The 72089-nt window shown below is 37.4% G+C and overlaps 2 protein-coding genes and 4 pseudogenes across 2 annotated transcripts; 2 read left to right on the top strand and 4 right to left on the bottom strand.

Annotated features, from left to right (window-relative positions):
• Positions 1-6758: 6758 nt before the first annotated feature.
• LOC118969115 (olfactory receptor 2T29-like) lies at positions 6759-7708 on the bottom strand (annotated as a pseudogene).
• Positions 7709-28890: 21182 nt separating this feature from the next.
• LOC108406687 (olfactory receptor 2T29-like) lies at positions 28891-29853 on the bottom strand. The gene has a single exon (XM_037002394.2). The coding sequence runs from the start codon at positions 29851-29853 to the stop codon at positions 28891-28893; it is 963 nt and encodes a 320-aa protein (XP_036858289.2).
• A 14656-nt stretch (positions 29854-44509) lies between these two features.
• On the top strand, positions 44510-45352 carry LOC108406685 (olfactory receptor 2T5-like). Its single transcript, XM_037002384.2, has one exon. The coding sequence runs from the start codon at positions 44510-44512 to the stop codon at positions 45350-45352; it is 843 nt and encodes a 280-aa protein (XP_036858279.2).
• Positions 45353-49766: 4414 nt separating this feature from the next.
• LOC108385970 (26S proteasome non-ATPase regulatory subunit 12 pseudogene) lies at positions 49767-50965 on the top strand (annotated as a pseudogene).
• A 4448-nt stretch (positions 50966-55413) lies between these two features.
• Positions 55414-56378, bottom strand: LOC118969113 (olfactory receptor 2T29-like; annotated as a pseudogene).
• A 10017-nt stretch (positions 56379-66395) lies between these two features.
• On the bottom strand, positions 66396-67323 carry LOC108397595 (26S proteasome non-ATPase regulatory subunit 12 pseudogene; annotated as a pseudogene).
• Positions 67324-72089: the final 4766 nt, after the last annotated feature.

Here is a 72089-nt window from a genome sequence, read left to right as displayed (position 1 = left end):
ACATAGTAAGAACCAGAATCAAGCAAAATAATGAGACAGGAGGATGTGTTCCAAGTAAAGAAAAAGATAGAACCTCTGAAGAAGATTTAATGAAGTGTAGTATGTAATATACATAAAAAGGAGTTCAGAGTAATGATCATAAATATGACCACTGAACCCAGGAAAATAATGGATGATCATATTGAGAACTTAAGAAAGATAGAAAATACCTGTAAGTACCAAACAAGTCATGGAGCTGAAGAATATTATACTTGAACTAAATAATAAATGAGGGTTTCAGTGGGAGATGGGATGAAACAGAAGAAAAGATCAGTGATCTGAAAGTCAAAATAGTGGAACTTACCTAAACAGAGCAGAAAATGTAAAAAGTATTTGAAAAGTGAAGATACTATAAAGGGACGCTCCATGGCAAACATCAAATGGAATAACCTTCAAATTACAGGGGTTCTGCAAAGAAAAGAGAAAAAAGGGGGAAGAAACGTTATTGGAAGAAATAATGGCAGAAAATTTTCCTAATCTAAGAAAGGAAACAGACATCTGGGTCCAGGAAAGCAAAAGAGCTCCAAGAAAGATGACACCAAGGTCCCCACACATAGTCACATTGTTAGTAAAATGTGAAAAAGTAGATATTAAAGAGGATCTTAGAAAGAGCAATAAATAAGCTACTTCTTACATATAAAGGAAGCACCATAAGGCTATCAGCAGACTTTTCAGTAAGAATATTTCAGCACTTAAAGCAGCAGGACAACATATTCAAAGCATGACAGGAGAAGTCCCCCAGACGACTGCACTCCAACTTGCACGGCCATCACTCAGAGTAGATGGAGAGATGAGAAGTTTCCAACAAGCAAAACCTCAAGGGCTTCATCACCAGATGAACTAAACCAGATTTACAAGAAACATGAAAGGGACTTCTATAAACTAAAATGAAATGGCACAATTTAATAACAATGAAATGGCACAATGTATTTATTTAATAATAAAAACAACATGTAAAAATAAAATCATCACTGGAAAAATTATATAAAAAGAGAGCCAAAGACAGGACTACAGATGGCGGTGTGAGAGGTGAGATAGAAACCTCCTCCAAAAACTACATATAACATGAAAATATAGAAAATACATCAAATCCTGAAAGAGCAACAGGAAGGAAGGCTGTGGCAGGCTACACCTGGGGAAACCCGCAGACCTCAAGGAAATGGGTAACGTACCAAAGCTGTGATCTGGAGGGACCGAAGCCCTTCCTCCATCCCAGCTCACCAGCAGGAGGAAGAGAAATGGAGCAGAGAGGGAGTGGAGGCCTAGGACTGCTAAACACCCAGCCCTGGAGGTCTGCTCTGGGTGCACAAACCTACATTCCATGGTGTCCTGGAGATTAATGGGGTTGGAAAGCTAAGACAGGCAGAATACTTGGAAAGATTGAGATTCCAGCCACTTGTGGAAAACAGGGATCCACATCTGGCCACTCTGGGAAAAAAGAAAGGCAGGCAGTCTGAGGGACTTCCTAACAGTGAGAAGGCTGCTAAAGGGGCAAGGATTTCACAGAGCAGAGCTCACTGCTCAGGAGGAAGGACAGGTGGACAAAATTGTCCTGGCATGCTCTACCCAGCAGGTTGGGAACTTTCAGGAGCTTCAGGTGCTCCACCCCACTGGCTGGCTGCACAGCTTTGAGGCCCCACACCATGATACACACTCTGCTGCACATTCATCATATGCACCACCAGCTCACAAAGCAGCTGTCCCCACCATTGCACCAGGCCAGTCACGCCTACAGCAGCTACAGGTGCAAAACATAGAGGCCTCTTCCTGTGTGTTCTGCCCACTGGCAATGGAGATGGGCACTGCAGCCAGGAAGCAGGAAAGACCTCTTTCCTCCTGACAGGTACCAGAGCTGCTCCCCTGTGACCTCCACCATTGCTCCAGGGGCTGAGCAGCTCCAAAGAGTAGAGTTTTTGGGCACTAGAGGGCAACACCTACAAATATGAAACATCAAAGAAACCTGGTTCAACCCCAAATCCCACAAACATCAGAAAGAGGGCCAAGTGAAACTGAACTCATCAATCTTCCTGAAAGAGATTTCAAAATAAAGATCACAAACATCCTCATGGAGCTACAGAAAAATATTCAAGAACTCAGGGAAGAATTTAGGAATGACATACAAATATTCAAGAATACAATATCTGAAATGAAACATACAATGGAGGGATTTAATAGCAGATTAGATGAAGTACAGGGGACAGTAAATGAAATGGAAATTAGAGAAGAGGAATACAAAGAAGCTGAGGCACAGAGAGAAAAAGGATATCTAGGAATTAAAGAATATTGAGAGAACTGTGTGACCAATCCAAATGGAACAATATTCGCATTATAGGGGTACCAGAAGAAAAAGAGAGAGAGAGAGAGAGAAAGGTATAGAAAGTATCTTTGAGGAGGTAATTGCTGAAAACTTCCCCAACCTGGGGAAGGAGATAGTCTCTAAGGCCATGGAGGTGCACAGTTCTCCCAACACAGGTACCCAAGGAAGACAACACCAAGACATATAATAATTAAAATGGCAAAGATCAAGGATAAGGACAGAGTATTAAAAGCAGCCAGAAAGAGAAAAAGAACACATACAAAGGAAAACCCATCAGGCTATCATCAGACTTCTCAACAGAAACCTTACAGGCCAGAAGAGAATGGCATGATATATTTAATGCAATGAATCAGAAGGGCCTGAAACCAAGATTACTTTATCTGGCAAGATTATCATTTAAATTTGAAAGGATTAAAAATTTTCCAGATAAGCAAAAGCTGAGAGAATTTACCTCCCACAGACCATCTCTACAGTGTATTTTAGAAGGATTGAAATAGATGGAAGTGTTCCTAAAGCTAAATTGCTATCACCAAAAGAAATAAAACCATAGTAAAGAAAGTAGACCAATTAATTACTAAGCAAATGCAAAATCAAATCAACCACCCCCAAAGGCAGCCAAATGATACACAAGAAGTACAGAATATCTGCAGAGTGTAGCCAGTATTAAATGATTAGATGAAGGTTAAACAGAGGTGGGTGGGGTAAGAATTTCATCAAAGATGTAGATTGAGCCAATGGCACCATCAAAGGGGTGCTCTCTGCAGCATTGGTTCCCAGGGGCAGCAGGAGGAGCAGTGGTTTGCAGGACCCGTAGCAGCTGAAGCTGTAAGTGGGGCTGACCATTGGTGACACCTGGTCCCCAGGTGGAGGAACTCAGCCAACTGTGGCCAAGATGGTGCTGAGGGAGTAAACACCCAGACCTCCTTCTGCTCCTGCCCTCCAGTCCCCTGCTGGGGTCTCTCACTGGACAAACCATCCAAAAGGCGGAGGGACAAGTTGCCGCCTCTGGCCACAGAGCAGACGTGGAGGAGCAGAAATGCATGAGGGGGAGAACAGAGACTCTGCAGCACAGTCAGAATGTGAGCAGCTGGAGCTCTTCCTTCTCAGACGGTGGGTCTAAATTAGCTAGTGTTATTTAGCATGCAAATTAACAATTTGTATAAAAAATTAAAAAGTAATTGATCTTTTGAGTCAATAATACCCCTCTGGGAATCTGTCCTACAAAAGTAATCATATATGTGAAGAAAGATACCTTTATAAAAATATTCATTTTTGAGTAATATTTATCAAGATAATATAATGGCACCATTAAGTTGTTAATGGGGAATTTTGTTTATTTATTTAATAATACCTACCTATTTATTTATTATTTTCACTTAATTATAGATGACAAAATATTATATAAGCTCCATGTGTACAGAACAGTGACTTGAAGATTATGAAATGCTCACCACTATACATTCAATTACGATGTCACCTACACAGTTAATAAAACATTACTGACTATATTCCCTATCATGTATTTTTGTCACCATGACTTATTTATTTTATAAGTAGAAGCTTGTGCCTCTTTACCCCATTTACCTATTTCACCAAAACCCCTACCTGCTCCCTTCTGGCAACCACCAGCTTGTTCTCTGTATTTATGAGTCTGTTTTTGTTTTCGTTTTTGTTTCTGTGCTCATTTTATTCTGTTTTCTAGATTCCACATATAAGTGAAATCAAATGATATTTGTCTTTTTCTGTTAGCATTCTTAATTTTCATTTAACATACAATTTTGGTTATACATGTTGTCATAAATGGCAAGATTTCATTATATCTTATGTCTGATTAATATTCCATTATTTACATATACTGTATCCATCTTATTAGTAGGTATTATCCATTGATGAACACAGGTTTCTTCTATATCTTGGCTATTGTTTGTAATTATGTAATGAATGTAGGAATGAATGAGTACTTTTAAATTAGTGTTTTCATTTTCTTTACATAAATACTCAGAAGTGGAATTAATGAATCATATGGATTATTATTTTCAGCTGTTTGAAGAAATTCCATACCCTTCCCCATAGTGGCCACACAAATTTATATTCTCAGGAACATTTCATGAGGGTTCTTTCTCCACATTCTCACCATCACGTGTTATTCCCATTTTGACCGGTGTGATGTGATTTCTAATTGTGTTATTGGTTTCTGTCACCTGATGATTAGTTATGCTGAGCATTCTTTCATCTGTGTTGGTCCCTATGTCTTTGGAAAAATGCCTGTTTGGACATTGTGCTCACATTTAATTGGATTATTCCTTTTGGTGTTGAGTTGTATAAATTCTTTTATGTATCGGATATTTACCTCTTATCACATATATAACTTACAAATATAGTCTCTCATTCTGTAGGCTGCCTTCTCATTTAGTTTATGCTATCCTTCACTGTCAAAGTTTTCAGTTTGACATAGTCCAAATGTTTATTTTTTCTTTGTTTTCTATTGTACTAAGCAGACATATCCAGGGGAAAAAATGCTAAGGTTGATGCCCAAGCGTTACTGCCTGTGTCATATTTTTAATGTATTTTATTAAAATGTAGTTGATATAAAATATTATATAGGATTTAGATGTACAACATTCAGATTTGATGATTATGTACAAAGTGCTCACCACAATAAGAGTAATTAACATTTGTCACCATACAAAGATAACACAATGATGCTTGCTGTGTTCCCTATATTATCCTTCCATCCCTTTGACTAATTTGTTCTTGTGACTTGAAGATGGTACCTCTTTATGCCCTTCACCTTATGCTGACCTGTAATCCCCCTTTTTGAAGAATATGGTAGCACACATTTTGTTTAATTTTGTTCATTATTTTCCCTATATTTTGTGTGTTGTAAGTGGAACCATGAATGTCTGTATCTTTATGGTATGCCAAGTTGAGAAGTGAAACATGTGCTTTTCAATTACTTAGATTAGAAGAATGCATATTTTATTAGTTCTGTTTTACTGTGACAAAAATATTGGAAATTGCTCCACGTTGTCTCCCCAAACACTATAGATCCATAGTTTACAGTCATCAGCTAATCATGGTCAGTGTGCAACCATGTCTGTGGCTTTGTGAAGCAGGTCCAAGGCCCCACACACTCCAAATAACCTTCCGCACAGGCTTTCTTGGTGCTCAGCGTGTCCAGGTGCACATAGACCAACACCGTTCAGCTCCCCGTCCACACTCACCTGCTCCCCTGACCTCCACTGTTCACTTCACCAATTGATTGCTATCTATTCAACATTACTAAAGTGCTGTTCTGGTCTTTTCAAAACTGTTTGTAAACTTCTAGATCACAGAAGGCTAAGGCACGAGTCTATAATATAAAGCATGAAAGGAAGGGCCACTGGAATATTTCCTTTCCCTGCTTGGATACCTGTGTGTCTGCTGCTCATGCTTTTCTGGGGTATCTTGTCTCTGAGCAAGTTCTCCATGATCCAGCCTCCTACACTCCACTGAGGTAACATCTAGTCACCGTCTAACACTGAGATTTTTGGATATTAATATGACATAAGACATATATGTTGTGTAATTGATTCAATAAATGAGTTTGACTCTTTGCTTTCTTCCTTTGTGTAAATATTATATACCTCAAAACTTAACTCTGATGTCGCCTCATGCAAGGGGCCTTCACCAATTCATATTCCAACTATGAGCTTATAGTTTTCACTTGGCCCTAAAACATCTGCTTGCTGGGGAATATTAATCACCACTTGATGTCTTTGTTGGAAAATGTGGGATGAGGCAGACAAAATAAAATCATGCAGGTGACAGCCTTGGTAATACTGGGGCATGGTCAAAGGAGAATTTTTAAAAGAGAGTATATCACATACACTGCCACCAAACAGGATGCAGACACAAGAATGGGAAACAATAACAACTCAAAAAAAGGAGGGAGGATTGAAATTGTAACCATTTATATGGAACAATTTTACATTTATGGTAAAGTAGAATGGATATGAGTGGTACAGACAATACCCATGTTCTCTTCACCAAAACTCTCCAGTTATTAACATTCTACCTTTTTTGCTTTATCACTTCCCTCTCTCTTGTGCCTTTTCTATCATTTAAATCAATATTGTAGTTTCTCATATTTTCCCTCTAAATATTTTTGTCATATATTTCTAAGAATATGGATATTCTTCTACAGATAGTGCAGTTATCAACTCAGTAAATGTAACACAAATAACGATTGTATAATCCATTTTGAATAGAGAAGGGTTATAAATTGTAGAGTTTTCTACTACATGGAAACAATTCTTAAAAGATATGTGAAAATTATACAAGTCTAAATAATAATTCTACTATAAGTTTCTAAACTTATGATGTGTCGACAGAATACTTAGCACATTAATATCAAAGTTTCCTACTGCATGGTTTCTTGAAAGACAGGTCCCACATTCAACATTTTCTTCAGAGCCCCCATAGCATCCTTATTCCTTAGACTATTTAGCACAGGAGTGAGTATGGTGTAAAAGACAGACACCACGATGTCCTTCTCAAGGCTGTGGTAGGAGCTGGGGAGCATGTAATTGTACATGGCAGCCCCATAGAAGAGGGTGACCACAGTTGTGTGGGAGGAGCAGGTGGCAAAGGCCTTCTTCCAGCCCTCTGCCAAGTTCATCGTGTGGATGGTGAGGAGGATGAAGTAGTAAGAACCTGAAATGATGGTCACAGGGATGAGCAGCATGAGGACGCAGCAGAGGTACATGAGTGTCTCATACATGGAGGTGTCTGAGCAGGAGAGCTTCAATACAGCAGGAAATTCACAAAAGAAATGATGGATCTCCCGGGATCTGCAGAAGGGAAAGGTCATTGTGATGGGAGTGAACAAGAAGCCATCCACTGATCCCAGGAGCCAGCAGCCAGATGCCAGGAGGACACACACCCTGTGGTTCATGAGGACAGGGTAACGGAGAGGATGGCAGATGGCTGTATAGCGTTCATAGGCCATGGTGGCCAGAAGGAAACATTCTGAACCTGCCAGTGTCAAATAGAGGAACATCTGCATCCCACATCCGGGGGCTGAGATCATGTTCACACCCATGACCCGGTCCATGAGCATCTTAGGCACAGTGACAGAAATGTACGCCACATTCATGAGAGACAACTGGCTGATGGAAAAGTACATGGGGATGTGGAGGCGGACATTAGAGCATATGAGAAGGATCAGGATGGTGTTTCCAGGCAAGGCCATCAGGAAAACTAGGAAAATGACCACACAAAGGTGGGCTGGGTATTGGAATTGACTCAAGATTCTCAGTAGGATGAACCCTGACCTCCTATGTGGTTGGCCATCCATGTGGTGTCCTCCATGATTTCACCTGGCCCATGAAGGAGAGACATAATGAATCACTCATGAGATGCCACCTGCTGAATGACTATTTAGTGTGTGTTTGCATGTGTGTGTGTATTGGTGTGTTTGTGTGTGTATGTGTGAATCAACCCAGTCATGTTAAGTGGAGGAAACCCCATGGTTCTGGAGAATTAGGGGTTAAACGTTAACTTTAATTCCATGAATATCCCAAAAGATTAATTGTGCAAAATTGTGAGACAAAATAACTGGTCACTTGTGAAGTTGTCAAAGTTCATGGTTATTAGATGACCTCATGACATATTTATCAATTAGAGAAATTTGCAGTCATGGGTCTATGCAGACACAACAGTGAATTACTAAAAAAGGGATATCACAGTCTCCTAAAATTTTCATTATAAGGACTCAGAATTTTATTAACATCTCTGGTGTAAAGAAGCAATTAGGATCTCAAAAATTCTTGAAGTTGTATTCCATATAAAATACTTTATGTTTCACCATGTATGCAAATACTGAGTCATGACATTGTATAACTGAAACTAATATAATGTTACATATCAATTATACTTTAATATTTAAAATAACTTAAAAAGTAACTGAATCACAGTTTGAGATAATCCATATGAATATTTGAGCCCATTGTGCCTGTGAGACTGGGTCACACGTTGAAGCAGTGTAGTTGGGTGGGTTGATCTGTATATTCAGAAGTTACCTGTGGTCCTCACCAAGGAACCCTTTAGACATCCTAGGGGCAACATTAGGAGCCCAGACTCTGAAGCCATACTGCAGCTGTGGGTTCAGCTTATCCTGCACCCCTATCCCCCTGTCCACTCTACATAAAATGAGGGCAAGCACAATTATGTCAGGCATGGTTAGGAATAAATGAACTAAACTTATGGAAGTGGTTAGATAATGACCAGTTACAGTGAATACACATATATACCACTATTTTAAATAATTAATATATAGAGAGAGAATTGTGCAGAATATACATAAGCGAGGGCTTTTGCTCTTCTTGTCTGGTGATATAAGATGCACTGTTAGGTCAGTTCACCAGTTTTGGTATCTATATATGTTTTAGATAATTTATATTTCATAATTTCTTTGTGCCTAAATAATTTATGCATAAATTTGTCTATATGTTTATACTTTATTATACATACTTACATGTGTATATGGACATATATAATTTTTATAATTATAAAAATTTAAATTAATAAACACCAGTATATAAATATAAATAAATATGCACATATATATTTCTTATTTTAGTCCTGGTTAAGCAGAACTTTATTCTGATATCCATTTTTCTTCTGTGTAGTCCATATTTTTCCAAGTTACAATTCATCATCTTAAAACTTCTACCATTTGCTGTAAATATCAGGGGACAATGAATAGGGTTTAGAAGGTCATTGATATTAATTGGACAAGCTTTTGTTTTTCCTAATTTTTTTTTAATGTCACAGAAGATAATTTTCATGGAAACTGAGATGCAATGAGGAAAATGGAGTAACACGGAGAGATTCCTGACTCCAGTTCCCCATTGGCCCCTCAGTCCTGCTGCTCACGGGCAGGTTCTGATTCATCTGAAGATGAATCAGAGACAAATTAAAATTCATTACACATAGGAAGGTCACAATCAGCCTATTCAGGAACAAATGTTATATAAATATGATTTAGTGTAGAATTTTAAAATAACTACAATATAAATAAAATGAATGATAGATGCAAAAGATACCTGATCTTTCTTAAGGGAATCACTAATAGTTTATCTGTATTTTCTCATGAAGATTAGATCTCTGCAGATTTTCAGTTTCTGACAAGTTAAAATGTAGTAAAGGGGGAAATATGGGCTCTTTTTTTCTGGAAAGAGTTGAGAGGCGGCTACATTTCAGGGTTATTTCCCAAATATATTTCACATGTCAAATATATTTTATCCTATTGCATTAATTACAAATGTTAATTACTATAATCAATTTGTTAACAAATTGAATTTATTCAGGGTGTTAAAGCAGCTGACAACACTGACAGTTATTTCAATTTCTTAATGTAAATATCCAAGAAATATGGACATATTGTGTTAGAAAATTATCCTTTCAAATAGCACCTTCACTGGCATATGGATCCTGAGCTCTGTGAAAAGTTAAAAACAGTCCAGTTAATTGCAAAACAGACCTGTTTGCCAGTCTATACTTGTGGTCAAATTAAATGAGGGCTAGTGGAAATACCAATCATGCGAGACCTTCACCTGTTTGCTGAGTGAGTGGAGGGAGACTGGAAGGGTATTTGGGGTCACTGGGCAAATCTCTGCTGCACTTCAGTAAATGGGAATCAGCATCACTAGGCCACAGCAAGCAGCCCACCTGGGACACAGACAGAAGGGAGCCGTGTCTGCACCACCCTCAGCAGCTGCACCCACCCCATGCAGACTTACTGTGATGCAATTCCCTGAGTTTCATGACAGCAGTTTAGTGCATATTTAACTTGAGGTCATGGATAGTGTCTGTGGCATATGCCAAATCTTTATTTGAAGCTGATGGCATTCCAGGAATTGTCCTAATGCTCACCACATTCCATCCTTCCCAGGAGCCTATGAGGCACCTACTCATCTTACTTTGTCCTTTTACATGATAAAAGCTTCAGGTTCTCAGGTTATCTGCCTAATGCACAAACCAAGCAGAGTGAGAACTCATCTCAGCTCATGATTGGGCCCTGCAGGTTGTGCCTCTGCCTCAGGTCTCTTGACAGCATGGCCTCCCCTCCATGGGAGACGACCTGGTGACAGGCGCCCATGTCAGCTTTCCCAGGGAACTATAAATGATGGAGACCCTTGTTTCTAGTGTTTTATAAACCTCAGAAATCATCCCCACACCAAGTAAAATAGTAGCTCTTCCTCTATAAATTTCAATCTCAAGAAAAGGAAATGCATCATCCAGTAAATGGGGATGAATGCATAAATTCCTTTTCCCAGAAAATGTTGGAAAACAAAGACATGTTTCCTAATATATTGCAGTAAATACATGCAATACAGAGAGATTCATAAGAAAAAGCATGTATGCTTTCCTTCTTAAATACAGACAGGTCAAAATCGAGAAAACTCTTTCAGCTAATAGAATGTGTGAGAACAGTTGAAAACAGTAATTACCCTTTCCCCTTGCAGTTGTCTACGTCTGTGGTTGAAACTACCACCAGGTGATGTTTCTCATCCCATCCAGATGGGCTAATGGGGCACGTCCAGGTTAGGTGTACAATTAAGTAGGAGAGTGGTGTCATCCCTGGCGTTACTATGCGCCAATTGAGTGGATGCTTTTTCTTTTGACAAATCCCCTCTGAGACTGATGAGGAATACAGTTAAGAGAGCAAAAGCAGCTAATGGATAGCCCTGCAAAAATTTTTGGATTTTTTCTTATGTCTTAAAAATAATCTTTTACTGTTAATGTTAATATGTATTAAAAGCTTAATTGATATTAAAAATAATCACAAACCCCAACAGCACTAATAAATTCTTGACTATGAAATATGTTCATGTATATATGAATATATATACTTTCTCACTTAAAGTTCAAGAAAAATTTGTGAAATACTCTTTTATTTTATTTTTCATTGATAAACATTCTGAAACTAATAGTTGAATTTATTTGTCAAAGACAATACACTAGTCAGTATTATGGTTGAAAATAACATTAAGTATATTTCCTTCACAACTTTGTCTTGACCTCTGTTCATAAGATTACTGATTTGTATACTTTCTTTTGTTACATACATGAAATCTATCTTACTTTAATGCTATCTTATTTTTTCCAGTTTCTCAAATTTCATTTTAATTTCTTGCAGTTTTATTGAGATATAACTGACAATTAACATTGCATAAGTCTCAGATGTATATGTGATGATTTGATATAAGTATCTATGACCAACTTATGACCAAGATTTTTGCTCTCCTCTGTGACCTTCGCCAGCCTCCCCCACCTCCCTGCCCCTCCCTGTAGTCACACCAGTCACTTCTCAGTGTCTGTGACCCCACTGCTCTTTTGTTTATTTTGCTTTTTTGTTTTGAGACTCCACATATGAATGAAATCATGTTATTTATCTTTCTTCACCTGTTTATCTCATTTCACATACTGCTCTCTAGGTCAATCCATGTTGTCCCAAATGACAAGATTTCTTTCCATTTTCTGACAGAATATTCCATTGCATACATGTACTGCCTAATATTCATCCACTCATCTATTAATGGATGCTTGGCTGTTTCCATATTTTGGTTATTGTAAGTAATGGGGCAATAAATACAGGGCTGCATACATCTTTTTGAATCAGATAATTTGTTTTTGGGTAAATCCCTTGAAGTGGAGATATGCGTTCATCTGGTATTTCTATTTTTAGTTTTTGAGGACCCTCCATACTGCTTTCCACAGTGTCTGTAACAATTGGTATTCCCAGCAACAGTGTATGATTGTTCCTTTTTCTGCACATTCTTGCCAACACTTGTTATTTCTTATATTTTAGATAGTGGCCATTCTGACTGCTGTGAGGTCACACCTCACTGCAGTTCTGATTTGCATTTTCCTGATGATTATCAATGTGCAGCCTCTTTTTCTATGTTAACTTATAGTAACTACACTAGTTTGGGTCAGGATTAATAATGTGTGTAACTGTCAAATCATTCTTGTGACTTAACTGAAACAAATGCAATATTTAATATCACCTATGCTTTAACAAAAAAATATATACATGTATATATACATTCCTCTCAAACATTTCCAAAAATGTTGCAGAGGTAGGAATACATTCAAACTGATTTTATGAGGCTGGCATTATGCTGATACCAAAGGCAGCCAAAACTGGAATGACAGACCATTGAAAACCCATTAGAGTAGCTGTTATCAAAGACAGAAAAGAACCAGTGCTGGTGAGGATGTGGAGAAGAGGAACTGCTGTGCATGGTTGTGGGAATGTAAAATGGTGCATTTGCTCTGGACAAGAGTCTGGGGATTCCCCCCAAGTTAAACATTAATTACAATATGTTGCTGCATTCCACTTCTAGGATTCCACTTCTAGGATGTGCCTGGATTCCACTTCCCAAAAATATTGAAAGCAGGTTCTTGAAACAGTAGTTCTGAATTCTTGTTCCTATCAGCATTATGCATAATAGCTAAGAAATGAGTTCAACACAAGTGTCCTTTGAAGGATAAATGGATAAGCAAAATGTTGAAAATACACATGATGGAATATTACCTTAAAATGAAGGAACATCTGTAAACAATGTGGCAGTAAACACAGGGGTGTAATGTCTTCTGGAATGTGCTGAAATGTGGATGAATTTTGAGGATAATATGCTAAGTGAATGAGCCAGTCACAATAATACAAAACCTGCATGATTTCAATTATACAAGTTACTTTGAGTGTTCTTAGTCATAAAGACAAAAAGTGTAATGGTTATTGAAAGAGAATGAAGGAAAGAAAATTGAGAAAATTATTATGTGATAGGTATAGAGTTATAGTTTGAAAATGAAAGTTCTGGTGAGGGATGGTGTAGATGGCCTCCCATGTGAATTCACATCATACCTTTGATCTGTACACTTAAAAATGGTTGAGATGATATAGTTTATGTGTGTTTACAAAGAGACAAATAGAAAAATGAAAAGATTACATACGTAATGTAGCATAGACTGTAAGTGAATGAAGAAAAGTACAAATAATCATGCCCTGAGGAGAGATAAAGACAACGATCTGAAGCAGACACCCTCCTTGTAAATCTCTACCACAGTCCTAATTATTGGTGCTTCCTTAGATACACTAATTATTGTAAAGAAATCAGTCTATAGCTGTGATGATAAGAATGAATATTTAAAAAATGTTTAAAGAATTATTAGAGATTATGTCCTCATATCTCAAACATATATTTGTTTTGTAGAACAAATGTAAAGTAGGTCATATATTTTAGACAAGAATTGATTAACAATGGGGATTTTTTAGATTAATTTAAATATCGATTACAATGTGGTATGAATGAATTGCATTTAATAACAAAAGGAGATTTCTTAAAAGGCATAAGGAGAAAACCAGATAACTGCAACTGAAATATTGATTGCCTTGCTTAGGTCTGTTGGCTGCATGCCTCTTCAAGGTCCAAGGGGACTGGTCCACACACACTGTATCAGCTCCTCCAACAGGGGCCATGAAACAAGGGGTGATGTCATCTCCCTTCTCTTTATTCACTTAAACTGGCCACACTCTATTTGCCCATGTGTGTGAGGCTCTGAAAAATAATTGGATGGTGGGTTCAACCAGACAGGCAGACAGAACTGGAGGAGCAAAAGGGTAATTATTATTATCCTTGACTTATTCTTCTGTCCATTCTATTAGTTCTAGATGCTATTTCCTCAATTATATTGCCCATTACTTTTTTTTTGGAAAAACAGTTTTTTTTAAATAAACAGATGTTAATTTTTTAGAGCAGGTTTAGGTTTACAGAAAAACTGAGTTGAAAGTACAGAGGGTTCCCACATGCTTTCTTGCCCCACCCCATCCCATATGCGGCTCAATGTTTGTGTTGTACATTCTATGGGTTTTGACAAACATATTGTTTGCCCACTATTACAGTATCATACAGAATTGTTTTGCAGACCTAAAAATCCCATTTGCTTTTTCTAGAAGGCTCCAGGGTCATTCAGGTCTGTAGGTGTGACCCTTATTTAGGGTGTTGGGAAAGATGGAGGGCCTCTCCAGCTAGTATCCTCTGCTCTAAAGCAGGAAATTAAAGGAATATCCCCTCAGCCTCATGCTCTCACAACAGCATAAATGATGCAGGAGACCAATGCTGTGGGTGTGCAAATGAATCATCAGAATGTGTTTATCCCTGGGATCAGTGTGGCTAAAAGTACAGGAATAGGAAAGGAGGCCAGTTTTTGGAAGTAAGAATGCGGTTTTATTTCTGCATTGGCCTTGAGCTGCCAACGTGGGATCTTCTCAAGTCAGCATGACTATTCGCCTCCCCACACGAGCTTGTGGGTGTATCTGCACACGTGGTTGGCATGCAGCCTGCATGGGCCACACAGAATGTTCTGTGGCTGCCCTGGGCCCTGGGTGGGTGAGGCTGCCCCTCCCTGTCTTGGACTTTGGATGGCATGGTGCTGGAATGTTCTTGGCTGAGCCCTGACTGGCATTGCCCATGACTTTTTATTGAGAAAAGTAAATACACTTTTGTTTTGAAACTTTATATAAATCTTATAATTTCTAACATGTGGAAATGGATCTGTTTTCAAATACTGATGGAATAAAACAATATATATGATTTCTATATTACTGGATGATGGGTTCCTCTTCATGAGACTAAAATTTTGCAAAGGAAGAGTGACTTAATTTAACTGAGAGGGACTATTTCTATTAATTATAGCCCTGAAACAAAAGTCTTAATCATATTTGTTTTTTCATGTTGAAATTATCAATGGGTGACGTAAAACTAGAGGGTGCTGCATACTCAGTTACTATTCCATAGGAATCACTAGAAAAATGAAATGGCAAAAAATTTGTTTAAAAAAATTTCAGCAGATGCCACAAAGATGGCTAAGTGAAACTGAAGTCAGCATTCTTCTTGATAAAGATTTCAAAATAAAAATCATAAACATGCTTATGGAGCTACAGAAAAATGCTCAAAATCTAAGGAGGACTTCAAGAAAGGGATAGAAACTGAAAAATACAGTAGCTGAAATAAAACATACAATGGAGGGATTTAAAAGTAGATTAGATGAAGTAGAGGAAATGATAAATGGGATAGAAATTAGAGAATATAAAAACAAAGAAGCTGAAGCACAGAGAGAAAAAAAGGATCTCTAGGAATTAAAGAAAAATGAGAAGCATGGGAACAATCCAAATGGAATAATATTTGCATTATAGGGGAACCAGAAGAAGAAGAAGAGAGAAAAAGAGACAAAGTCTCTTTGAGGTAATAATTGCTGAAAACTTTCCCAATCTTGGGAAGAAAATAGTCTCTCAAGTCATAAAAGTGTAGAAATCTCCCAACACAATGAAATCTAGGAATACAAAACCAAGACATATAATAGTTAAAATATCACAGATCAAGGACAAGGACAGAGTATTAAAGGCAGCAAAAGAGAGAGAGAAAACATCATGCATATGAAAGCCTATTATGCTATAAGCAGAGTTCTCAGAAGAAATTTTAGAGGCCAGAATGGAGTAGCCTGATATATACAGTGCAATGAAACAGAAAGGCCTCCAACCATGAATACTCTACCTGTCAAGATTATAATTTAAATTTAAGCAGTGATTAAAAAATTTCCAGATAAGCAAAATTTGAGGAAAATTACCTCTCACAAACCACCTCCACAGTGTATTTTAAAAGGACTGCCATAGATGAAAGTGCTTCTAAGGCTAAATAGCTGTCACCAGAGAAAATAAAACCACAGTAAAGGAAGAAGTTCAATTAATTACTAAGAAAATGCAAAGTTAAATCAACTACTCACAAAGTTAGTCAAGGGATACACAAAGAGCACAGAATATGGCACCTAATATATAAAGAGTAGAGAAGGAAGAAGAAAACCACATACAACAAACCCAAAGACAACATATTTGAGAATGAGAAGCTAAAAGCTTCTCCTCTAAGATCGGAAACAAGACAAGGATGATCACTCTCCCAGTTGTATTCAACATGGTCCTTGAGGCCCTAGCCACAGCAATCAGACAACATAAAGAAATTAAAGGCATCCAGATTAGTAAAGAAGCTAAACTGTCACTGTTTGCAGATGACATGATATTGTACATAGAAAACACAAAAGAATCCACAAAAAACTACCAGAGCAAATAAATAAATTCAGCAAATTTGCAAGATACAAAATTAATACAGGGAAATCTGCTGCATTCCTATATGTTAATGATGAACTAACAGTAAGAGAAATCAGGAAAACAACTCCATTTACAATTGCACTGAAAAGAAAAAATTACCTAGAAATAAACCAAACCAAGGAGATGACAGACCTATACCATGAAATGTGCAAGACACTCATGAGAAAAATTAAAGAAGATACAAGTAAATGGAACTACATCCCATACTCGCGGACAGGAAGAATTAATATTGTCAAAATGGCCATCTTGCCTAAAGTGATCCACAGACTCAATGCAATCCCTATCAAAATACCAACAGCATTCTTCAACAAACTAGAACAAATCCTTCTAAAATTCATATGGAACCACAAAAGACCACAAAAGACAAAGCAACCCTTAGAAGGAAGAATAATGTGGGGAGGATTATGCTCCCTGACTTCAAGCTGTACTACAAAGACACCAGTAATCAAGATAATTTGGTACAAGAGCAGACCCATAGACCAATGGAATAGAACAGAGAGAGCAGATATAAATCCACACTTATAGGGCAGTTAATATATGTTAAAGGAGCCATGAATATAAAATGGGGAAATGACAGCCTCTTCAAAAGCTGGTGTTGGCAAAACTGGACAGCTACATACAAGAGAATGAAACTGAATTATTATCAAACTGCATACACAAAAATAAACTCAAAATTGATTAAGTACATGAATTTAAGCCATAAAACTATCAAACTCATAGGCAGGGTCAACATGGCAGCGTGAGTAGGACAGTGGGAATCTCCTCCCAAAAACATACATATTTTTGAAAATACAATAAATACAACTAATCCTAAAAGAAAGAAAAGAAGACACAGAACAACAGCCAGACTACATCCACACGTGTGAGAACCCAGCACCTGGTGAAGGGGGTAAGATACAAGCCCCAGCCTGGTGGGACCCGAGTGCCTCTCACCCCTGTTCCCAGCGGGAAGAGAGGAGTCAGAGCAGGGAGGGAGAGGGAGCCCAGGACTGCTAAACACCCAGCCCTAGCCATCTGCACCAGAGCACAGACACAGTGCATGCATGGAGGGCTGGAAACTAGGTAAACAGGGCAGCAAGACCTCTGAGCAGGTTCCAAAGCTGATGCCCCTGTGACAAAGAAGAGCGAGTGCTTTTTGAAAGACTTAAAGGGACAAGAATGCAGATGGAAAAAACACAGGTCACAGTCCAGCAGCTGGAAATTACAGGGAAAACTGGGTGCTCTAAACCCCTGGGCAACAGCTCTGAGACCCCTCACAGAACTAAACAACCAAACAGCCCCCCGTCCATTACCCCTCCAGGGCCCTGCCAAAGCAGAGAAGCAGCCTGAGGTGGGCCACACCCACCCACAGCAAGGGAGCTTCCTCCATATTGCCGGGCAAGATATAGAGACCCAGTCTACATGCAATTGCCCAACACAAGCCACTAGGGGTCGTAGTTGTCCCAGTAAAGAAAGGCCAGTAGCAAGTGGAAAGTTTGGCCCTCCCAGCTGACAGTCAAAAGCACCTATCAACATGAAAAGGCAAAAAAATATTATCCAGACAAGACAAACCCAGACAGCTTCGGCATCTGCTACATCTTCCCCTGAGAAGGAACCTGGGGAGATAGATTTAACCAGTTTTCCTGAAAAATAATTCAAAACAAAAGTTATAACCATCCAGATGGACTTTCAGAGAAATATGCAAGAATTAAGGAAGGAGAATACAGAAATAAAAAAAGCTATGGAAGGACTTCAAAACAGAATGGACGAGATGCAAGAGACCATTAATGGATTAGAAAACAGAGAACAGGAATGAAGAGAAGCTGATGCAGAGAGAGATAAAAGGATCTCCAGGAATGAAAGAATTCTAAGAGAGCTGAGTGACCAATTGAAATGGAATAATATCTGCATTATAGGGGTACCAGAAGAAGAAGAAGAGAGAAAAATGGATAGAAAGGGTCTTTGAAGAAATAATTGCTGAAAATTTCTCCAAACTAGGGAAGGAAATGGCCTCTCAGACCACAGAGGTACACAGAACTCCCATGACAAGGCATCCAAGGAGGGCAACACCAAGACACATAATAATCAAAATAGCAAAGATCAAAAAGACAAGGACAAAGTATTAAAGGCAGCCAGAGAGAAAAAAAGGTCACCTACAAAGGAAAACCCATCAGGCTATCATCAGAATTCTCAACAGAAACCTTACAGGACAGAAGAGAATGGCATGATATACTTAATGCAATGAAACAGAAGGGCCTAGAACCAAGACTACTGTATCCAGCACGATTATCATTTAAATATGAAGGAGGGAATAAACAATTCCCAGACAAGAAAAAGTTGAGGAAATTTGCCTCCCGCAAACCACCTCTACAGGGCATCTTCCAGGGACTGCTCTAGATGGGAGCACTCCTAAAAAGAGCACAGAACAAAACATCCAAAATATGAAGAAGGGAGGAAGAGGAATAAAAAGGGAGAGAAATAAAGAATCATCAGACCATGTTTATAATAGCTCTACAAGTGGGTTAAGTTAGACAGCAAGATAGAAAAGAAGGTAATCCTGAACCTTTGGTAACCACAAACTTAAAGCCTGCAATGGCAATAAGTACATACCTTTCAATAATCACCCTAAATGTAAATGGACTGAATCCACCAATCCAAAGACACAGAGTAATAGAATGGATAAAAAAGCAAGACCCATCCATATGCTGCTTACAAGAGACTCACCTCAAACACAAAGACATGCACAGACTTAAAGTCAAGGGATGGAAAAAGATATTTCATGCAAACAACAGAGAGAAAAAAGCAGGTGTTGCAATACTAGTATCAGACAAAACAGACTTCAAAATAAAGAAAGTAACAAAAGATAAAGAAGGACATTACATAATGATAAAGGGCTCAGACCAACAAGAGGATATAACCATTATAAATATATATGCACCCAATACAAGAGCACCAAAGTATCTGAAACAAATACTAACAGAACTAAAGGAGGAAATAGAATGCAATGCATTCATTCTGGGAGACATCAACACACCACTCACTCCAAAGGACAGATCCACCAGACAGAAATAAGTAAGGACACAGAGGCATTGAACAACACACTAGAACAGATGGACCTAACAGACATCTACAGAACTCTACATCCAAAAGCAACAGGATACACATTCTTCTCAAGTGCAAATGGAACATTCTCCAGAATAGACCACATACTAGGCCACAAAAAGAGCCTCAGTAAATTGCAAAAGATTGAAATCCTACCAACCAACTTTTCAGACCACAAAGGCATAAAACTAGAAATAAACTATACAAAGAAAGCAAAAAGGCTCACAAACACATGGAGGCTTAACAACAGGCTCCTAAATAATCAATGGATCAATGACCAAATCAAAATGAAGATCCAGCAATATATGGAAACAAACGACGACAACAACACAAAGCCCCAACTACTGTGGGATACAGCAAAAGCAGTCTTAAGAGGAAAGTATATAGCAATCCAGGCATATTTAAAGAAGGAAGAACAATCCCAAATGAATGGTCTAATGTCACAATTATTGAAATTGGAAAAAGAAGAGCAAATGAGGCCTAAGGTCAGCAGAAGGAGGGATATAATAAAGATCAGAGAAGAAATAAATAAAATTGAGAAGAATAAAACAGTAGCAAAAATCAATGAAACCAAGAGCTGGTTCTTCAAGAAAATAAACCAAATAGATAAGCCTCTACCCAGACTTATTAAGAGGAAAAGAGAGTCAACGCAAATCAACAGAATCAGAAACGAGAAAGGAAAAATCACGACAGACCCCACAGAAATACAAGGAATTATTAGAGAGTACTATGAAAACCTATATGCTAACAAGCTGGGAAAGCTAGGAGAAATGGACAACTTCCAAGGAAAATACAACCTTCCAAGACTGACCCAGAAAGAAACAGAAAATCTAAACAGAGCAATTACCCGCAGCGAAATTGAAGCAGTAATCACAAAACTACCAAAGAACAAAACCCCCGGGCCAGATGGATTCACCTTGGAATTTTATCAGACATACAGGGAAGACATAATACCCTTTCTCCATAAAGTTTTCCAAAAAATAGAAGAGGAGAGAATACTCCCAAACTCATTCTATGAAGCCAACATCACCCTAATACCAAAACCAGGCAAAAACCCCACCAAAAAAGAAAACTACAGACCAATATCCCTAATGAACGTAGATGCAAAAATACTCAACAAAATATTAGCAAACCGAAATACAAAATATATCAAAAGGATCATACACCATGACCAAGTGGGATTAATCCCAGGGATGCAAGGATCGTACAACATTTGAAAATCCATCAACATCATCCACCACATCAACAAAAAGAAAGACAAAAACCACATGATCATCTCCATAGATGCTGAAAAAGCATTTGACAAAATTCAACATCCATTCATGATAAAAACTCTCAGCAAAATGGGAATAGATGGCAAGTACCTCAACATTATAAAGGCCATTTATGATAAACCCACTGCCAACATTATACTGAACAGCAAGAAGCTGAAAGCTTTTCCTCTGAGATTGGGAAAAAGGCAGGGATGCCCACTCTCCCCACTGTTATTTAACATAGAACTGGAGGTCCTAGCCATGGCAATCAGACAAAACAAAGAAATACAAGGAATCCAGATTGGTAAAGAAGAAGTTAAACTGTCACTATTTGCAGATGACATGATATTGTACGTAAAAAACCCTAAAGACTCCACCCCAAAACTACTAGAACTGATATCGGAACACAGCAAATTTGCAGGATACAAAATTAACACACAGAAATCTGTAGCTTTCCTATACACTAATAATGAACCAATAGAAAGAGAAATCAGGAAAACAATTTCATGCACATTCACAATTGCATCAAAAACAATAAAATACCTAGGAATAAACCTAACCAAAGAAGTGAAAGACTTATACTCTGAAAACTACAAGTCACTCTTAAGAGAAATTAAAGGGCACACTAACAAATGGAAACTCATCCCATGTTCATGTCTAGGAATAATTAATATCGTCAAAATGGCCATCCTGCCCAAAGCAATGTACAGATTTGATGCAATCCCTATCAAACTACCAGCACCATTCTTCAATGAACTGGAACAAATAATTCAAAAATTCATATGGAAACACCAAAGACCCCGAATAGCCAAAGCAATCCTGAAAAAGAAGAATAAAGTAGGGGGGATCTCACTCCCCAACTTCAAGCTCTACTACAAAGCCATAGTAATCAAGACAATTTGTTACTGGCACAAGAACAGAGCCACAGACCAGTGGAACAGACTAGAGACTCTAGACATTAACCCAGACATATATGGTCAATTAATATTTGATAAAGGAGCCATGGACATACAATGGCGAAGTTACAGTCTCTTCAACAGATGGTGCTGGCGAAACTGGACAGCTACATATAGGAGAATGAAACTGGACCATTGTCTAACCCCATATACAAAGGTAAACTCAAAATGGATCAAAGACCTGAATATAAGTCATGAAACCATTAAACTCTTGGAAAAAAACATAGCAAAAACCTCTTAGACATAAACATGAGTGACCTCTTCTTGAACATATCTCCCCGGGCAAGGAAAACAACAGCAAAAATGAACAAGTGGGACTTTATTAAGCTAAAAAGCTTCTGTACAGCAAAAGACACCATCAATAGAACAAAAAGGAACCCTACAGTATGGGAGAGTATATTTGAAAATTACAGATCCGATAAAGGCTTGACATCCAAAATATATAAAGAGCTCACCCACCTCAACAAACAAAAAACAAATAACGCAATTAAAAAATGGGCAGAGGAACTGAACAGACAGTTCTCCAAAAAAGAAATACAGATGGCCAACAGAAACATGAAAAGATGCTCCACATTGCTAATTATCAGAGAAATGCTAATTAAAACTACAATGAGGTATCACCTCACACCAGTAAGGATGGCTGCCATACAAAAGAGAAACAACAACGAATGTTGGTGAGGTTGTGGAGAAAGGAGAACCCTCCTACACTGCTGGTGGGAATGTAAATTAGTTCAACCATTGTGGAAAGCAGTATGGAGGTTCCTCAAAATGCTCAAAACAGACTTACCATTTGACCCAGGAATTCCACTCCTAGGAATTTACCGTACGAATGCAGCAATCAACTTTGGGAAAGACAGATGCACCCCTATGTTTATCGCAACACTATTTACAATAGCCAAGAATTGGAAGCAACCTAAATGTCCATCGGTAGATGAATGGATAAAGAAGTGTGGTACATATACACAATGGAATACTACTCAGCCATAAGAAGAGGGAAAATCCTACCATTTGCAGCAACATGGATGGAGCTGGAGAGTACTATGCTCAGTGAAATAAGCCAAGTGGAGAAAGAGAAATACCAAATGATTTCACTCATCTGTGGAGTATAAGAACAAAGGAAAACCTGAAGGAACCATAGACAGCAGAATCGCAGAACCCAAGAATGGACTAACAGGTACCAAAGGGAAAGGGACTGTGGAGGATGGGTGCATAGGGTAGATAAGGGGGGGGAAGAAGAAGGGGGGTATTAAGATTAGCATGCATAATGGGAGGTGGGAGAAAGGGGAGGGCTGTACAACACAGAGAAGACAAGTAGTGATTCTACAACATTTTGCTATGCTGATAGACAGTGACTGTATAGGGGTTTATAGGGGGAACTTGTATAGGGGAGAGCGTAGTAAACATAATATTCTTCATATAAGTGTAGATTAATGACAAAAAAAAAAGAAAGAAAGAAAAGGGGGTTTACTCCCTGATAGGATAAATCTAACTGTAATTCAATGATTAATGCATACTTTAAATATCCTTAATTTTGATCACTTAATGGGTGTCAGATGATCGGCTATGGAGGTACATTTTTCTGATAATATTCCTTTCTCTTAAAAAAAAAAGCAGTTCCTGTGTGGTGACCTCCAATGTGTTCTACACAATGGTATAAAGGGCATATCAAAGTGTGGGCCAAGGGTCTGTTTGTGTTTATACAGAGGATCAAAGCCTAATTTGGCTACCCAGAAAATGAACTAAGATACAATATGAAGAAGAACTTCTAACATCAGCACTCTCTGGAAGACTCATACCAGAAGATGATCATCAAAAAACCTCAACAAAGATCCAGGCGCTGCTATAGCTGTAGCTGCATTCATCCCACCGGTTCCTGGGCTTGCCATGGGAATGAAGAAGGAGATTTCTAAGCTGGCCTGTGCATACAGTAAAACAAGAAATTTGACTGGATCTATACTCTTGGAACTCAACCAAGAATTAGGAGAAGTGCAAGTTGTAGCACTCCAAAATCTTACAATTACAGACTACCTACTGTTAAAAGAACATATGGGATGTGAACAGTTCCCAGGAATGGACTGTTTTAATTTGTCTGTCTTCTCTCAGACTCTTCAAGTACAGTTGGACAATATCCATCAAGTCATAGCTAAATTTTCACAAATGCCTGGGATGCCTAACTGGTTTTCTTGGTTTCACTGGAGATGGCTGGTAATTATAGAGCTGCTCTGGTTATGTAACTGTATTCCTATTATGTTAATGTGTGAGCACAATTTAATTAGTAGTTTAAAACATGTACATGCTTAAGTTACTCTACAAGAAGATATGTCAAAGAAATAATCAATCTTCCCATGTTTTCTTCCTCCTGCTACTTCTATAGCTTTTCTTGTTCTTTCCTAATTACAACCCTTAAATAGAATTTGTGCCTCATAAAAAAAACTATGAAACTCTTAGAATAAAATATAGGCAAAAATCTCTTGAATATAAACAGGAACAACTTTTTCCTTAACACATCTCCTCAGGCATGGGAATTTAAAGCAAAAAATGAATAAATGGGGCTACATCAAACTAAAAAGCTTCTGTACAGCAAAGGATACCGTTAGTAGAACAAAAAAAGCATCCTACAGTATGGGAGAATATATTTGTAAATGATGTATATGATAAGGGGTTAACATTTAATATATATAAAGAACTCACATGCTTTAACCCCCAAAAAACAAATAATCTGATTAAAAATGGGCAGAGGATCTGAACAGGCACTTCTCCAAAGAAGAAATTCAGATGGTCAACAGGCACACAAAAAGATGCTCCACACCACTAATTATCAGGGAAATACAAATTAAAATCACAATGAGATATCACCTCTCACCAGTTAAAATAGTCAACATCCTAAAGACAAGGAACAAGAAATGCTGGCTAGAATGCAGAGAAAGGGGAATCCTCCTACGCTGCTGATGTGAATGCAAATCAGTTCAACCATGTGGAAAGCAATATGGAGGTTCTCAAAAACTAAAAATAGAAATACCATTTGACCCAGTATTTCCACCCCTAGGAATTTCACTGAAGAAAACAAGATCCTTGATTAGAAAAGACATATGTTTTTGAAAAATCCTCTGTGTTTTTTCACAGCACTATTTACAATAGCCAAGATATGGAAGCAACCTAAGTGTCCATCGGGATATGAATGGATAGAGAACAGGTGGTGCATATGCACAATGGAATATGGTTCAGCCATAAGAAGAAAACAAATCCTACCATTTGCAATACGTGGATGGAGCTAGAGGGTATTATGTCCAGTGAAATAAGCCAGGTGGAGAAAGAAAGTACCAAATGAATTCAGTCATTTGTGGAGTATAACAACAAAGCAAAACTGAAGCAACAAAACAGCAGCAGACTCACAGACTCCAAGAAGGAGTCCCTTTAGCAGTTACCAAGGGGAAGGGTTTGGGAAAGGTGGGTAGGGAGGGAGGGAGAAGGAGGTTAAGGTGTATTATGATTATCGCACATAATATAGGTAGGTCACGGGGAAGGCAGGATAGCTCGGAGAAGATAAGTAATGACTCTAAAGCATCTTAATATGCTGACAGTTACTGCAATGGAGTGGAAGAGGGCTTGCCTATGTTTGCGAATGTTGAAACCACAATGTTGGACATGAAACCTTCATAAGATTGCATATCAATTATACTTTCATTTTAAAAAAATCCTCTCCACCACAAAAAAACAATCAATAAAATGAAAATCAGTCTATGGAAAGGGAGGAAATATTTGCCAACAACATATATTATAAGGGATTATGATCGGAAATATACAGAAAACTTACACATGGGAAGTATGGTTTCTTAGACAAAACATAGCACACGCTGCACACTGTTCTTGTTATCCTCACTTAAGGGCATATCCTAGAGCTCTTTCCTATCAGAACATGGAGGCCTTCTCCATCTCTTTTACAGCTGCATGGCAATTATTTTGGGGTAGGGGATAGGCATACCATAGACCATGTAACCAGCTTTCTATGGATGGTCCTTGGATTGTCTCTGATGTTTTTCCTTTACAGCCAGTACTGTGATATTGTATGTACATGTGCAGCTGTACCTGTCTGTAGGATTAAGTCTCAGAAATGTGATTGTTGGGCCGAAGATAAATGTATTTACAATTTTGAAAGTTGTAATTTGATAACCAATAAAGTTTTTGTTTTTAAAAAAAGCAAATAGTTCAATAAATTAAAGAAGAAAGGACCTGTGTATCATTTTCCAAAGTGGATATGCCTTAAAAGATGCCTCAACATCTCTTATTGACAGAGGACTATAAAACAAAACCATAACCCGGTACCACCTCATGTATCTTAACATGGCTGTTGTCAGACAGAATACAAATATCAACACGATATAGGAAAAAGTACCTCTATACACTGTTGGTGTAAATGTGAAATGGAGCATTCTATGGAACACAGTATAGGGGTGCCTCAGAAGTCCATTTGATCCAGCGATTCCAATGCCAGGAGATAATTGAAAGAACTGAAATCAGTATGTCAAAGAGGATCTGCACACCCATGTTCACTTCTGTGTTATTCACAACAGCCAAACTATAGAACAACCTAAAAGATCTTAGATGGATGAGTGCATACATAAAATTACACACACACAACAGGCATGGTGTATCATTCAAGAATAAAAAGAAGAAAGTCTTGCCATTGATGACAAAGTGGGTGAATCTAGAAGGCATTGCGCTGAGCTGAGCCAGACAGAGACAAACACTGTATGGCCTCACTTCCATGTGGGCTCTAAAAAACAAGCAAACAAGCAATTTCATATTAACAGAGAATAGAATTAGAAAAACATGAAACTATTATCCTTAGAAACCTTTCCATCTATGGCAGTCCCTTTGCTGTATCCTGTTATGCTGATTGAATGGTCATAAATTCCTTGAGTTGTCATTTATCCGGGAATTGTTTGATCTCTGCATATCTGAATGAGACTTTTGCTCTTAGAGGATTCTTGGTGAAGGTCCTTCAGGTTCAGTACAATAAGCATATCATGCCCCTGGCTTCTGCCTGTACGGTTCTGCTGAGTAGTCTGCTGACAGCCTGATGGGGTTTCACTCATAACTAATATTTTTAATTCTCTGGTTGACTTCAGTACTCTCTCCTTATAGTTAAACCTTGTTATGCTTCCTGATGTGCAGGGTAATGGGTTCATGAAGAAGGCATCCTTGGTGCACAGCAGCTGAAGACAGTTTACTCGCAGTGCCCAGTTCACCTTTAAGGTGGGGCCCTAGGGTGCAGCTGGTGGGCAATGGGCAAGGCTGCCTTTCTGCCTGTCTGCCAGCAGTGGTTGGTCTGGGTCAGCAGAGGAGCCCGCAGGCCTCTGGGCCCTTTGTGTGCTTTGAGGCACTTCTGCTGGGATGAACTATAGGTAGAGCTGCCCTCTGCCTGCTTGTCAGCAAAGACAGCTGCTGCTGGGCCAAGATGGCAGGACAGGGCAGGAGTGCAGGGAGCTGCTGTGGGCATCCTTCCAGTGAGGGAGCTAGAGTACAGGGCTGGCTCATGCACACACCCACCATGTGGACTGGGGGAGGGTGAGAGGCACATGGAAGTGTCCTCCCTCTGCCTGTAGGCACCGCAGTCTGCCTGGCTGAGTGGGCTGGGCAGGGCGGGGGCACAAGGAAGGACTGCCATGTGGCTGAGCTGCATGGAGGGGGATGGAGTGCTCAGAGCGGGTTCCTGTGAATACCCAGCCCGCTGGGTTGAGGTGTGGCTGGGGAGGCACCATCCACCTTCCCTTTATCCTCGGAAAGAGCTCACTTAACCCATGCATCTGAGGCACACTGCTCACTGCTGGTAAATCGTTCGATGTGTGGTCTCCACTTGGATCTCAGTGGGGCTGATGGAGAATGCCTTTCCTCCACAAGTTACAGGATCATGGCCTCCCAGAATGCTGCACATCTCCCTGAGGTACAGCCCTGTCACTCACCAAAGCCCAGTGCTATGTGGACTCATCTGCCTGGAGCATTTATCTGGGCCTGTGTGCTAGATTCTGAGCACTTGTTCTCTCTCTGCTCCACTCCTCTCCCCCGCCACTTGTGGGCCAGAATGGGGAATGGGTCTGGGTCCCAATCAGTCATGGCTCCTTCACTATAGCCTTCTCAGTTTTACTTCTCTTCACCAGGTGCAGATGGTCTATTCTGCTGTTTTCAGGTGATTTTCTGGGTTAGTAGTATTTGCTGTAGTTGCTTCTTTATTTTATATGAAGGAGGATGTCTCTGCTTTGCCTTCCACTCTTAACTTACAGTTTACCCACAGTTCCTTATGGAATTCACTATCCTAAACCTACCTCTTGCTGGCAAAAATTAATTGTTACTAGGTGCATTGAGGTTTGGACTGTATGGAAAAAGTAGCCCAAATTAAGGCAGGTAGATGCCAGAACTGTCTCAGAAATCATTAAACACATTTAAATGAACACGTTTCCTAAGAATTATGTCACACTGCACAAACATAACACAAATATTCAAAAAAAGAAGAGAACAAATTCAATAAAGCAGGAAGAACTGATACTTTGAATGTTTATGCAGAACAATTTTATATATACAGAAAAGTAACATAGGTATGCATGGTATGAAGCACATACGTTTTTGACCCAGAATCACCATTTTTCAAAACTGCCTTTCTTTCATGTCATCTCTTTTCTTCTTTCTAATTTAAATAAATTTCATAGCTTTGCATGACTTTCTCTTCTAAATAATTTTTGTTATGTGTCTTCTGAAAGTATGGATATTTCTTTCTATAGATTCAGAGTGCAGTTATGAACTTCAGTAAAAATAACACAAATACAATACGCTTGCACAATATATCTTAAAGAGTTACAAAGGAGAAAGAAAGACAGGAGAAAATTTTCAAAATCAAAATTTTCTAGTAGAGGGATGCAATTTTTAAATGATGTATGAAAAATAGATAAGGCATCATGTTATGAAAATCTAAAGAACACTGTTGGCCTAAGATTCTAAATGTATAATGTTTAGAGAAAGGAAAAACATTAAATTTTCCTACTTTATGTTTTCTTGAAAGACAGGTCCCACATTCAACATTTTCTTCAGAGCTGCCATTACATATTTATTCCTTAGACTATAGATCAAAGGGTTTAGCACAGGAGTGAGTATGGTGTAAAATACAGACAACCCCATGTCCTTCTCAGGGGTGTGGGAGGAGCTGGGGAGCATGTAGGTGTAGACGCCAGACCCATAGAAGAGGGTGACCACAGTCATGTGGGAGGAGCAGGTGGCAAAGGCCTTCTTCCGGCCCTCTGCCGAGTTCATCCTGTGGATGGTGAGGAGGATGAAGTAGTAAGAACCTGAAATGATGGTCACAGGGATGAGCAGCATGAGGACACAGCAGAGGTACATGAGTGTCTCATACATGGAGGTGTCTGAGCAGGAGAGCTTCACTACAGCAGGGACCTCACAGAAGAAATGATGGATCTCCCGGGATCTGCAGAAGGGGAAGGTCATGGTGACAGGGGTGAGCATGAAGCCATCCACTGATCCAAGGAGCCAACAGCCAGATGCCAGGAGAACACACACCCTGTTGTTCATGAGGACAGGGTAATGGAGAGGATGGCAGATGGCTGCATAGCGGTCATAGGCCATGGTGGCCATGAGGAAACATTCTGAACCTGCCAGTGTCAAATAGAGGAACATCTGCATCCCACATCCGGGGGCTGAGATGATGTTCACACCCGTGACCCGGTCCATGAGCATCTTGGGCACAGTGACGGAAATGTACATCACATCCATGAGAGACAACTGGCTGATGAAAAAGTACATGGGGGTGTGGAGGCGGGCCTCAGAGCATATGAGAAGGATCAGGATGGTGTTTCCAGACAAGGCCATCAGGAAAACCATGAAAATGACCATGCCAAGGAGGGTTGGGTGTTGGGATTGACTGAAGATTCCCATCAGGATGAACTCTGACCTTCCTGAGTGGTTGGCCATCCAGGTGGTGCCCTCCATGATTTCACCTGGCCCATGAAGGAAGGCATTAGGGTTAGTGGACCAATCATGAGAAAATACCCTCTGAAATAAACATTTAGTGGGTGTGTGTATGTGTGTGCAACCCAAATATGCTAACTGGAAGAAATCCCATGGCCTCCAGATCTGGAACTTGCAAAGTACCTGGAATTTTACTAATTGACCAGAAAAATAGCAATTCACAACAGTGGGTCAAAAGAATTGGTAATTTATGGTGAGGCTGCCACAAGTTGAGGTCATGACATTATCTGAAGTGTCCTTTATAGACAAGTACAAAATCTGCATTGTCATTCTTCCCTATTCAAACACAGTAAGTGGATCCCTGAAAAAAGATACATGTTATTCTAAAATTTTTGTTATAACACTCAGAATTTTATTTAAATACCTTGTTTAAGGATCCCACTGGTATCTTAAAAACTCTTCAAGGTATATTCCATATAAGAAATATTTTATTTCATATTGTATACAAATATAAATCATCCCATTGTACACTTGAAACTAATATAATGATATACATCAATCATACATCAACAAAACAAAAAAGATTCAAAACCTAGCTGAAACACAATTTGGAGAAAATGTATATGAAACAGTTGAAACCATGTTTCCCTTTGGGTTGGGCCACCCTGTGAGGTACTGGGGTTGGTTGGAGTGGTTCACATATCACAAGAAGCAGGTGGGGATCCTCACAACCACCAGCCCCCTACCTATCCTAGGTGCACTATGTTAAGAGCCCAAACTCTGAAACTGGACTATGCTTATGGGTCTAGTTTGTCTTCTAGATACTATTCTTCTGCCCATTCTACATAAAAAGAGGGTAATAATGTTTAATTGCAAGTGTATTTAAGAGTAAGTGAGGTAAAATAGTGAAAATGTTTAAAATATTAGGAGTCACATGTGAATAAACAATGCATACTGCTAGTTCAAAAAGTTAATATCTACAGTAATAATTGTGTATAATCTATGTAGGATATGGTGGCTATGTCTGTTGATATAAGATACATTGTCTCAGTTCAGCAGTTTAATCCCTATTTATATATTTCAGAATTTGGATTTGGTCATTTCTGTATTCCTAAGCAACTTAGGAGTGTGTGTTTGTATACATACATATGTTATACATATACTTTGTATATATACATATAATTGTATTATACAAATATATAAAATTTAAATAAAATTTTAAATAAGTATGAATACTGACATAAATATATATTTCTTATTTAAACCTGATTAAGCAGAGCCTTTATGTAGAAATGTTTCTCGTTTCTGTCTAATACATATTTTTCTCCAGTTGAAATTAATCTTAAAGCTGCCATTTCCTCTAAATCTCAGGGGAGAATAAATAGGATTTAGAGTGCTACTGCCAATTATAAGACGAGGCTCTCATTTTTTTCCCAAATGTTACCTCCTGTAACTCACACAGCAGTTAATGTTTCATGGAAACGCAGACGCAGAGGCAGACTGCACACCGCTGCCGACCCTCCCCTGACTGCGCACGCCCCGCCTCTGTGTTACAGACGCTGAAGATCAAACACAAGCTAAACTTGGTTGCACTTAAGGAGGTTGCAGTGTGTATAGGGACAAATATATAAATGTGATTTGTGTGGAATTTTTAAATGCCTACAAAATAAATAAATAAATAAATAAATAATAGATGCACATATCCTCTGGCCTTTCTTAAGAGAATCAATCAGTAATAGATTCATCTACCATTTCTCTGCCATAGATAAAACATTTGCAGGTTTTCAATTTATAATATGACAAAGGTTAAATATCAAAAGTCCTTAGTAGCAGGAAGGAAATATTTGGCTCTTCTTTATGGAAAGAATTTAGAGATAGCTATGATGAGGGGATATTTCAGAAGGAATTTCCAAATTTCACATATATTTTATTTTCTTGCAATAATTTCAATATTCAGTTTACTAACATTCCCAGGTCTACGGTGCCAAAGCAGTAGAGAATACTGTAAGTGATTTTGATTTCTTGATATAAATATCTAACAAATCTGGGATATATTACACTAAAAAATTATAACCTTTCTGTGAAATCCCACCCTTAATGGTAGATGGATTCTGAGCTCTGTGCATAATTTAAAAACAGAGAGAGATAAATTGCAAAATATACCTGCTGACCAAGTCTACACATGCAGCCAAAGTGAAGCAAAGACCAGCTCAGTGTACAGTCCGAGTGAATACCTTCAAACTGCTTGCAGAGTGAACGGAGGAAGACCAGGGAGGCGCGTGGCAGGTGCCAGGGAAACCTCCGCTATACTCTGGTAACTGGGGTAACTGTCATTGAGCCACAGTAAGCAGCCCACCTGGACCAACAGGCAAGTGAGGAACACTCTGTATCAGGCATGGCGGCTGTTTCTCCCACATACTTGCTTACTTTCTGCTAGTGTAATTCCTACAGTTTCATGTAAACAACTTAGTGCATGTTTAATTGGGAAATCACTCAGTTCTGGTAGAATATCAAATGTTTATTTGAAGCAACTACTCAACTGTTTTACTACACTTCTTTCCCAAGAGCTTCTGTGAAGTACCGAATCCTAATTTTCTCCTTTTCCACATTAAAAGATTCAGCATCTCAGGGTCTGCCTAACACCATGCAACTAAGCGGAGTTAAGAACCTGTGTTTCAGTCCAAGATTTGAATCCAAAGGCTGTGACTGCCTCAGAATTCTTGGGGAAACAGTCTTCCCTCCACAGTAAACAACATTGGTGAAGTCATGCACTGTCCATTTCTTTAGGGAAACAAAAATATGAAGGGGATTGTTTTTTAGCATTTTCTAACCTTCAGAAATTGTCCCTACTCAAAGTAAATCAGTACATCTGTTGTAAAATTTCAGTCTAAGGGGAGTGAAAGGCAGCACCCAATAAAGGAGGAAGGATTTGTATTCTTTTGTCCAAAATAATTGGAAAACAAAAGCCCATTTCCTAATACATTGCTGTAAATACATGTTACATGAAGATTTTAAGAAGAAATGTACATTTGCCTTTCTTCTTAAAAACAGATGATAGGTAAAAATTTGAGGAAATATTTTTGGCAACTAATAGAATGTGCAGAAGCAGAAGAATAAGTCAAAACAATAATTACCCTTTGATCTCACAGTTCTTTCTGTTTTTCTGGTTAACCCTCCATCATATGATGTTGCTCATCTCACCCAGATGGGCTGAAGGAGCGTGTCCAGGTTAAGTGCACAAAGAGAAGTAGGAGAGCGACATCATGCCTGGTTTAATTATGCCGACTGAGTGAATGGTTTTTCTTTTGATTAATTCCCTCTGAGACCTAGAAAGAGGAATGCAATTAAGAGAGCTAAGGAAGCTCATGGATATACTACCCTTGCATTTTTTTTGTCTGATATCTTTAAAACAACTTTTATTGTTAATCTCAATATGTATCAAAATCTTAACCTGTAGTAACAATAATCACAAATCCCATTACTAATAAATTCTCACCTATGAAATATGAGTTAAATCCATAGATTATTTTCATTTTACAAAATATACTTTTATGCATGTGTGACTACATATACAAAGATACATAAATATAGAGAATTTTTCTCATTAAAGCTGAATGAAAATTTGTGAAATACTGTTTTTTTCTATTCTTCTTCCCCTAATATAAAAGCTGAAACTAATAGTTCAATTGGCTTGTCAAAAAGAATACCAATAATCAGTACTATATTTGAAACTAAAAGTGAAACCATCTCCCCATCTTTGTCTTGATCAGTGTTCATTACATTACTGATTATATACCTTCTGTTATTCACATAGACTCTATGTTAATTTAATGTTTCTTCTATTTATTTTTTCAACATTTTCAAATCCTTTTTATTTTAAAAATATTTTTCAGGTTTAGTGAGATACAATGACATAAAACTTTATAAAACTTTAGTATGCATAATGTGATTATTTGATATGAGTTTATATTGAAAAAAATTTACTACAGTAAGGTTACTTAATATATCCTTCAACTGACATAATTTCCATTTTGTTGTCATTGTTACAGTGAGAACATTATAGCTCTCTTCTCCTTGGAACTTTCAAGAATGCAATACACTATTTTAAACTATAGTCACCACACTGCACAGTTAAGTTTAAGGTGTAAACAAACCATAGCAAAATTGTGAGCTGCAGAAAAAGCAGTGCTTGGAGGGAAATTCGTACTAATGTAAGTCTACATTCAGAAAGAAGAAAGATACTAAATATACAATGAAATTTTACCCCTCATGGAACTAGAAAAATCACAAACTAAGTCCAAAGCTGGAAGAAAGGAACTAAAGATTAGAGCAGAAATTACTGAGAGGCTAAAAAAAGTCAATGAAATGAAGAACATATTTATTAATAAAATAAGCAAAATTGAGTATCCTTTAGCTAGGCTTAGTAAGAAAAAGAGAGAGGATATAAATTAATAAAATAATGAATGAAATAGGAGGCATTACCACTAATACCACAAAATATGTAGGCTCATTAGAGACTACTGTGATAATTTAGATGCCAACAAATTGGACAGCCTCAAAGAAAAGGTAAATTTCTCATATACAAGATAAGCTCCCCAAAACATATGGCATACAATGTTTAAACCATGAAGAAGTAGAAATCTGAATACTCTGGTAGGAGGGACATTGATTCAGTGACCAGAAACACCCCACAAAGAAAGGCCAAAGATGATTATGCTTCACAGATTAATTCTCTCATTTAAAAAAATTAATGTCAATTATTCTCAAACTCTTATTAAAAACTGAAGAAAAAACACTCCCAAATTTGTTTTGCAGAAACAGAGCTACCCTTGTAACAATACCATAATAGAATATTACAAGATGAAAATGCATGCTAAAATGCCTGAAGAATATATACGCAAAAATTCTCAGCAAGATACTAGCAACTGATTTTTAACAACACATTAAAAGGATCATACACAGTGATGAAGTGGGATTTGTCTTTGCATTTCCAGGATGCAACAGTATACACAGATCTACCAAAATGATGCACCAAATAAATAGTTTGAAATTTTAAATGTGGTCGTCTCAGTGCATATAATAAAACATTTAAAATTCCAGTTACGTTCATGTTAAAAATTCTCATTAATTTGCATACACAGTAATATGTACCAACATAGTAAAGGGAATATAATGTAAACTTACAGCGAATGTCATAGTCAACAGTAAAAGTCGAAATCTTTTTCTCTAACAACAAGAACAAGGCAAAAGTGCCCAGTCTCACCTCTCCTATTCAGTATAGTACTGGTTGTGTTAGCCAGAGCAATTACATAGGAAAAACAATTAAAGTCTTCAGAGTCAGAAAAAAATAAAGTCGTTTTTTTACTGATATATTGTTATGTATAAAAATTCTTAAAGACCCCCCAAAAAAGTTTGATCTAATAAGAAATTCAGTAAAAGTTTAGAATATGAAATCATCATACAAAAATCAGTTGCATTTCTATATGTTAATATTAAATTAATTGAAAATAAATAAAAATCCCATTTACAATAGCACCAAAAATTAAATATTTCAGAAATAAATCTTAGTTTTTCAATATTTTCCCAAGAGATGCCCTCTCAAAAAAATATATATAATTGACATATAATATTGCATTACCTTATCAAGTATAACATAAAGATTGTATGTATGTATTCAAAATTATTACAATGATATAGTTAGTTAACATATCTATACTTCCCATAGTTAACTATTCTTTCTTAGAAGTGAAGTTTTAAGTTCTAGACTTGTACAACATTCATTTATACGATATAGATGGTTAATTATAGTCACCAGGCTCTATATACACCCCAAGAACTTATTATCTTCTTAAATGGAAGTTTGTGGACTGTGACCATCATCACTCATTACCCTGCACCTGGCAAACACCTGTCTGCTGTGTTTCTACAAGTTTTTTTTGTTCCCCATTAAATAAGATCACAGAGCATCTGTATTTATCTATTTGACCTATTTCACATAGAATGATGCCTCCAAGTTTCTTCCATGTAGTTGCAAATAGAAGGATATTCTCTTCCGTGGCTGGATGATAATTCTTTATATGTCCAAAATGTTCTTAATATGTTCATCCATAGATGTACAATTAGGCTTTTCTGCTAGGAATAATTTTAGCCAAGAATGAAATACCTATACAATGAAGACATTGATGAAGGAAATTAGATAAACCGAAATTAATCCAAAGATATCCCATGTTCATTGATGGGAACAACTGTTATTGTTAAAAGCTAGTATACAAAGCTACCTCTACGTTCAATGCAATCCCTACCAAAATTCCAATGACATGTTTCACGGATATACAAAAAACAATCTTAAAAATAGAGTGGAACCACAAAAAACCCTAAATAACCAAAGCAATCCATTAAAAAAAAAGCTGGACAGTAGGCTTCCCAATTTCAACCTATATTTCAAAGCAAAATAAATCAAGATAGTATGGCACTGGCATGAAAGCAGACATAAGCACCAATAGAACAGAAGAGCAGAATAGAGAGCCCAGAGATAAATCACCTAATATTTGAAAAAAGGAGCCAAGAATACTCAGTTGGAAAGATATTATTTTAAATAAGTGGTACTGAGGAAACTGGATATCCAGATGCAAAAACAGGGAAACCACACTCTTATCATACACCACTCTGAATATAACTAGAAATGGATTATGCACTTACATATAAGAGATGATACTATGAAAAGTCATGGAGAAAACTCACAGGTAAAGTTCATTGACATAGGTTTAGGGGACATGACACAAAAAGTACAAGCAAAGAAAGCAAATATATATGAATGAAACTGCAAAATTTAAAATGTTTCTCAGAAATAAAATCAGAAATCACCAAAAGCGGAGTTTCAGAGAACTGTAATCTTTTGCTGGTGGAGGATCTGGCCTTGATCTATACATTGGGAGAAAATATATGGAAACTGTGTATCAGAAAAGGGGTTAATATCCAAAACATAAAAATACCTTATACAAATCAATAGCAAAAATGCAAAGAATCTGATTTAAAATTAGGAAAAGAAACCAAATAGATATTCTCCAAAGACATACAAATGGCAAGTATATTTTTCATATTTGACCTGATTGTTTATAGTTCATAATACGTGATCAAAACGGAAAGTTTCTGTGATGACTGCCCTTGTACTGTTCACCATGTAAGAACTTATTCACTATGTAAGAATTTGTTCACCATGTAAGAACTTGTTCGTTATGCTTCAGAAGATTGGAGACTGACGAGAATTAGGCTTGGGTGGATTAGTGATTGTGCATTGAGCATTGACTCCCCTATACAGAATTTTATTGTTGTTAACAACCATTTGATCAATAAATATGAGAGATGCCCTCTCAAAAAAAGAAAAAAAAAAGAGATGCTTAGCATCACTAGTCATCATGGAAGTGCAAATCAAAACTATATTGGGATATTATCGCACATCTGTTATGTGAAAATAACTGAATACTTGTAAACTCTTGGTGGGAATATAAATGAGTAAATCCACTATGGTAAACAACATTGAGTTTCTTAAAAAATTAAAAATAGATCTACCACGTGATCCAGTAAACCCAATTTTCAGTATGTGTCCAAGTAAATAGAAGTTACTGAAGACATATATTCACTCTCATGTTTATTGCAGCATTGTTTGCAATAGCTAACATATAGAAGAAGATAAGTGTCTATAAATGAACAGATAAATAAGATGGGAGATGTACAGACAATTAAGGATGGGGATAGTCATAGAAATACAGGCATACCTAAGAGATATTGGGTGTATTGTTTCATATGACTGAAATATAGCAAATATTACAGTTAAGCAAGTTAAGTCTATTTTTTATTTGACCAGTGCACAAAAAAATGTTTTCACTTCACCGTATATGTATCTCAATTAGAAAACAATTTATTGTTAAAAAATGCTAACCATTCTCTGAGTTTCAGAGAACTGTAGTCTTTTTGCTGGTGGAGGATCTTGCCTTGATAGTTTTGACTGCTGACTGATTAGGTTGGTGGTTGTTGAATGTTGGGGATGAGTGGTAATTTATTGAATGAAGATAAAAATGAAATGATGCATTGTTTGGCTATTCTTTTTATGAGTTATTTCTCTGTATTCTTGGATGCTGTTTCATAGCATTTTACCCACAGTAGAATTTTTTTGAAATTGGAATCAATCTCTTAAACTCTGTCACTGCTATATCAATCAAGTGTATGTAATATTCTAAATTTTTTGTTGTCAGCTAAACAATCTTCACATCTTCACCAGGAATAGATTCCATGTTAAGGAATAACTTTCTTTGCTCATGCATAACAAGCAACTCCTCATGGATTCAAATTTTATCACAAGATTATAGCCATTCAATCACATCTTCAGAACTCCACTCCTAATTCTAGCTCCTCTGCTGTTTTCACAACTTCTGTGTTTGCTTCCTAAGCCAAAGTCTTGAACCCTTTATATTCACTCAAGTTGATTGCAATCAATTATTTCCAAACTCTTGTTATACTGATATTTTGACTCCTTCCCATGAATTACGAATGTTCTTAATAGCATATAGAACAGTGAATTATTGCCAGAGAATTTTTAATTTACTTTGCTTAAATCCATCAGGGAATCACTGTCTATGGCAACCATAGTTTTGCCAAATGTATCTCTTCAATAGGACTTAAAATTCAAAATTACTTCTTGATCCATGGACTGCAGATGGTTGCTGTGTTTGCAGCATGAAAACAACATAGGTCTTGAAAATCTCAAACACAGAACTTGGGTCACATGGTGGATTGTCAATGATAAGGAATATTTTGAAAGGAATCTTTTTATATCAGCAACATGTCTCAACAGTGGTTTTAAGTACTTAGTAAACCATGTTATAAACAAATGTGTTATCATCTGAGCTTTATTTCATTTATAGAGCAAAGGCAGAGTAGATTCAGCATTTTCAGAATGGTAAATGAGCTATGGTTTCAACTTAATCTCCCAGCTGCCTTATTTCTAAATAAGCGAGAGAATCAGTCCTTCCTTTGAAGATTTAAAGCCTTAAAGCCAAACGTTGATTTCTCCATTCTAGCTATGAAAATCCCAAATGGCATCTCTTTCCAACGTAGATTATTTCATCCCCACTGAAAATCTGTTGTTTTGTGTTGCCACTTCATTAATCGTCTTAACTTCTGGATAACTTCTTACTTGTACAGCAGCAACTGCTGCATCAACATGTCCTTTTACATCCTGGAGATTGCTGCTTCCCTTAAGTGTTATAAACACACATCTTCTAGCTTCAACGCTGTCTCCTTCAGGTTCCTCACCTCTCAGTCTTCACATAAATGGAGAGAATTAAGGCTTTGATCTGGATTAGGCTTTGGTGTAAGGAATGTGTGGCTGATCATCTGTCCAGACTGCTGATATTTTCTCCATAACAAATAAGGTTGTTTTTCTTTCTGCTAAATGCAGTGTGTCCCCTGGACTGTCACTTCCCATTCCCTCAAAAACGTTTCCTTTTCATCCACACCTTGGATGACTGTGGTACTTGATGCCTGACTGTGGCCCATTATCTCTTTGAACATGAATTTCTTACTCTATGCTCTCGCTTCCAGCTTTTGAATTAAATTGAGACAAATGCAACTCTTCCTTTCACTTGCATATTTAGAGGCCATTGTATATTTATTAATTGGACTAACTTAATTATTGTCATGTAGGTGATAGGAAATCCTGAGGAGTGGGAGAGAGATGTGTAACCACTGGTTGGTGTAGGATTCAGAACACAAAAATATTTGCTGGTTAATTTTTACATGTTATATAGTGATTCATGTCACCCCAAAACAATGACAATGGTAACATCAAAGTTCACTGAATCAAAGATCATCCTCAGAAATATACTTGTAATAAAAGAGTATGTAATACTGTGAGATTTAGTGTAATTTGACACAGAACAAAATGAGCAAATTCTGTTTGATAAATAGAGTTAATGGTTGGTCAATGGAATGTCACAAACTTCCAACATATAAGAAACACAAAATCTGTGAATCGCAATAAAGTGAAGCATGGTAAAGTGAGGTATGCTTGTAGATATAGATATGGACATAGATATAGATATAGATATGGATAAATAGATATAATGATACAGATACAGATATAGACAATGGAGAATTATTCAGCCATGAAAAAGAAGGAAATCCTGCATTTGCAACAACTTGGATGAACCCTTTTACTTATGTTAAATATAATAAGTCAAACAGAGGCAGACAAATTGTATGATTTCTCTTGTATATGGAATCTAAGAAAGACAAAATCACAAAAGCAAAAATACAGTGGTTGTTATCAGGGGCTGCAGGTAGAATAAATGAGGAGGTATTTGTCAATTAAAAGATTAGTAAATTCTAAGTGTCTAATACACAGCATCATGATTTTGATAAACAGCTCATTATTTAACCAAAATTTGTTCAAAGAGGTCTTAAATGTTCTAACCAAAACAAATCATAATTATGAGAAGTGATGGAAGTGTTAGGTAAAGCATACTTCTAATAATTTATCAATAATGTTTATCAAATCAACATAACTTATACATGTTAGCTACATCATGGTGGCTATAATGTAAAATATTACACTGCATACTTGAAAATTCCAATGAGGATAGAACTATTTTCTCACCACAGCAACAACAAATTGATAATATCAGTTGAAGGCTATATTAACTAATCTTTTGTGGTTAATACTTTGCCACATATACCAAAACAATTCATCCTATTACAAATCTTAAACTTACAGGATGTATGCCAATTATATATCAACAATATGAATAAATTTAAAAATAAAAATTGGAAAAAAATGAAAAAATGAGGTAGCATTAAATTAACATGGATTTCATGTAAAGAACAGAATAAAATATACAAATCAGTAATCTAAAGAACAGAGATCATGAGAAAGATGTGAAGGAAATGAACTTAGTTTTACTTTCAACCAGAGTACTGACTAGTGGTATTGTCTTTGAAAAATCAGTTGAACTATTAGTTTCAAATTCTTTATCAGCAAAAAAGAAAAACGAGTTATTCACAATTTTACTTGAACTTTAAATGATAAAGTATATGTATACATATATATATGAAATTACTTTTCATAGCTAAGGATTTACATGAGTTGGTATTTGTGATTATTATCAATATTAAGTTTTGGATGTGTATTGTGATTAACAGTAAGAAATTTTCTTTAAAGACATGAGAGAGAAACAAAACAATCACAGCAGGGCTACCCAATGGCTTCTGTAGCTCCTTTCATTGCATTCCTATTTATAGTCTCAGAGGAGATTTGTCATAAAAAGAAGCCACTCCCTCAGCGGGCATAGTAACTCCAGGGATGATGTCACTCTCTTGCTTCCTTTGTACACTTAACCGGGACATGCGCCATCAGCCCATCCGGGTGAGACGAATAACGTCAACAAATGGTGGTTTCAGCCACAGAACTACAGGGAATTGCAAGAGCAAAGAGTAATTATTATTTTGCATTATTCTGCTTCTGACACATTCTATTAGTTGTTAAAAATATTTCATCAAATGTTTACCTGTCATCTGTATTTAAGTAGAAAATCAAGTATATTTTCCCTTAATCTCTTTATATGTCATGTATGTACTCAGTATATTAGGAAATGCAGTATACATTGCAATGTTAGGAATTTTTGTTTTCCAACTATTTGTGGACAAAGGAATATATATATATATATATATCCTGATTACTTTGAGTTGATTTCTGAGGTTTATAAAATACTGGAAACAAGTGTCTCCATCATATTTATAGTTCCTCAGGAAAGCTGAAATTGGGTGCCCAACACCAGGTCGTCCCCCATGGGGGGGAGGCCATGCTGTCAAGAGACCTGAGGCAGAGGCACAGCCTGCAGGGCCCAATCATGGGCTGAAATGAGTTCTCACCCTGCTTGGTTTGTGGCATTAGGCAGATACTCTGAGAACCTGAAGCTTTTATCATGTAAAAGAACAAAGTAAGCTGAGGTACCTTATAGGCTCCTGGGAAGGACGGAATGTGGTGAGCATTAGGACAATTCCTGGAATGTTGTCAGCTTCAAATAAAGGTTTGGCATATGCCACAGACACTATCCATGACCTCAAGTTAAATATGCACTAAACTGCTTCCATGAAACTCAAGGAATTGCGTTAGAGTCAGTCTGCATGGGGTGGGCGCCGCTGCTGAGGGTGGTGCACACACTGCTCCCTCTAGGTCTGTGTCCCACGTGGGCTGCTTGCTGTGGCCTAGTGATGCTGATCCCCATTTACTGAGGAGAAGCAGAGATTTTCCTAGTGACCCCAAATTCCCTTCCACTCTTCCTCCACTTGCTCAGCAAACAGCTGAAGGTCTCACATGACTGGTGCCTCTGCTAGCCGTTGTTTAGTTTGACCACAAGTATAGACTGGCAAACAGGTCTGTTTTGCAATTAACTGGACTGTTTTTAACTTTTTCATAGAGCTCAGAATCCATATGCAGTGAGGGTGCTATTTGAAAGATGATTAATTTTCTAACACAATATGTCCGTATTTCTTGGATATTTACATTAAGAAATTGAAGTCACTGTGAGGGTTGTCTGCGGCTTTAACAGCCTAAATAAATACAATTTATTAACAAATTGATTTTAGTGATTAACATTTGTAATTAATGCAGTAGTATAAAATATATTTGACATGTGAAATATATTTGGGAAATATCCCTGAAATGTAGCCGCCTCTCAACTCTTTCCAGAAAAAAGAGCCCATATTTCCCCCTTCACTGCATTTTAACTTGTCAGAAACTGAAAATCTGCAGAGATCTAATCTTCATGAGAAAATACAGATAAACTGTCACTGGTTCCCTTAAGAAAGATCAGATAGCTTTTGCATCTCTCATCCATTTTATTTATATTGTAGTTACTTTAGAATTCTACTTTAAGTCATATTTATGTAACATTTGTTCCTGAATAGACAGATTGTGACCTCCCTATGTGTAATGAATTTTAATTTGTCTTTGATTCATCTTCAGATGAATCAGAAGCTGCCCGTGAGCAGCAGGACCGAGGGGCCAATGGGGAATTGGAATCAGTCAGGAATCTCTCCATGTTATTCCATTTCCTCATCGCATCTCAGTTTTCATGAAAATTATCTTCAACCCTATTCGTTGTCCCCTGATATTTACAGCAAATGGTAGAAGTTTTAAGATGATGAATTGCAACTTGGAAAAACATGTACTATATAGAAGAAAAATGGATATCAGCATAAAGTTCTGCTTAACCAGGACTAAAATAAATATATTATATGTGCATATTCATTTATATTTATATACTTGTGTTTATTAATTTAAAGTTTTTATAATTATAAAAATTATATATGTCTATATACACATGTAAGTATGTATAATATAAGTATAAATCTATAGACAAATTCATGCATAAACTTTTTAGGAAAACAGAAATTATGAAATACAAATCGTCAAAAGCATATATAGATACTAAAATTGGTGAACTGACCTAACTGCATTTTATATCACCAGACAAGAAAAACAAGAGCCCTCGCTTGCATAAATTCTGCATAATTCTCTCTCTATATATATTAATTATTTAAAATAGTGATATATATGTGTATTCACTGTAACTGGTCATTATCTAACCACCTCCATAATTTTAGCTCATTTATTCCTAACCATGCATGAGATCATTGTGCTTGCCCTCATTTTATGTAGAGTGGACAGAGGAATAGGGGTGCAGGATAAGCTGGACCCATAGCTGCAGTACAGCTTCAGAGTCTGGGCTCCTAACATTTCCCCTAGGATGTCCAAAGGGTTCCTTGGTGAGGCCGACAGGCTACTTCTGAATATATAGCTCAACCCACCCAACTTCACTCCTTCAATGTGTGACCCAGTCTCACAGGCACAGAGGGTTCAGAAATTCATGTGGATTATCTCGAACTATGATTCAGTTACTTTTTAAGCCTTTTTAAAAACTGAAGTATAAAACTGACATATAACATATTAGTTTCAGGTGTACAATGTACAATGTAATAACTCAGTATTTGCATGCACTTTGAAATGTAAAACCTTCCTTATATTGAATGAATCTTCAAGTGCTTTAAGAGCCTAATTGGGTATTAAACCAGAGATGTTAGTAAAATTCTGTGTCCTGTAACAAAAACTTTAGAAAGTGATATCACATCTTTAACAATTCACTTTTTGTGTTTGTATAAACCCATGACTATGCAAATTTCCATACTGGATTAATGACATATCATGAGGTCATCTCGTGATCTTGAACTTTGATAACTTCCAAGTTCCCAATTATTTTGTCCCACAGTTGTGAATTATTAATTTTCTGGCATATTAATAGAATTACGAGTAACATGTAACCTCTCAGTCTCCAGGACCATAGGGTTTCCTCCACTTAGCATAACTGGTTTGATACACACACACACAGACACACACACACACACACACACACACACACACGCTGACACCCTAAAGAGTCATTCAGCAGGTAGCATCTCATGAGTGATCTATTACTTCTCTCCTTGGTGGGCCAGGTGAAATCATGGAAGACATCTCCTGGATGGCCAACCACACAGGAGGTCAGAGTTCGTCCTGCTGGGAATCATCAGTCAACCCCAAAACCCAGCTGTCCTTTATGTGGTCATTTATGTGGTTTTCCTGATGGCCTTGTCTGGAAACACCATCCTGATCCTTCTCATATGCTCTGAGGCCCGCCTCCACACCCCCATGTACTTTTTCATCAGCCAGTTTTCTCTCATGGATGTGACATACATTTCCATCATTGTACCCAAGGTGCTTGTGGACCGGGTCACGGGTGTGAACATGATCTCAGCCCCTGGATGTGGGATGCAGATATTCCTCTATGTGACACTGTCAGGTTCAGAACTTTTATTTCCAGCTGTCATGGGTTATGACCGCTATGCAGCCATCTGGCGTCCTCCTCGTTACCCTGTCCTCATGAACCACAGGGTGTGCATCCTCCTTGCATCGGGCTCTGGGACTCTGGCATCTGTGGATGGCTTATTGTTCACTCCCATCACCGTGACCTTCCCCTTCCTTAGATCCTGGGAGATTGATCATTTCTTCTGTGAGGTCCCTGCTGTGATGAAGCCTCCGGCTCAGACAACCTCCATCTATGAGACACTCATGTACCTCTGCTGCGTCCTCATGCTGCTCATCCCTGTGACCATCATTTCAGGCTCCTATGGTTTCATCCTCCTCACCATCCTCAGGATGAACTCGGCAGAGGGCCGGAAGAAGGCCTTTGCCACCTGCTTCTCCCACACAACTGTGGTCACCCTCTTTTATGGGGCTGCCATCTACACCTACATGCTCCCTAGCTCCTCCCACACCCCTGAGAAGGACATGGTGGTATCTGTCTTTTACACTATACTCACTCCTGTGCTAAACCCATTAATCCACAGTCTCAGAAATAGGGATGTCACGACAGTTCCAAAGAAAGTTTTGAATGTGGGATCCACCTTTCAAGAAAGTATGAAGTAGCATGATTTTCTGTTTTTAATTTTTTCTAAATGTTTTTATTGTCCTGTCTTATGATAATGCTATTCCTTAGACTTTCATACCATGATGTATCATCTTAATTTAAAACCTCTTTTATGAATTGTATATGTATTCTTCAAAATTCTTTGATTTCATACACTTTCTCCATTCAAAGTGTTTTTAAACATTTTATTCTATTAATGTCCTAATTAGTGACATTTATAATGAAAATCTCATGCAATACCAGTGAGAATATAACTGGTGCAGTTGCTATGGACATCAATGTGTGGCATTTTCTCTAATAATGAAAGGAAGATTGGCCATATGACCTTGAAGCCCCAATATTAAATAATTCCCAAAGGAGACAAAAACACATATCCAAATGAAATCTAGTACATAGCACCATTATTCAGAAACATTAGAATATTGAGAGAAACAATATATCCATCACCTGATGAATGGACTAGTATCATGTAAACATACAATGAAATATTATTTGGCCATGTAAAGCAATGAAGCTCTGATGCATGCTTCAACATAACTTTTGAAAGAAATATGCTATGTATAATAATATAGCTACAAAAGGCCCTTCATTATGTAATTCCATCTTATGAATCTCTTAGAATACATAAAGTGTGGAGGCCAAATTTTAATTATTCTTTGCCTAGGGTTGGAATGGATGAGTTAGTAGGAGGTTCATAGTTAACTGGTTTGGATTTCTTTTGAAGTTTGTGAAAATGCTAGAAGTAACTAAAGAAATTGTTACAAGTAGTTATGAATGCATTAAAATCATACTTATGCACTTTAAATGAGTGGCTTGTGTGTATATGACCATCTCTCAAATAATTTGTTGTATAGTTATTATAGGTGCATTCCACAGATTCAAGAAGGTAGTGAAAGTTTTGACCATGTAAGAGACAAGGTAAATATACAAATAAAATGTTGACCAACTAATGATACAATTATTACATGTGAGATGAAAAATACATTGAATTGAAAAAATAACCAGGGCACTTCAAGATGAAATAAGAGTAAATATTAAGGCATAATAAGTAAGACTATCCAAAATGATATGGAGAACAGAAATACTGGGAAAAAACATCTATCCAATGTGAGAATATTTAAAATATTTCATATATGTAGTTACTATGTCAAATACAGAAAAAATAGGTAGACATAAAAATGATTTGATGAAATAATGGAGAAATAATTTCCATTTTTGACAAAAATGATGAATTCACTATTGCAAGCAACAACAAAAATTCAAGCACAAGAAGCATTCTGAAGCAAAAAGATGTATCATAATTAATAAACATATAATCACTGATGAAAAAGATTCGTCATAGAGACAAAGCATATAACTAAAAATAAAAGGCACATCTAGGAAATGATGCAAACCAGGACAAATTTCAGCAACATATTGAAAACATTGAATTAAAAAAATTAACTTAGAACTTATATCCAGTATAAATGTCCTTCCAACCTGAAGATGAATTGTTCTAAAAGGACGACGTTGCAAATGTCTTCAAACAATGAATATACTGGAAAAACTGGTAAGATCCAATTTTGGTAGAATTCAAGTACCTCATCACATATATACCAAGCAAGGGGAATGCTAATGAAGAAAAGTGCCTCAGTGAAGTGACTGACACTTTAATAACTGTTTTCACTTTTGCTGAAACAAAAATTGAGTTTGCATCTCCACAACTCAGGTACTAGTGGAATATGTCAGAGTGAGTAATAGAGAACTTACTTTCAAAAACTGGGGTTATGATATTGCCATGCTTGGTGACTTCCTGTAGTAAGTAATCTCCATGACAAAGAGTTCACAGTAATGATCATAAATATGTCTACTGAACTCAGGAAAATAACAGATGAAAATGCTGAGAATTTTAAAAACAGATAGAAAATACCTGCAAGAACCAAACAAGTCATGAAGGTGAAGAATATTATGATTGAAATGAATAATAAATGAAGGTTTCAGTGGGAGACAGGATGAAACAGAAGAATACATCAGTGATCTGGAAGAAAACACAGTGGAACTTACCCAAGTTACTCACCCAACTACTCATCCAAATAAGACGACACCAAGATCCCGACACAAAGTCACACTCTTATTAAAATGTGAAAAAATAAAAATTAAAGAGAGAATCTTAGAAGTAGCAAGAAACAAACAACTTGCTACATATAAAGGAAGCACCATAAGGCTATCAGCAGACTTTTCAGTAAAAATTCCTCAGCACTTGAAGCAGCTGGATGGCACATTCAAAGCATGACAGGAGAAGTCCCCCAGCCGACTGTGCCCCACCCGGCACGGCCGTCACTCAGAGCACATGGAGAGAAGAAAAGTTTCCAATAAGCAAAACCTAAAGGGCTTCTCACAAGATGAACTAAACCAGACTTATTACAAGAAACATGGAAGGGGCTTCTATAAGCTGAAATGAAATGGCACTATTTAATGATGAAAAAACATGTGAACATAAATTCATCACTGAAAATTTATATAAAAGAGCAAAAGAAATATAAGATGTATATATGATAGTTACTAACTTTCAAAATACGAATATTTAAAGTTAAAGATCAAAAGAAAAAGTAGTAGTGCACTATGAAAATTACAATAATTAAGGGATGCATAAAATAAAAGTATGTAAAACATCACATCAAAAACAAAATATGTGAGAAAGTGAAAATGTTGAATTCTGCATTGTATTGAAACTAAGACTGCTTTCAACCAAAACAGTCTGTTACACATAGGATGTCACAGGAGATCCTCATGGTGAAAGTGAATATTACAGTAATTACACACAAGAGAATAAGAAAGTAACTTAAATGTAATAAAACATTACAAAACCACAAGGGAATAGAGAAAGAAAAGAATAGTAATTACAAAAAGAAAAACAAAATAATTGACCAAATGGCAATAATATGTATGTATACACAACTACTTTAAATGTAATTGGGTATGGTTTTTTTTTACCAAAAAAAAAAAAAGTCATCTGTATGTAGCATAAGAAGACTCATTTAAGAAATAAGGATAAACACAGAATGAAAATGAAGATACACGAAAAGACGTTCCAGGAAATGGGAGTGAAAATAAAGCATCTATTATCATAGAAGAGAAATTAACTGGAAAAAGAACAGTGTAACAAAACAGAGCCTAACATAATAACAAAGGAATCAGTCCTGCAAGATGATACAGCACCTTTACATATATGAATCCAATAAAGGGGAACCTAAATATGTAAAATGAATATTAACAGTCTGAAACAGGAGTTGACAGTAAAAAGTTATTAACTGGGAGCTTAATATTCCATTTACATCAATGCTAGATCATCCAAACAGAATATCAACTGGCTTAGAAAATCCAAAACAATGGCTTTAGATAGCACATTATACCAGATGGTCTAAAAAGATACATACAGAATATTCCATCCATAATCAATAAACAAAGATTCTTCTCAAGTGAACATAAAATGTGCTCAGGGGAGATCACATTTAAGCCTCAAAAGAATTCTCAATAATTAAAGAAGATAAATTCATAAATATTTTATTCCCACCCACACTGATATGAAACCAAAATGAAGTAAATAAAAAAAGGGAAAACCACAAAAAATGTGGAAATTAAACAACATGCTTCTGAACAACCAAAAACTCATCAAAGGAAGCATAGGAGCAAAAAAATGCATAGAGACAAATGAAAACAGAAATATTAAATTAAAAATTCTATCAGAATCAGCAAAACTACTTATAAGTGGAAAGTTCATAGCAATAAAAGCCAACTTCAAGTAACAAGGAAAATTTCAAATAAAACATCTTATTTTGCACTGAAAGGAACCAGATAAAGAAGACAAATAGGCCAGGAAAATCTATCCTGTGGTCATGGATAAGAAGAAACAACATTTTCCAAATGGCATCCTCTCCAAACAATTTACAATTTCAATGCAATCCCTATCATAATAACAAGAGCATTTTTCCATTGCCTAGAACTTATAAAGATCCACAAACACCACAAAAAACCAAAACAATCTTGAGAAAGAAGTCAAAAGCTGGAGTATCATGCTTCCTGACTTTAAGCTATACTACAAAGCCACAGTCATCAAAAGAGTATGGTACTGGCAGGAGAACAGACCTTAAGATCAATGGAACAGAGCTGAGAGCACAGACATGAGTCCATACATATAAGGTCAGTTAATGGGTGACAAAGGAGGCAGGAGTATACAGTGGGGCTCCGGTCAGGCTGACATAGGGGGATGTCTGGGGGCGCTCAGCCTGGGACAGTGGTGCTCTGATGGGCACATCGCCATGGCAGAGGTAGGCTTGGGCACACAGGGATTTGGGCTGCCCATGTTCAGGGAAGCTGGCAGAGAAAGGAAGGCCTCAGAAAGTCACTGAAACCTTGTCTCTTTGGAAAAACACCCACTGTGCTTCTTATATGGTGTCCACATCCCATATCTTAGTTTCAGTAGTGAAGTTGTACTTCGTGAAGCTAAAAAGTGGTATTTACTGAACTAAAATAATATACTTTTGTCAAAAATATTGAGTCTGTTAAAACAAGCTGTTGCAAACTGTTCAACAGTGCTGTTCTTATGTTGATGAAAGTATAGACCTTCCAAACAAACTTCAATTAATTGATACTCTCTGAATGGTTACAGAAGGAAATTTTATCCTTTAATTGAGGGTGCTGACTGACTAAAGCTTTAGCAACTATAAAAGAGTGATATAGTGATGTGAAATAGGCAGCCTCCATTTTACAATAGTTACAGGTGGAAACTGATGGATCACTAGGAAAGGAAAAGCGAGTGGAGTTTGTTTTGAAGCAAAATAGGTTCTGCCCAGCTGTGAAGGATTACATCCGTATCCAAATTATCAGAAAGAGAATTAACACCAAGTTTTTCCATGAGGAAAATACAGAGAAATTACAGTTGAAATACCATAACTTAATGATTCAGCTGGATCAGCCTGAGGGCTCCTGTTTGCCTACTTGCGAGCACGACATGTATGATCCTCTTTGCAGAGGGCAGGAAGTGAAATGTGGCAACAGGTTCTGAAAAGTGTGTCTTCCATGTTATCTTGGCTCCTTTTGACAATGAACAGTCAGATTAGGTTCACCGAATAAGTGGAGACAAGAAGTTTAGAAGAAATCCCTAAATACAAGGACCTTTTAAAGCTTTTCACCACAACAGAGTTGATGCGTTGGTCCCCACTTGTTGAAGACTATGGAATGGAATTAACAAAAGATGCTCTCTTGAGCATCCTGCCACTGATGTTTTTGGTCCTACAAAGGAAGGTGAAAAAAGGTGGAAAGATTTGAAGGACAGAGTTGTTGAACATAATATTAGAATAATGGCCAAGTATTATGCAAGGATAACAATGAAGAGGATGGCTCAACTTCTGGATCTAATTGTTGATGAGTCAGAGGGTTTTCTCTAAAATCTAGTAGTTAACAAGACCATCTTCATTAGAGTAGATAGGTTGGGAGGAATTATCTACTTCCAGAGAAACAAGGATCCAAATAATTTATTAAATGACTGGTCTCAGAAACTGAACTCACTGATGTCTGTAGTGAACAAAACTACACACCTCATAGCCAAAGAGGAGCTGATACATAATCTATAATAAAGATCTCAGCACCCTTAAAGCTTTTAGAAAAGAATTAAATCAGAAGTCATTTTTTTAAAAAAAGACTGTTGTGTATATGTTGGGACTGTTTTTGTTTCTTTTGTATTCTCAGCTACTTGGTCTAATTTTTAAGAGATAGTGAATATGTTTAAAGCTCCTTTCAACCTTTCAATTCCCTAATTTCATTATTAACTGCACTTGCAATTGGTGCAAGAATACATTTCTATTATTTGAGTGCTGAAAAAATTTTGTCATGACTTAGCCAAGTGTTTTTTATCATATTATGTCTTTTTAGCTTTTATAAATTTTCATTCAGCTAACACACATCATTGTAATAATCAAAGCAGTATATGCACATTTATGGTCTATGGTTACCTGTGTTTCAGAACATTTTGTGGTATGGTGGTTTAAGTGTTTTTAACTAAAATAAATTATGTTTTAAAGCTAAAAAATAAAGAATATACAATGGGGATAAGACAGTGTCTTTAGTAAATTGTCTTAGGAAAACTGGACAGCTACATGCAAGAGAATGAAACTAGATTAATACCTAACACCACACACAAAAGTAAACTAAAAATGGATTAAGGACCTAAATATTAGACATGAAAATATGAAACACTCAGAAGAAAATAGACAAAAATATATTGAACACGGGCATGAACAATTAATTTTTTTGGACACTTCTTATGCAAGGGAAAGAAAAGAAAAATGAACAAGTGGGACAACATCAAGCTGAAGAGCTCCATACAGCAAAGGACATCATCAGCAGAACAGAAGGGCAACCTATGGTATTAGAGAATATATCACGGATGATTTATCTGATGAGGGATTAACTACCAAATATATAATGAACTCATATGATTGAACACCAAACATGAATAACCCAATTAAAAATGATCAGAGGGCCTGAATAGACATTTTTCTAAAGACGTACACATGGCCAACAGGCACATGAAACAATGCTCCACATTGCTAATCATCAGGGAAAAGCAAATCAAAACCACTGAGATATCACCTCATGCCTGTCAGAATGGCCACCGTCTAAAAGGCAAAAAATAACAAGCGTTGACAAAGGTGGAGAAAAGGAACCCTTCTGCACTGTTGCTGGGAAAGTCAATGGATGCAGCCATGGTGGAAAGCAGTAAGGAAGCTCCTCAAAAAAATATACCAAATATAGAAATACGGTATGACCCAGTAATTCCACATATAGACATTTACCCAAAGAAAACACAATCTCTAAGATATGGAAGAAACAAAAGTGTCTATCAATAGTTGAATATATGAAGAAGAATTGGTGGTGAAGCACAATGGAATGTTATTCAGCCATAAATGAAAGAAGTCCTGCCATTTGGAAAAACATGGATGAACATTGAGGGCACTATATTAGGTGAAATAAGCCAGGCAGAGAAGTAAAACTACCATATGATTTCACTTACACGTGGATATAAAAACAAAGCAATTAAATGAATACAAATTGCAGTAAACTCATAGACATGGAGAAGTGACTGGTTATCACCATGGGGGAGGGGCTGGGTTGGGAGGGTAAAAAAGCTGAAGGGGATAAATGGGCACAGAACCTCAATCATTATATAAATTAGACACGGGGATGAAAGCACAGAAAAGCAAACACAGTCAGTAGTTTCAAAACACCTTTCTATATTGACAGTAACTACACAATCAACATGAAATACAACCTTCTAAATGGGGCAAGATATTCTCAAATGATTTACTTGATAAAGATTTAGTATCCAAAATATATGAAAGGTTCAAAGAGCCCAATAATAACAACAACAAAAAATCTGATTTGAAAATTCTCAAAGAATCTGAACATTTTCCAAAGGGGATAGACACATGTTTTTTAGGGCACAGGAGTTTGGTGCCCCATATATTGGCTATTGCATGGAATTATGTAATAAAGGTAGGGGTAGACACATACTTTTAAACTTGTGTTTTCATTTTCTTTGTGTAAATACTCAGAATTGGAATTACTGCATCATATGGACTTTTATTTTAAGTTTTTGAGGAAGTTACATACACTTTCCTCTAGTGACCACACAAATTTATATTCTCACCAACAGTTCATGAGGTTTCTCTTTCTCCACATACTCACCAACACTTGTTATTCCCATTTTGACTGGTATAAAGTGGTTCTAATTATTATTGATATCTATTTCCTGATGATTAGTTACATAGAGTTTTTTTCCTGTGTGTTGGTCATCCCTTCGTATTTGGAAAATGCCTATTCAGACATTCTGCCCCCATTTAATTGGATTGTCTCCTTTTTGGTGTTGAGTTGTATAAGTGCTTTGTATGTTTTGTATGTTTATCCCTTATCACATATATAATTTTCAAATAAATCTCATATTCAGTAGGCTGTCTTTTCACTTAGTTTATGGTATCCTACACTGTGCAAAGATTTTAGTTTGATGTAAAACCCATTTTTGATTTATTGTTTATCATACTAGGGAGACATATTCAGGGAAAAAATGCAAAAGTTGATGCCCAAGAGTTACTACCTATGTCATATTTTTTTAAATTGAAACCTAGCTAATATAAAATATTATATTGGTTTCAGATGTACAACATACTGACTTGACACTTACATACAAAGCACTTACCCCAATAACTGTAGTTAACTTTTGTCACTGTACAAAGTTATTACATTACTTGCTATGTTCCCTGTATTACTCTTTTATTACTTTGACTAATTTTTTCTTATAATTAGAAGTTTGTACCTCTTTATGCCCTTCACCTTATGCCGACCCATAATCCCCCTTTTTTGAAGAATATGGTAGCATCCAACATTTTGTTTAAATTTTGTTCATAATTTTCCCTATATTTTGTGTGTTGTTAGTGGAACCATGAATACCTGTATCTTTATGGTCTGCTGAGTTGAGAAGTGATACATGTGCTTTTCAATTACTTAGATTAGAAGAATGCATATTTTATTAGTTCTGTTTTACTGTGACAAAAATATTGGAAATTCCTCCACATTGTCTCCCCAAACACTTCAGATCCATAGTTTACAGTCATCAACTAATCATGGTCAGAGTGCAACCATGTCTGTGGCTTTGTGAAGCTGGTCCAAGGCCCCACACACTCCAAATAACCTTCCGCACAGGCCTTCCTGGTGCTCAGTGTGTCCAGGTGCACATAGACCAACACCGTTCAGCTCCCTGTCCATACTCACCTGCTCCCCTGACCTCCACTGTTCACTTCTCCAACGGATTGCTATATATTTAACATTACTAAAGTGTTATTCTGGTCTTTTCAATACTGTTTGTAAACTTATAGATCACAGAGGCTAAGAAATGAGTCTATAATATAAAGCATGAAAGGAAGGGCCACTGGAATATTTCCTTTTCCTGCTTGGATACCTGTGTGTCTGCTGCTCATGCTTTTCTGGGGTATCTTGTCTCTGAGCAAGTTCCCCACGATCCAGCCTCCTACACTCCACTGAGGTAACATCTAGTCATCATTTAACTCTGAGTTCCACGCTCTGCTCTCAGTCCCTGTTATTGAGCTTCGTGGATCATAGGTAGCACAGATTTGTCCTTACGAGCTGCACCCCATACCCATGGCCATCAAGGCACATCATACACTTTGACTACACTTGGGGAGATTTCCTGGGGATATCAAATATGTAATATTCAGATTTTAATTTTATTTACCAATTTTTGAATTATAATATAGCATAATATATACATATTTTTGTATTACAATATAGTATAATAAATATGTATTGAATCAATAAATGAGTTTGACTCGGATATCCTGCCTTCTTTTTTTTTATTTTGCTGTCTTTTATATACAATTACATGGCCAACATTATGGTTACTAGATCCTGCCATCTTTTCTTGATTAATAAATTAAAAAATTTAAAATTTAGCTCAGATGTCAGCTCATGCAAGTGAACTTCCACAAACCTCTCAAAAAATAAAGAAAAAATAAATAAAAACTCAAAAAGAGGGAGGATTGATATGTTAACTGTTTATATAGAATAATTTCACAGAAAACCACTATTGATATGAATGGTAAAAATGACACCCACATACTCTTTACCAAAACTCTCAAGTTGTTTATATTCTACCTTCTTTGTTTTATCACTTCTCTCTCTCTCTTCCCCTGTCATTTAAATCAATTTCATTGTTTCATATGATATTTTTGCTGTACACATTGTTGCTATATATTCCTAAAAATACAGATATTCTTCTACAGCAGTGCAATTATCAATTCTCATAAATGTAACATTAATGATTGTATAATGCATTTTGAATAGAGAAGGGTTAGAAATTGAAGTATTCTATAACATGGAAGCAACTCTTAAAAAGAGGTGTAGAAATTGTATGAGACACAATGCTATGAAAGTATAAAGAGTAATGCTGATATAAGATTATAAATGTGTCATGTGCAGAGAGATGGAAAATACATTGATATCAGTTTTTCTACTTCATGGTTTCTTGAAAGACAGGTCCCACATTCAGCATTTTCTTCAGAGCCCTCATAACATCCTTATTCCTTAGACTATAGATCAAAAGGTTTAGCACAGGAGTGAGTATAGTGTACAAGACACACACCACCATGTCCTTCTCAGGGGTGTGGGAGGAGCTGGGGAGCATGTAGGTGTAGACGGCAGCCCCATAGAAGAGGGTGACCACAGTCATGTGGGAGGAGCAGGTGGCAAAGGCCTTCCTCTAGCCCTCTGCTGAGTTCATCCTGTGGATGGTGAGGAGGATGAAACCATAGGAGCCTGAAATGATGGTCACAGGGATGAGCAGCATGAGGACGCAGCAGAGGAACATGAGTGTCTCATACATGGAGGTGTCTGAGCAGGAGAGCTTTATCACAGCAGGGACCTCACAGAAGAAATGATGGATCTCCTGGGATCTGCAGAAGGGGAAGGTCATGGTGATGATGGGAGTGAAAAAGAAGCCATCCACAGATCCCAAGAACCAGCAGCCAGACACTAAGAGGAGACACACCCTACGGTCATGAGGACAGGGTAACGGAGAGGATGGCAGATGACTGCATAGCCGTCATAGGTCATGGTGGCCAGGAGGAAACATTCTGATCCATTCAGTGTCAAACAGAGAAACATCTACATCCCACATCCAGGGGCTGAGATGGTGTTCACACCTATAACCTGGTCCAAGAACATCTTGGGCACAGTGATGGAAATGTACATTACATCCATGAGAGACAACCGACTGATGAAAAAGTACATGGGGGTGTGGAGCCAGGCATCAGAGCATATCAGAAGGATCAGGATGGTGTTTCCAGACAAGGCCATCAGGAAAACCACAAAAATGACCACACGAAGGATTGCTGGGTGTTAGGACTGACTGAAGATTCCCACCAGGATGAACTCTGACCTTCCTGAGTGGTTGGCCATCCAGGTGGTGTCCTCCATGATTACACCTGGCCCACCAAGGAGAGAAGTAATGGAGCACTCCTGAGATGCCACCTGCTGAATGACTCTTTAGAGTGTGGGCATATGTGTGTGTGTGTGTGTGTGTATCAAACCAGTTATGCTAAGTGGAGGAAACCCTATGGTCCTGGAGACTGAGAGGTTACATGTTACCCGTAATTCTATTAATATGCCAGAAAATTAATAATCCACAACTGTGGGACAAAATAATTGGGAACTTGGAAGTTATCAAAGTTCAAGATCATGAGATGACCTCATGATATATGTCATTAATCCAGTATGGAAATTTGCATAGTCATGAGTATATACAAACAAAAAAGTGAATTATTAAAGATGGGATATCACTTTCTAAAGTTTTTGTTATAGGACACAGAATTTCACTAACATCTCTGGTTTAATATCTGATAAGGCTCTTAAAAACTCTTGAAGTTTCATTCACTATTAGAAATATTTTACATTTCACTGTGCATGTAAGTACTGAGTCATTACATTGTACATTGTACACCTGAAACTAATATGTTATGTATCAATTTCATACTTTAATTTTAAAAAAGGCTTAACAAGTAACTGAATCACAGTTAGAGATAATCCATATGAATGTTTGAAGCCATTGTGCCTGTGAGACTGGGTCACACGTTGAAGCAGTGAAGTAGGGTGGGTTGAGCTGTATATTCAGAAGTAGCCTGTGGGCCTCACCAAGGAACCCTTTGGACATCCTAGGGGCAACATTAGGAGCCCAGACTCTGAAGCCGTACTGCACCTGTGGATCCAGCTTATCCTGCACCCCTATTCCCCTGTCCACTCTACATAAAATGCACACAAGCACAATGATCTCAGGCATGGTTAGGAACAAATGAGCTAAAATAATGGACATAGGTGGAACCTGACAGTTGCTGGTGGATATACATACATACTGCTATTTTAAATAATTAATATATAGAGAAATGATTGTGCAGAATCTGATTAAGATACTGCTCTTACTATTATTGTCTGATGATAGAAGATGTATTAGCTCAGTTTACCAGTTTTTGTATCTACTTATGCTTTTAATAATTTTGAGTTAATAATTTCTGTATTCATAGAGAACTTATGTATGAATTTGTTTATATATTCATAAGAATTATGTATATTATGTATGTATATAGATACATATGATTAATTTATGAATATGTATACTTTAAATATAAGCATATATATATATTCATATAATTCTAATTTTAACCATGGTTAGGAAGAATTTCTTATAGAAATCCATCTTTTTCTGTCTAGTACATGTTTGTCCAAGTTGAAACAAACTTACCTTCTTAAAGCTTCTACCACTTGCTGTAAATATCAGGGGACACGAAGTAGGACTGAAAGTGTCACTGCCATTTGTCAGGCAAGGCTTTTGTTTCCCCAAATGATAACTGCTTTAATGTACACAGAAAATAATGTTTCATGGAAACAGACAGAGTGGAATGCTGAACAGTACTGAGATGTTTCTGTCTCCAATTCACTGTTGGCTTTTCTATGTTGCTGGTCACAGGCAACTTCTGACTTATCTGAAGATAAATCAAAGGCAAATTAAAATTCATTAAACTCAGGGAGGTCACAATCAGTCTATTCAGGGACAAATATTATATAAATATGACTTAATGTGTAATTTTAAAATAACTACAATATAAATAAAATGAACAATAGATGCAAAAGATATCTGGTCTTTTTTAAGAGAGTCCGTAATAGCTTCATCTGTATTTTCTCATGAAGATTACATCTCTGAAGAATTTCAATTTCTGGCAAGTTAAAATCCTTATTAACAAGAAGGAAATATGAGCTTCTTTTTCTGGAAAGGGTCTACAGGCGGTTATATTGCAGGGGTATTTCACAATGATATTTCACATGCCAAATATATTTTATAATTCCAAAGGTGTTAATTCCAAAGGTTAATTACTATATTCAATCTATTAATAAATGGAATTTATTCAGGGTGTTAGAGCAGCAGAAAACACTGACAATGATTTCAATTTCTTAATATGAATATCCAAGAAATCTGGACACATTGCAATAGAAAATGTAAGTTTTCTTTCAAATCTCATGCACTTTGGCATGTGGATTCTGAGCTTTGTGAAAATTTTTAAAATAATCCATTGAGTTGCAAAGCACTCTTGTTTGCCAGTCTGCTTGTGGAAAAGTAAATAAGGGCTAGCACAGGGACCAGTCGTGTGAGACCTTCAGCTGTTTGCTGAGTGAGTGGAGGGAGACTGGAAGGGAAGGGAATTTGGGGTCACTGAACAAATCTCTGCTGCACCTCAGTAAATGGGGAACAGCATCACCAGGCCACAGCAAGCAGCCCACCTGGGACACAAACAGACAGGGAGCTGTGTCTGCAGCAACCTCAGCAGCGGCGCCCACCCCATGCAGAATTTGCATTTCTCTGATAATTAGCGATGTGGAGCATCATTTCATGTGTCTGTTGGCCATCTGTTTTTCTTTTTTAGAGAACTGTCTGTTCAGTTCCTCTGTCCATTTCTTAATTGGGTTATTTGTTTTTTGTTTGTTGAGGTATGTGAGCTGTTTATATATTCTGGACATCAAGCATTTATCGGATCTGTCATTTTCAAATATATTCTCCCATACTGTAGGGTACTTTTTTTGTTCTATTGATGGTATCTTTCGCTGTACAGAAACTTTTCAGCTTAATATAGTCCCACTTGCTCATTTTTGCTGTTGTTTTCCTTGCCCAGGGAGATATGTTCAAGAAGAGGTCACTCATGTTTATGTCTACGAGGCTTTTGCCTATGTTTTTTTCCAAGAGTTTAATGGTTTCATGACTTACATTCAGGTCTTTGATCCATTTTGAGTTTACCTTTGTATATGGGTTAGACAATGGTCCAGTTTCATTCTCCTACATGTAGCTGTCCAGTTTTGCCAGCACCATCTGTTGAATAGACTGTCATTTTGCCATTGTATGTCCATGGCTCCTTTATCAAATATTAATTGACCACATATGTCTGGGTTAATGTCTGGAGTCTCTAGTCTGTTCCACTGGTCTGTGGTTCTGTTCTTGTGCCAGTAACAAATTGTCTTGATTAGTATGTCTTTGTAGTAGAGCTTGAAGTTGGGGAGTGAGATCCCCCCTACTTTATTCTTCTTTTTCAGGATTGCTTTGGCTATTCGGGGTCTTTGGTGTTTCCATATGAATTTTTGAATTATTTGTTCCAATTCATTAATGAATGTTGCTGGTAATTTCATAGGGATTGCATCAAATCTGTATATTGCTTTGGGCAGGATGCGCATTTTGACAATATTAATTCTTCCTAGCCATGAGCATGGGATGAGTTTCCATTTGTTAGTGCCCCCTTTAATTTCTCTTAAGAGTGACTTGTAGTTTTCAGAGTATAAGTCTTTCACTTCTTTGGTTAGGTTTATTCCTAGGTATTTTATTCTTTTTGATGCAATTGTGAATGGAATTGTTTTCCTGATTTCTCTTTCTATTGGTTCATTGTTAGTGTATAGGAAAGCTACAGATTTCTGTGTGTAAATTTTATGTCCTGCAACTTTGCTGTATTCTGATATCAGTTCTAGTAGTATTGGGGTGGAGTCTCTAGGGTTTTTTATGTACAGTATCATATCATCTGCAAATAGTGACAGTTTAACTTCCTCTTTACCAATCTGGGTTCCTTGTATTTCTTTGTTTTGTCTGATTGCTGCGGATAGGACCTCTAGTACTATGTTAAATAACAGTGGGGAGAGTGGGCATCCCTGTCTGGTTAATGATCTCAGAAGAAATGCTTTCAGCTTCTCGCTGTTCAGTATACTGCAGGCTGTGGGTTTATCATATATGGCCTTTATTATGTTGAGGTACTTGCCCTCTATTCCCATTTTGCTGAGAGTTTTTATCATGAATGGATGTTGAATTTTGTCAAATGCTTTTTCAGCGTCTATGGAGATGATCATGTGATTTTTGTCCTTCTTTTTGTTGATGTGGTGGATGATGTTGATGGATTTTCGAATGTTGTACCATCCTGGGATGAATCCCACTTGGTCATGGTGTATGATCCTTTTTATATGCTGTTGAATTCTGTTTGCTAATATTTTATTGAGTATTTTTGCATCTACGTTCTTCAGGGATATTGGTCTGTAATTTTCTTTTTTGGTGGGGTCTTTGCCTGGTTTTGGTATTAGGGTGATGTTGGCTTCATAGAATGAGTTTGGGAGTGTTCCCTCCTCTTCTATTTTTTTGGAACAGTTTAAGGAGAATGGGTATTATGTCTTCTCTGTGTGTCTGATAAAATTCCGAGGTAAATCCGTCCGGCCCCGGGGTTTTGTTTTTTGGATAGTTTTTTGATTACCATTTCAATTTCTTTGCTCATAATTGGTTTGTTTAACTTTTGTGTTTCTTCCTTGGTCAGTCTTGGAAGGTTGTGTTTTTCTAGGAAGTTGTCCATTTCTTCTCGCTTTTCCAGCTTGTTAGCATATAGGTTTTCATAGTAGTCTTTAATAATTCTTTGTATTTCTGTGGAGTCAGTCATGATTTTTCTATTCTCATTTCTGATTCTGTTGATGTGTGTTGATTCTGTTTTTCTCTTAATAAGTTTGTCTAGAGGCTTATCTATTTTGTTTATTTTCTCAAAGAACCAGCTCTTGGTTTCATTGATTTTTGCTATTGTTTTATTCTTCTCAATTTTGTTTATTTCTTCTCTGATCTTTATTATGTCCCTCCTTCTGCTGACTTTAGGCCTCATTTGTTCTACTTTTTCCAGTTTTTATAGTTGTTATGTTAGACTATTCATTTGGGATTGTTCTTCCTTCTTCAAGTGTGCCTGGATCGCTATATACTTTCCTCTTAAGACTGCTTTTGCTGCATCCTGCAGAAGTTGCGGCTTTGTATTGTTGTTATTTGTTTCTATATATTCCTTGCTCTCTGTTTTGGTTTGTTCATTGATCCATTGATTATTTAGGAGCACTTTGTTAAGCCTCCATGTATTTGTGAGCCTTTTTGTATTCTTTGTAGAATTTATTTCTAGTTTTATATCTGTGTGGTGTGAAAAGTTGGCTGGTAAAATTTCCATCCTTTGGAATTTACTGAGGCTCTTTTGTGAACTAGTATGTGGTCTTTTCTGGAGAATGTTCCATGAGCACTTGAAAAGAATGTACATCTTGTTGCTTTTGGATGTAGAGTTCTATAGATGTCTACTGGGTTCATCTGTTCTAGTGTGTTGTTCAGTGCCTCCATGTCCTTACTTACTTTCTGCCCAGTGTATCTATCCTTCGGGGTGAGAGGCATGTTGAAGTCTCCTGAAATGAATGCATTGCAGTCTATTTCCCCCTTTTGTTCTGTTAGTATTTGTTTCACATATGCTCGTGCTCCTGTGTTGGGTGAATGTATATTTAGAATGGTTATAGCCTCTTGTTGGACTGAGCCCTTTATCATTACGTAATGTCCTTCTTTATCTCTTGTTACTTTCTTTGTTTTGAAGTCTATTTTGTCTGATACTAGTACTGCAACCCCTGCTTTCTTCTCTCTGTTGCTTGCCTGAAATATGTTTTTCCATCCCTTGACTTTTAGTCTGTGCATGTCATTGGGTTTGTGGTGAGTTTCTTGTAAGCAGCATATGGATGGGTCTTGCTTTTTTATCCATTCTATTACTCTGTGTCTTTTGATTGGTGCATTCAATCCATTTACATTTAGGGTGACTATTGAAACATATGTACTTATTGCCATTGCAGGCTTTTGTTTCGTGGTTACCAAAGGTTCAATGTTAGCTTCTTTAGTATCTTACTGCCTAACTTAGCTCGCTTATTGAGCTGTTATATACACTGTCTGGAGATTCTTTTCTTCTCCCCCGTCTTATTTCTCCTCCCTTATTCTTTATATGTTGGTTGTTTTATTCTGTGCTCTTTCATGTTTCCTTTAACTGCTTTTAGTGGGTAGTTGATTTTATTTTTTGCCTTTAGTTAGTATTTGATTGGTCTGCTTTCTTTGCTGTGATTTTATTTTCTCTGGTGACATGTGTTTAGTCTTAGGAGTGCTTCTGTCTAGAACAGTCCCTCTAAAATACCCTATCGTGGTGGTTTGTGGGAGGCAAGTTCCCTCAACTTTTGCTTGTCTGGGTATTGTTTAATCCCGCCATCATATTTAAATGAGAGTCGTGCTGGATACCGTATCCTTGGTTCAAGGCCCTTCTGTTTCATTGCATTAAATAAATCATGCCATTTGCTTCTGGCCTGTAGGGTTTCTGTTGAGAAGTCTGATGTTAGCCTGATGGGTTTTCTTTTATAGGTGACCTTTTTCTCTCTAGCTGCCTTTAAAACTCTTTCCTTGTCCTTGATCTTTGCCATTTTAATTACTATGTGTCTTGGTGTTGTCCTCCTTGGGTCCTTTCTTTTGGGAGTTCTGTGTATTTCCATGGTCTGTTCGATTATTTCCTCCCCCAGTTTGGGGAAATTTTCAGCAATTATTTCTTCAAAGACACTTTCTATCCCTTTTTCTCTCTCTTCTTCTTCTGGTACCCCTATAATATGGATGTTGTTCCTTTTGGAGTGGTCACACAGTTCTCTTAATATTGTTTCATTCCTGGAGATCCTTTTATCTCTCTCTGTGTCGGCTTCTATGTGTTCCTGTTCTCTGGTTTCTATTCCATCAATGGCCTCTTGCATCTTATCCATTCTGCTTATAAATCCTTCCAGAGTTTGTTTCACTTCTGTAATCTCCTTCCCAATGTCTGTAATCTCCCTCCAGACTTCATCCCTTAGCTCTTGAATATTTCTCTGCATCTCCATCAGCATGTTTATGATTTTTATTTTGAATTCTTTTTCAGAAAGTCTGGTTAGGTCTCTCTCCTTCTCAGGTGTTTTCTCTGTTATCTTAGTCTGCCTGATATTTTGCCTTTTCATGGAGATAGAAATAGTTTGCAGAGCCGGCATGAGTGATGGCTTGAAGAATGTCCCTTCTTGTTGGTTTCTGACCTTTCTCTCCTGGGAGAACAGCGACCTCTAGTGGCATGTGCTGAGCAACTGTGCACCGACAGGGCTTCTGATTCTTGCCCGGCCACAATGGAGTTTATCTCTGCTGTTGCCATGGTTGTGGCCTGCCTCGCGCTGCTGCTCTGATATGGCGGAGCTGCATAGTAGGGGAATTGGCCAGGAAACTATCTCTGTGAGGGGCCTCCGTGCTCCCTGCTGCCCAGGGAATTATAGTGCCCAGAGTTCCCCAGAGTCCCTGCTGCTGGAGTAATCATCCCAGGACACTTCCATCTGGCAGTGGGGTCCCTGTCTTTTTAAGACTTCCAAAAAGCACTCCCTTTCCTTTGTCCCCAGGTCGCCAGCAGTGGGGACCTGCTCACAGGTCTTAGTATCCTGTTTCCCTAGTATCCAGGACCCCATGCATGCACTGTGTCTGCGCTCTGGTGTGGATGGCCAAGGCTGGCTATTTAGCATTCCTGGGGTCCCTCTCCCTCCCTGCTCCGACTCCTCTCCTCCCACCCAGAGCTGGGGTGAGAGGCACTCGGGTCCTTCTGGGCCGGGGTTTGTATCTTACCCCCTTCATGAGGCGCTGGGTTCTGGCAGGTGTGGATGTGGTCTGGATGTTGTCCTGTGTTTTCTGTTCTCTCTTTTAGGAAGAGTTGTCTTTGTTGTATTTTCAAAATAAATGTGGTTTTGGGAGGAGATTTCCACTGCTCTACTCATGTCGCCATCTTGGCTTTGCCTTTTAGTTGCAGTTTTACATTATGCAAATAAGTATTATAAAATATATGCTATCACTATATGCTCATATGGAAACTGTACAGGTCACAATGGCGTCTCAGTTCCGTCTGTGATCTAAGAGTATTATCAAAGAAGTGGTATGATAGCAGTGCCTGGGAAACAATAGTGATTCAGGACTGGATGTTACTGTCAGATGAGTAGAGAAGGGTGGGGAATGGGGAACTCCCTCAGAGACAAGATCTAGAGAAAATATGAAGTACAAAGGACAGATGGTTGACCAAGCAGGAAACATAAATGTCCCAATGGCTTTTCATTTCCTACTGCTCTTTATTTTCTCATTTTTTTCATTATCTGTAATAATAAAAATATACGTGAACTATGTGGATGGAAGATATTTGAAAAATTATATATAGAATCTAATACTTAGAATTCTTAGGGAGGAATGATTGTTGCTGGAAATTTCTTATCTGTAGAGTTAAAATCTGAAAAATAAGCACTCTAGGCACTCAATCGCTTGTACTTACAGTGCTAAATTACTAGCTGTGCACTGAAGTAGTGCACACTTTCAAGCTTCTTACTTATCCATGTTTTTATGACAGTGATACTACCACATTTTGGACTAATTGATCCTTCAATAACATGGTAACAAGATGTCAGGTTTATATACTCTCCAGACCACATTAAAGACTGTGATTGAAATTCTTTATCCAAATTGTAGAATTAAACAACACAGATTAGGTGGAGAAGCTTGACAACATTTTTCATAAATTTTCTGTTTTCTTCAATGTGTTTGAAAGGTAAAACTTGAAGAAATATAATAATCAAAACCATTTCCTTGGGATTTGCTAAAAATAAGGCTTATTTAACTTAACTAGAAAGGTTCAATTGGCATTTAAAATAGTTGTAATTGCCTCTTCCCCCTCTTAGATTATTATTTGTAAACAAATTATTTCTGCACCTGTTAGATGCTGAGTTTAGAAAGCATAAGCCTCTACTGTTATGTCTAGGAACACTGAATTATGTAATTCAAACTTCTTTTTAAAAAAGAAAATAAAGCATAGGACTACAACATGCTTTTTCCACTCACCATGCTAGTTTTGGTGTCTTACCAATTTGATGCTTGAAGACTGGGTCATAATCTATAGGGGTGGATATGTCAGCGATTTTTAAATAAATGGGCTATTGATGAACTTAGTGGTACTGTATTTAAGAGTTGATAAGTATTATTTGAAAGATGAGTGTCTAGAACAGGTGTGTCTATCACATATATGATTACTTCTGTAGAACAGAGTCCCAGAAGGGTATTATTGGTTCAAAGGATAAAGGATTTTAAATTTTGCTACAAAGTGTTAATTCTCATGCTATGTAATACTTGACTAATTTATCCCCCACCATCTGAGAAGGGAAAGCTCCTCCTTCTCTTCTACTTGTCCCTCTGCCTTCTGGATGGTTTGACCACTGAGAGACCCCAGCAGATGACCAGCAGGTAGGAACAGACTGAGGTCTGAGTATTGACTGTCTCAGCACCATCTGTGCTGGAGGTGGCTGAGTCCCTCCACTTGCAGCCCATGTCTCACAGTGGTCATCCCCCTGCAACTTCAGCTTCTATGGATCCTGGAAACACCTGTGCCTCCCATTGCAGCCTTTCGTTGATGCCTTTGGGTCATTCTCTATCCCCTGATGAAAATACTTAATCCTGCCCACTTCTTTGTGACCTGAATCCTGATGTAATTAAGGCAGGTGTAAGTCAGACACAGGCAGGTAGAGCTCAAGGTTCCGGTAAGACACAGGCAGAAGAGAACTAGGGTCTCTTCTGAGAACTAAATTCTCAGCAAACATGCCTCATCCTGGACATCTGGGAAAATCAGCCTGAGGAAAAGAGAAAGGTTTTCTTTCCTTTGATCCCAGCTTGGCCATAACAACAGCCCCTAGCAGCAACTCCTGCCACTCACAAGATTCAATCCATGTTTCAGCTTATAAACCTTTAACCGTGCATCCCCAGCAGCATCCCTCCTTGGAGCCACTCCTGAAAGTGTTAGCTTTCCTTTCTTCTGCACTCTTCATCTTGTCCACAGGCTTCATTCTTTGCCACCTCCGAGACATGATCCTGGGAAGAAACAGCATCTCTGCCAGTAACAGCATTGGTGGCTCATCCAGGATGCCATTTTGAAGGGTGGGTATCAGATGCAACCAGCATATTTCTTTTACTTTTCTTATAGTGGCACACCATCAGCCATATAGAAAATTGAAAGCATGGCTGCTGATCTCAGACCTTAGGTGTTAGGTTCCTCTGAGTCCTCCTCCATCATTTCCTCATCTCCCCTCAACAGTCAGGAAGGTCAGCCCAGCAGGGGCCAGAATTCTCTTTTGAAGCCCTTCTTGCATGTGAGGGACGAGGGAAGCAGGACCTTTCCTTAATTCCATTCCACAGTCATCAACAACTGGGACCAATGCATCAACTCCATTGTGGTAAAAAGCTTTAAAAGATCCTTGCATTTAGGGATTTCTTCTAACTTCTTGTCACAACTTATTTGGTAAACCTAATCTGCTCGTTGTCAAAAGGAGCCAAGATAACATAAAGGATGCACTTTTCAGACCCTTTGGACACTTTTCACTTCTTGCCCTTTGCAAAGAGGATCATATATGTAGTGCTCGCAAGTAGGCAAATAGGAGCCCTCATGTAGATCCAGTTGAATCATTAAGTTATGGTATTTCAACTTTAATTTATCTGTATTTTCCTTATGGAAAAACTTCATGTTAATTTTTTTGCTGATGATTTGGATACAGATGTAATCCTTCACAGCTAGGCAGAGCCTATTTTGCTCCAAAATAAACTCCACTCGCTCTTTCTTTTCTAGTGCCCTGTTGGTTTCCACCTAAAGCTCTTGTAAAACGGAGGCTGCCTCTCTCACATTACCATTTTGCACTTTTATAGTTGCTAATGCTTTAGTCAGTTAAACACACTCAATTTCAACACAAAATTGCCTTCTGTGACCATTTCTAGACTATCAATTAGTTGCAGTTTCATTGGAAGATCTGTAATTTCATCAACGTAAAACAGCACTATTGAACCAGTTTGCAACAGCTTGTTTTAAAGAACTCTATCTTTTTCACAAAAGCATAATATTTTCATTGCATAAATACAATTCTTCAGCTTCATGAGGCACAACTTCACTACTGCAACTAAGAAACAGGATGTGGAGACCATATCAGAAGCACTCTGGGTCTGTTTTTCCAAAGACAGAAGGTTTCAATGACTTCCTAAGGAATTCCTTCCTCTGTCAGCTTCTCTGCATGTGGGCAGCCTGGATCCCCATATGCCTAAGCCCAACTCTGTCATGGTGATGTGCCCATCAGTGCACCACTGTCCCAGGCTGAGCACCCCCAGGCATCTCCCTATGTTGGCAACACAAGAACACCACTGTATACTCCTGCCTCCTTTGTCACACATTAACTGACCATATATGTATGGGCTCATATCTGTGCTCTCTTCTCTGTTCCATTGATCTTAGGGTCTGTTCTCCTGCCAGTACCATACTCTTTTGATGACTGTGGCTTTGTAGTATAGCTTAAAGTCAAGAAGCATGATACTCCAGCTTTTGACTTCTTTCTCAAGATTGTTTTGGTTTTTCATGGTCTTTGTGGATCTTTATAAGTTTTGGATATTTGTTCTAGGTGATGAAAAATGCTATTGTTTTTATGATAGGGATTGCATTGAAATTGTAAATTGTTTGGAGAGAATGCCATTTGGACAATGTTGTCTCTTCTCATCCATGACCACAGGATAGATTTTCCTGGCCTATTTGTCTTCTTTATCTGGTTCCTTTCAGTGCAAAATAAGATGTTTTACTTGAAATTTTCCTTGTTACTTGAAGTAGGCTTTTATTGCTATGAACTTTCCACTTATAAGTAGTTTTGCTGATTCTGATAGAATTTTTAATTTAATATTTCTGTTTTCATTTGTCTCTAGGAAATTTTTTCTCCTATGCTTTCCTTGGTGAGTTTTTGTTTGTTCTGTAGCATGTTGTTTAATTTCCACATTTTTTGTGGTTTTCCATTTTATTTATTTACTTCATTTTGATTTTGTATCAATATGGGTGGGAATAAAATATTTATGAATTTATCTTCTCTAATTATTGAGAATTCTTTTGAGGCTTAATATGTGATCTCCCCTGGAGGGTGTTCCATGTTCACTTGACTAGAATTTATATTTATTGATTATGGATGGAATATTCTGTATATCTTTAGACCATTTTGTATATTGTGCTATCTAATGCCAATGTTTTTTTATTTTCTAAGCCAGTTGATATTCTATCTGGATGATCTATGCATTGATGTAAATGGAATGTTAATGTCCCCAATAATAATTGTTTTCCTGTCAAATCCTGTTTCAGACTGGTAATATTTATTTTATATATTTAGATTCCCCTTTACTGTGTTCATATATGTAAAGGTGGTGTGTCATCTTGCAAGACTGATTCCTTTGTTATTGTGTTAGACTCCATTTTGTTACACTGTTCTTTTCCCAGTCAATTTCTCTTCTATGCTAATAACTGCTTTATTTTTTATTTATTGTTTTTTATTTTGGTATCATTAATGTACAGTTACATGAACACCATTATGGTTACTAGACTTCCCCTATTATCAAGTCCACACCAAATACCTCATTACAGTAATTGTCTTTCAGTCTAGTAAGATGTTATAGAATCACTATTTGTCTTCTCTGTGTTGTACAGCCCTCCCCATGTCCCCCCTGCTTCATTATGTGTGCTAATAGAAATATCCCCTTTTCCCCTTATCCCTCCTTTCACACCCATCCTCCCCAGTCCCTTTTCCTTTGGTAACTGTAAATTCATTATTGGGTTCTGTGAGTCTGCTGCTGTTTTGTTCCTTCAGTTTTTGCTTGGTTCTTATGCTCCACAGATGAATGAAGTCATTCGACACTTGTCTTTCTCCACCTGGCTTATTTCACTGAGCATAATATCCCCTAGCTCCATCCATGTTGTTGCAAATGGTAGGATTTGTTTTCTTCTTATGGTGGAATAATATTCCATTGTGTATATGTACCACATCTACTTTATCCATTCATCTACTGATGGACACTAAGGTTCCTTCCATTTCTTGGCTATTGTAAATAGTGCTGCAATAAACATATGGGAGCATATGTCTTTCGGAAACTGGGCTCCTTCATTCTTAGGGTAAATTCTTAGGAGTGGAATTCCTGGGTCAAATGGTATTTCTATTTTTACTTTTTTGAGGATCCTCCATACTGCTTTGAACAATGGTTGAACAAATTTACATTCCCACCTGCAGGGTAGGACATTACCCCTTTCTCCACATCCTCACCAACATTTGTGTTATTTGTCCTTTGGATGATGGCCATCCTTACTGGTATGAGATGATATCTCATTGTGGTTTTAATTTGCATTTTTATAATGATTAGCAATATGAAGCATCTTTTCATGTGCCTGTTCGCCATCTGAATTTATTCTTTGGAGAAGTGTCTGTTCAGATCCCCTGCCCATTTTTTAATTGGCTTATTTGCTTTTTATTTGTTGAGGCGCATGAGCTCTTTATATAATTTGGATGTCAACTCCTTATCAGATTTGCCATTTATGAATATATTCTCCCATACTGTAGGATGTATTTTTTTCTACTGGTAGTGTCCTTTGTTTCTCTTGCCTATGGAGATATGTTCAAGAAGTAGTTGCTGATGTTTATGTCGAAGAGATTTTTGCCTATATTTTTTTTCTAAGAGTTTTATGGCTTCATGACTTACATTCAATTCTCTTATCCATTTTGAGTTTACTTTTGCATATGGGGTTAGACTCCAGTTTCATTCTCTTACATGTAGCTGCTCAGTTTTGCCAACAACAGCTGTTGAAGAGGCTGTCATTTCCCCATTGTATATCCATGGCTCCTTTATCATATATTAATTGACCATATATGCTTGTGTTTATATCTGGGCCCTATAGTCTGTTCCATTTGTCTATGGGTCTTTTCTTGGGCCAGTACCAAATTGTCTAGATTATTGTAGCTTTGTAGTAGAGCTTGAAGTCAGGGACCATATTTCCCCCTGCTTTATTCTTCCTTCTTAGGATTACTTTGGCTCTTCGGGATATTTTGTGGTTCCTTATGAATTTTAGAACTATTTCCTCTAGTTCATTGAAGAATGCTGTTGGTATTTTGATAGGAATTGCATTGAATCTGCAGATTGCTTTAGGCAGTAAGACCATTTTGACAATATTAATTCTTTCTATCCATAAGCATGGGATGTGTTTCCATTTATTGGTATATTCTTTAACTTCTCTCATGAACGTCTTGTAGTTTTCAGAGTATAAGTCTTTCACTTCCTTGGTTAGTTTTATTACTATGTATTTTATTCTTTTTGATGAAATTGTGAATGGAATTGTTTTCCTAATTTCTCCTTCTGCTAGTTCATCATTAGTGCATAGGAATGCCACAAATTTCTGTGTATTAATTTTGTATCCTGCAACTTTGCTGAATTCAGATATTACATGTAGTAGTTTTAGAGTGGAGTCTTTAGGGTTTTTTATGTACAATATCATGTCATCTGCAAACAGTGACAGTTTAACTTCTTCCTTTCCCATCTCGATGCCTTTTATTTCTTTGTGTCGTCTAATTTTTGTGGATAGGACCTCCAGTACTATGTTGAATGACAGTGGGGAGAGTGGGCATCCCTGTCTTGTTCTCAATCTTAGGTGAAAAGCTTTTAGCTTCTTGCTGTTAAATTTGATGTGGCTGTGGGTTTGTCATATATGGCCTTCATTATGGTGAGGTACTTGTCCTCTAGACCCATTTTATTGAGGGTTTTTGTCATGAATGAATGTTGAATTTTATCAAATGCTTTTTCAGCATCTGTGGAGATGATCATGTGGTTTTTGTCCTTCTTTTTGTTGATGTGGTGGATGATGTTGATGGATTTTCAAATGTTGTACCATCCTTGCTTCCCTGGGATTAATCCCACTTGATCATGATGGATGATCTTCTTGATATATTTTTGAATTCTGTGTGCTGATATTTTGTTGAGTATTTTTGCTTCTATGTTCATCAGGGATATTGGTCTCCAATTTCATTTTTATGTAGGGCCTGCCTGGTTTTGGTATTAGAGTGATGTTGGCTTCATAGAATGAGTTTGGGAGTATTCCCTCCCCTTCCACTTTTTGGAAATCTTTAAGGAGGATGGGTATTAGGTCTTCACTAAATGTTTGATAAAATTCAGCAGTGAAACCATCTGGACCAAGGGTTTTATTCTTAGAAGTTTTTGATTAGAAGTTCAATTTCTTTGCTGGTAATTGGTCTATTCACGTTATTTCTTCCATCCTGGGTCAGCCTTGGAAGGTTGTATTTTTCTAGAAACTTTTCCATTTCTTCTAGGTTATCCAACTTTCACCATATAATTTTCATAGTATTCTATCACAATCCCTTGTATTTCTGTGGTGTCTGTAGTGATTATTCATTTCTCATTTCTGATTCCATTTATGTGTGCAGATGCTCTTTATTTTTCTTGATAAGTCTAGCTAAGGGTTTAACTATTTTATTTATTTTCTCAAAGAACTAGCTCCTGCTTTCATTCATTCTTTCTATGGTTTTATTCTTCTCAATTTAATTTTTTCTGCTTTAGCCTTTATTATGTCCCTCCATCTACTGACTTTGGGCCTTATTTGTTCTTCCTTTTCTAGTTTCATTAATTGTGAGTTTAGACCATTTGTTTGGAATAGTTCTTCTTTCTTGAGGTAGGCCTGTATTGCAATATACTTCCCTCTTAGCATGGCCTTTGCTGCATCCCACAGATTTTGTGATGTTTAATTATTGTTGTCATTTGTCTACATATATTGCTTGATCTTTGCTTTTATTTGGTCATTGATCCATTGATTATTTAGGGGCATGTTATTAAGCCTCCATGTGTTTGTGAGCTTTTTATTTGTCTTTGTGTAATTTATTTCTAGTTTCATGCCTTTCTGATCTGAGAAGTTGGTTGGTAAA

Source organism: Manis javanica, chromosome 14, assembly GCF_040802235.1.
Source record: "Manis javanica isolate MJ-LG chromosome 14, MJ_LKY, whole genome shotgun sequence".
Lineage (NCBI taxonomy): Eukaryota > Metazoa > Chordata > Mammalia > Pholidota > Manidae > Manis > Manis javanica.
Note: the sequence above shows the minus strand (reverse complement) of the source record. Positions and strands in the feature narration are given on the sequence as shown.

Excerpts from the sequence above, each read along its gene's own strand:
- LOC108406687 (XM_037002394.2), bottom strand. The coding sequence starts at position 29,853 with ATGGAGGGCACCACCTGGATGGCCAACCACTCAGGAAGGTCAGAGTTC.
- LOC108406685 (XM_037002384.2), top strand. The coding sequence starts at position 44,510 with ATGGCCTTGTCTGGAAACACCATCCTGATCCTTCTCATATGCTCTGAG.